Genomic DNA, 58,960 nt, shown 5'->3' on the forward strand with positions numbered 1-58,960 from the left:
GAATAGGAAAAATTGAGCCATGGCTCATTGTAAAGAACTCTCCATGGGGAATAAAATATGTTGATGATGTCATAGGTGCCTCCATTATGACATCATAATTCAACAAGTACAAAACTTCATCCAATCAAGATGAAATTTCTTGAGTGCCATGTCGGCATAAACTGGTGGAGAAAAAAAATTAACGACGTCATCGGTCACGTGGTTCGGCCGCCATCTTGGAAAAATGGAAAATCTTTGCACCTCTATTTCTCCGAAAGCGTTGCATAGAAAAAATTGAGACATGGCTCATTGCAAAGAACTCTCCATGGGGAATAAAATATGTTAATGATGATGTCACAGGTGCCTCCATTATGACGTCATAATTTGACGAGTACAAAACTTCATCCGATCAAGATGAAATTTCTTGAGCGTAATCTAGGAATAAATTAGTTTAGAAAAAAAATGATGATGACATCATTGGTCACGTGGTTCGGCCGCCATATTTGTTTTAACACAACAGCCTTGAAAACCCCTGAAAATACAGTCTGGTGAGGGTTTGCAATCTCTGATTGCTCTTTTTCTTGTTAAATTTCGTAATCTGAGCTGCTTATTGCAACATTTTCTTAACAGCTTTTCTCCAATCTTCTTTGGATCGTGGTCCTCTGCCCATGCGTCTTCAGTTTTATTTTCTCGATTTTCTTTCCTTTACTTGCTGTTGCTGCAACTATATGATTCTGATACACTCGTCGTGTTTTGCTTCCAATTGTCTTCATCTTCTCTTGCTACCATAATCCTTTTTTTGCCTCTCAAATAATTACCCCACAAAAAGCAGGGTTAAGCAATCGGTCACACACACACACACACACACACACACACACACACACACACACACACACACACACACACACACACCTCTATATATAAAGGAGGAGTGTGTGTGTGTGTGTGTGTGTGTGTGTGTGTGTGTGTGTGTGTGTGTGTGTGTGTGTGTGTGTGTGTGTGTCTGTCTGGATGTCCGCTTATAACTCAAGAACTACACATCGGAGAAAAGTTTTAGACACAGATTCGGAATCAGCATAAAATCCCGGTGGTTATAGGCTACGTTTTATTTTAATATCAATGGTTTAAAAAACCGCACCAGCTGCAATTCCATGGTGTAGTTTGTGGCGGCGCTATTGCCCCTTTCCGATCCCGCGGTTGCGCGTACGTACAGTATACTGTACGTACATATTTATATATTTTCAATGTGCTTTTTATTGTATTTTAAATTGTTTTTTAGCTTCTTTTATTGTTAATTTATGTACTATTGTATTTATTTTAAATATATTTTTAAGGAAAACAAATGTTTTCACGTCCGTAGGAGTGACGTAAAGTCGCACATAATGACAAAATGCGCGCCATTTTTTCGCGCCAAGAACGAATAAACGGTAGTTGAGATTTTATTCGAATTCGAATTCCATTAAATTTCAACTGTTGGAAACAATAATTATTTCAACTGTTGGAAATTGAAATAATTATTGTTTCCAACAGTTGAAATTTAATGGCATTCGAATTCGAATAAAATGTCAACTAAAAAAAAAAACGTCGCGTTTTAAAATTATGACGTCATCAGCGTATTTCGTAACGTTAATTTTTCAACTTTGCCGACAATGACTTCCGACTTCCGGGTTCGGAATGCGGGACCAATGCCATTTGACAGGGAATAAAAAATAAATGCGACATTCAATTGACGACAATGACTTCCGACTTGACTCCCCCCTCCCCCTCCCCCTCCCCTCCCTCCTCCACCCTAACCCCTCCCCTTCTCCCCTCCCCCTCCCCCTCCCCCCTTTCTCCCTCCCCTCCCCCTCCACTCCCCTCCCCCCTCCCCTGCTCCCACTCCCCCTCCCCTCCCCCCTTTCTCCCTCCCCACTCCCCCTCCCCTCCCCCCTCCCCCCTCCCCCCTCCCCTCCCCCTCCCTTCCCCCTCCCCCTCCCCCTCCCCTCCTCCCCCCTCCCCCTCTCCTCCTCCCCCCTCCCCCTCTCCCATTCCCCCTCCCCCTCCCCCTTTCTCCCTCCCCCCTCCCCCTCCCCACTCCCCCTCCCCTCCCCCTCCCTTCCCCCCATGGCCCTCCCTTTCCCCCCTGCCCCATCCCCTCCCTCCTCCCCCTCCCCTCCCCCTTCTCCCCTCCCCCTCCCCTCCCCTCCCCCCCTCCACCCTAACCCCTCCCCTTCCCCCTCCCCCTCCCCCTCCCCCTTCCCCCCTACCCCTTCCCCCTCCCTTCCCCATCCCCTGCCCCTCCCTTCCCCATCCCCTGCCCCTCCCTTCCCCATCCCCCTCCCCCCTCCCCCTCCCCCTCCAATCCCCCTCCCCTCCCCCCTCCCCCTCCACTCCCCCTCTCCTCCCCCTCCCTTCCCCCCATGGCCCTCCCTTTCCCCCCTGCCCCGTCCCCTCCCTCCTCCCCCTCCCCTCCCCCTACCCCCTCCCCCCTTGCTCCTCCCCCCTCCTCCTCCCCCTCCCCCTCTTCTCCCCTCCCCCTCCCCCCGGAAGAGGGTCAGAAAGTAGTATTCAGGATTGCAACGCACATAGCGAAAGAGAGGTGTGATGTGATGGGGGTGAGTTGCTTGAAGGATGAAGTGGGACAAATCGTTGTCGACCCAGATGGAATTAAAGGAAGATGGAAAAGATATATGGAAATGCTGTTGAATACAGAGAATGAATGGGATGGCAACATAGAGAGTAACCCAGTTTTAGGACCGGCAGAGAAGATAACTGAGAAGGAGGTTGAGGAAGCGATAAAATATATATCTATGAATAATGAATGAATGATCGTTTTCCGGCCTCCTGTTCCTCGGGCGAGTGAAGCGTACTTCGAGCTCTCCACGGCATCGAAGTTTAAGTGTTTTCCCATTCTTGTCTTTGTCAAATTTCCACTGGTTATTTTGCTGTGTACGTGTTATTGTGTGTTTATGGTTGGTATTGGTTTGTAATTCGTACAAACTTGTGTGTAGTTAATCGTTTTCTGGGTCGTATCTCGTGTGCGGCCTGGTAACTTGGGGCTTCCCTCCCCCCGTCTGGGTTTTGTCGATTTGGGTTCTTTCCTTCGCTGTATTGCTTGTTTCTTTTATTTTATTTTCTCCCCCTCACCTCACCTCCCAAGACAAAGAATTCTATATCGATTCTTTCTCTCCTCCCGGACACATTTGTTCGCTCTCCTCCTCGTCTCGACTTGTTATTGCATATTTGAGAGGCCCCCTGTATCTCGTTTTTCTTCCACCTCTGCTCCTGCTTTCTCAAATCCACGTTCTCGCTTGGAGACTTTTCCCAGATTGTTTTTCATGGTTTTCATGGCTGTTTGGATATTGTTGGAATATGTTTAAATCGCAGCCGTAATGCTGACGCCGCCCCCCCCCCCCCTCCCCCGAATTTCCATGTTTTAAACGTTTCCCAGTGTGTACCCTGGTCAGAATAGGTACACCGTATCCCTGCGTGTCGTAAGAGATAACTAAGAGGGTTGGCGTCAGGAAGGGCATCCGGCCATAAAAACATTGCCTCAAAAAGAGAACCATGACAATTACAACTACATATGGGCAGGGTGCAGCCCGAAGTGGAGATCGGCTTCTGAGGTTTGGGACATGGAATGTAGGGACAATGACAGGGAGATCAGGAGAAGTGGTGGAAGTATTGGTCAGAAGAAGAGTGGACATATGTTGTGTGCAAGAGACGAGATGGAAGGGAAGTGGTGTGAGAATGGTGAAGGGTAGGCAGGGACAGAAATACAAGTTTGTGTGGCAAGGGTGCCCGGAGGGCGTGAATGGTGTTGGTGTCCTGTTTTCTGAGGAGTTTGTAGACAGTGTGGTGAGTGTGACTAGAGTGAGTGATAGGTTGTTGATGGTGAAAATGATGATTGGAAAGCTCTTGGTGAACGTCATCTCGGGATATGCTCCGCAGGTTGGTCGGAGCAATGAAGAGAAGGACAAGTTCTGGTGTGCGATAGAGAAGCTGATGGAAAACGTGAAAGATGAGGAAGTTGTTGTGGTGGGAGGAGACCTGAATGGACATGTGGGAAGGAGTATGGATGGTTTTGAGGGAGTTCATGGGGGCTACGGATATGGTGTGAGAAATGGAGAAGGTGAAAGGATTTTGGAGTTTGCTGATGGAGCTGATTTGTTGATTTGTAATACTCAGTTCCAGAAAGAGGATAATGAGCTTGTTACATACACGTCAGGTGGCTCGACGACAACCGTTGACTACCTGCTGGTGTGTAGGGGCGAGATAGGGGGCACCTCCGGGACACAAAGGTGATCCCGGGGGAGGAGGCTGTTTCACAGCACTACTTGGTTGTCTGCGACATAAGGGTGAAAGGTGCGAGGAGAGCGCGGCGGGTGAAGTACCAACGAAGAATGAAGGTGTGGAGGTTGAAAGAGGTGACAGTAAGGGAGGCATTAAAAGAGAGGCTGAGTAGGGTAGAGGATGATGTGGTTGAGCTTGAAGGTGGTTGGATGTCAATGAAAAATAGTCTGTTGGGAGCCGTTGGTGAGGTATGTGGATGGACAAAAGGACCACCGAGGCATTTGGAAACATGGTGGTGGGATGATTAAGTTGGAAAGAGGATTGACGAGAAGAGGAAGAAGTTCAAGGAGAGGCAGAAGGCGGATGGTATGGGAGCAGGAACAGCAGAGCATGAAAGTTATAAGGCAGCCAGGAAGGCTGCAAATAAAGAGGTAGCAAAGGCGCAGGAGGCATGTAGGAAAATGTTCGGAGAACGCTTGGATTCGGAAGAAGGTCAGAAAGTAGTATTCAGGATTGCAAAGCACATAGCGAAAGAGAGGTGTGATGTGATGGGGGTGAATGCTTGAAGGATGAAGTGGGACAAATCGTTGTCAACCCAGATGGAATTAAAGGAAGATGGAAAAGATATATGGAAATGCTGTTGAATACAGAGAATGAATGGGATGGCAACATAGAGAGTAACCCAGTTTTAGGACTGGCAGAGAAGATAACTGAGAAGGAAGTTGAGGAAGCGATAAAAGCAATGAAGAGTGGAAAAGCGGGAGTGCCGACGGGAGTTGTGGGAGATATGTTGTTGGCAGCAGGAAGTTGGGGTGTGAAGAGAATGACAGAGATCTGCAATCTGGTGGTGAAAGAAGGCCGCATTCCAGTGGATTGGGAACTGAGTACCCTCGTCCCTCTATACAAGGGGAAAGGTGACCCTCTGGAGTGTGGCTCGTACCGAGCGATAAAGTTATTGGAGCATGGCATGAAGGTATTGGAAAGGGTGTTGGAGAGGAGGATAAGGAAGAAAGTGAAGAGCGACGAAATGCAGTTTGGATTTATGCCAGGAAGAGGAACGACAGATGCGCTTTTCATTGTGAGGCAGTTGCAGGAGAAGTACAAAGAGAAGAGGAAGAAGTTGTTTTTTGGGTTTGTTGATCTGGAGAAAGCATTCGATAGGGTTCCACGCAAAGTATTGACATTGGCATTGAGGAAGCTAGGAGTGGAGGAATGGTTGATCAGAGTAGTGATGGCAAAGTACAAAAGAGCGCGCACAGCTTTAAGGACGAAGGACGGGAACAGTGGTGAGTTTGAGGTGAAGGTGGGAGTGCATCAGGGGTCTGTACTAAGTCCACTACTATTTGTAGCTGTGATGGAGGTGCTGGCTCAGAACGTAAAGGAGGGTTTAGCGTGGGAGTTGTTGTATGCAGATGATCTGGTGTTGATTGCGGAAAGTATGGATGGACTGAAGGAAAAGATGAACAAGTGGAAGGAATGTATGGAGACAAAAGGTCTGAAGGTGAATATCGGAAAGACGAAGGTGATGGCAAGTGGTAAAGCATGTGGTGAGGTGGAAAGAACTGGGAAGTGGCCGTTTGCTGTGTGTAGGAAGGGTGTCGGAGTGAACTCCATTCAATGTACAATGTGCGCTCTGAGTGGGTTCATCAAAAATGTTGTGGTCTGAGAGGGTCATTTACCAGTGTGGCAGCTACATTCAAATGTAAGGTGTGCACAGAGGGAGCTGCAGATGGAGGAAATGTTGAGTTGGATCTTGGAGACGGCGTGAAGCTGGAAGGTGTGAAAACATTTTGCTACCTCGGAGACATGCTGAATGGAGAAGGTGGATCAGACTCGGAAACGGTTGCTCGAGTGAGATGTGCATGGAAGAAGTTTCGGGAACTGAGTGGCGTGCTGATGAGGAGGAGAGTGTCGCTGAAGCTGAAGGGAAAGGTGTATGCTGCATGTGTGAGAAGTGTCATGATTTATGGGAGCGAGACATGGGTAATGAACGTAGAGCAGCAACGAAGGCTGGAAAGGGTGGATATGCGAATGGTTCGATGGATATGTGGAGTATCGTTGAGAGAGAGGAAGACAAATGATGAATTGCGAAAGATGATGGGAATATTGCCTGTGATTGATGCTGTGAAGAGGAACAGGTTGAGACGGTTTGGTCATGTGTTGAGGAAGGGTGAAAGTGACTGGTTGAGAAGAGTGATGGAAATTAATGTAGAAGGAAGTAGAGGACGGGGAAGACCGAGAAAGACTTGGCTAAAGATGGTGGAAGAAGAAATGCGGGCAAGGGGGTTAACAAGGAGAGATGCAGAAAATAGGGCAAAATGGAGAAGATTGTCATGGGGACCGCAAGGCTAACCCCTGCTCTAGCAGGGAAAATGGCCTTAAAATGCATGTTGTTGTTGTTGTTGATCGTTTTAAGGCCATTTTCCCCTCTAGAGCAGGGGTTGGCCTTGCGGGCCCCATGACAATCATGGTTCCCTGTTTGAGGCAATGTCTTTTTTTTATGGCCGGATGCCTTTCCTGACGCCAACACTTAGTCACCTCTTACGATGCGCAGGGATACGGTGTACCTATTCTAAACCGGGGTACACACCGGAATCATTCATCCCAGCAAGCTGGTACTCAATTTGCCGACCTCGGAAAGATGATAGGCTGTCAACCCCCCTGGCGTTAATTTTGCGATCGCCCGGGATTTCGAACCCAGGATCCTAGGATTCCAAGCCTGCACTCTAACCGCTAAACCAACACCAGGATATATATATCTAAACCAAAGAAACGAAACCAAAGTTTCCTCGAAAGGCTGCATGAGCAAATGGAAGCAATGTTTCTTCCAGAATGACCCTGTACTTGAACTGGTTCAGGTTTCCATTCAGAACAACCAGGTCAGTTTTGCCCCCTGCATGAAAAGCAGCCCAAACGGTCACCCAACCTCCTCCAGCTTGGACTCTTGGCACTATGCAATCTTCGTTGTGGGCTTCACACACTTGTCTGCGCACTCGGACGTGGCCATCTTGACGACAGACCAGAAATCTAGACTCGTCACTGAAGGTCATGTGATTCCAGTGTCCTGGCTGCCATTGACGGTGCTCTCCGGCCCACTGCAATCGGCGCTGGCTGTGTTGTCTGGTCAGGTGTGGCTTTCTCAGGGGACGCCTGGCATGATAGCCTGCTTGAACCAGTCGTTGGTTGACTAGCCTTCTGGATACAGGCACATTTGTCAGTTGCTGCCACTCAACCCGAGGCCGATTAGCTGACTTGGTACGGCCATTGCAGACTAACCGGTGCAGCTGGCGATCATCTCTCCTTGTGGTTCTGCGTGGACGTCCTGGCCTCGGTATTGGAGTAGGGACACCCCTCTGAGCATTTCGTTTCAGGATCTTTGACACCTGACCTTGAGTGATGCCATACTGCCGAGCAATAGCACGCTGTTTCATGCCAGAATTTCGTAAAGCCACCACTCCATAACAAACAGCATTGTCAAGTTGACGGACCATCTCCAGAGGAAGCAGCAATAACTTTTGGAGACGTGCAGCAGTTGTTTTCCACTAATACAGAACGCAACAACCCTTATACACCCGATTGTGAAGCCAATCGTCAAATGTACCTGTCCTTACATTTTGTCATGCCACCTGTGATATAACCCTGTTATTGACTGCTTGCTGCGAAAGACAATCAGTGACATGGTTCTTTCAACAAAGACATCACCGAAGGGTAAAAGAAACTCACCAGATTGATATACTGAGTTCAGAAAGTAAACCCAAGTCAAGAAAAAAAAAATATTCCATATTAAATGCCAAGTCTGTGTGTATGTGTATACAGTGGTACCTCGGCTTACGAGTTTAATCCGTTCCGTGACGGAGCTCGTAAGCCAAATCGCTCGTAAGTCAAAGCAAATTTTCCCATTCAAATGCATTGAAATGCTATTAATCCGTTCCAGCCTCAAAAAAAAAACACCAATTTTTTTTGTTAGGTGCTTTTAAATAACAAAAATGTACTTTATAAATAACAAATAATGTATAAACAAGCACGACCTCGTATATACTGTACATAATACAAGAGAATGTAAAGAAATAAACTGGTTTTATTAAGCAGAGGAGAAGAGCATGCCAGGTGAGGTGTGCGTGTTGTCGACTTGGCGAGGCAGTACGATCGTACTCCTTCTACGATATGTACGATTTTGAAGCAGAAGGAGTCCATAAAGGCTATAACGCCAGCCAAGGGCGTTACGATTATTTCAAAGCTCCGGACCTCTATCCATGAAGATATGGAGAAGTTGTTGTTTGTGTGGTTGAAGGAGAAGCAGCTCGCAGGAGATACCGTGACCGAGAGCATCATGTGTTTGAAAAGATTGAAACTCGGATATCGAGCACGGACCACGAGGTGTTTTTTCTTTTTTCTTAATCTCGGTTTCAGTGAACTTTTGCTCTGTGCTCACGTGTACTGTACCTGTACCTGTAATGGTACGTCAGAGGATGGCACCTGTTGTCATCATATTAAGTGCAAGATGTTCTGCATCGTAAGTTGGTACACCGTGGTCTTTCGGCGGTGTTTAAGCCGGCCGTCTTGGCTTCTGTCACCATTGGCATTGAGTCTTTCGATGTAGGTAGGTCGTTGTGTGCCGGTGCCTTGGCCGAATTCCTTCATTGCTGCATTGTTAGCTCACCTGGTTTTTTATACCACATCTTTGGTTATCGGACCAGCGAATGACGTCATCTCCTCCAAAGTATGGCTTATTCTCACTTGTCTTGGACGATCTTCTACTTCTAGCCTTCCACCGTGCATTTGGTGTCCACTGTACTTACTGTACAGTGCCTGGTAAAATTGATGTAATGGGTTTTTGACCGTCAACGCCATGAACCGTCATGAACCGTCATGAACCGTCAACCGCCATGAACCGCCATGAACCGTCAACGCCATGAACCGCTAACACTCAAAAGCCCATTTATCGCGCCTTATAAAGCAAAACGCAAACCGAAAGCCATGCCTCTCAAGCGAGGCGTGCTTCCGTGGTCACGTGATCCACAGGTGTAGCTCATTATACCCGCACGCGCGACACGCTTTGGCGGTCACGTGACCAGCCACTCTGGAGGCGGGGATCCCCGCCGATGACGTCACCGGCTGGAGCAAGGAGATTCCTCGCTCATGTATTTCGACGATTGCGTGTTTTATATCCAAGCAGAGATGCTTTCACGGCAAGATAACCGCGTGACCGGAACCGGAAGCCACAACCGGAAAATTCAAAAAAATAAATTTTTTGAGCTCGTACATCGGATCTCGGCTCGTATCCCAAAGCAACAAACCGCCCGAGCGACGACTCGTATCCCGAAAAACTCGTACGTTGGGGCACTCGTAAGCCGAGGTACCACTGTATATATATATATATATATATATATATATATATATATATATATATATATATATATATATATATTTATATATATATATTTATATATATTTATATATATATATATATATATATTTATTTATTTATTTATATTTATTTATTTATATTTTTTTATTTATTTATATATTTATATTTATTTATTTATATATTTATATTTATTTATATATTTATATTTATTTATTTATATATTTATATTTATTTATATTTATATTTATTTATATATATATTTATTTATTTATATATTTATTTATTTATTTATATTTATATTTATTTATTTATATATATTTATATTTATTTATATATATATATATTTATTTATATATTTATTTATATATTTATATTTATTTATTTATATATTTATATTTATTTATTTATATATTTATATTTATTTATTTATATATTTATATTTATTTATTTATATATTTATATTTATATATTTATATTTATTTATATATATATATATTTATTTATATATATATATATATATATATATATATATATATATATATATATATATATATATATATTGTTACGGAACCCAACGTCGGCCTCTGTTCCCCTTATCGAGGGGGGATTAGTCCCCTCGTTTATGACTGACCGACGTGGTCCCTGACGCTGTACAGCGACCTCCGGAAAGGCCGGTGGCACAGCCCCATTTGTACCGTGGACAGATGTTAATTGCCGAGCGGTTTTAGCAACCGCGGCACGAACTATTAACAATGACTAGACCCGATTCCTGAACGTTGGCCAAATCGTGCCACAGGTATTCAATTTGGAAAAGACAAAGACGAAGGATGTGAAGAAGAAGAAGACAAAAGGTTGGAAATACGACTATTATTTATTATTACTATTTACACAATGAAAGAAACCAAGGAAGAAGGAAGGATAATAAAATAATGTAGAAAGAGGGATGGACCAGAAGGACACAGTGCAATTTCTAGCTTAACTATACAAGCTTAACTTATTCCCAGGGACAAGACACACAGAACAAACTCACGTACACAAGAGGATGGAATGGCAGGAATGGTTTGGGACGGCAGAGGAGGGTCCAGGCAGATGGTCGGCGTCGAGGTCCAGCTCCAAGCGTGCGCTCCAATCCACGCTTTGGGGTCGAGGCGAAAACCCGGCAAACACAGCGCCGCTTCGGCTGGCAGCGAGGAGCCGGCAGCTCCACGTAATCGGTATCACACCGGCAGCGGTCTCACGTGTCCTCCGCCTCCTGCGCTCAACCTCACTGCTCCTCCTCCACTGAACTGATCAACTCCACTCAACTCTCTCCCGGTGGACTGCCAACTCTCTGACGCATCTGGACTCATCTGCCGTATCTCTCTCAAAATGCTTGCGCGGGCGCTTTTATAACGCGCGTGAAGATCAACCCGCGCCACGCCCGTGATGGTATTTCCCCAGCCCTGGTTGGCTGGTCAGGGCTCGCTGGCTCCACCCTTTTGATGACGATGGGTGGGCAACACCCGTGATTTGGCTCCTCCCCCTTCTTCTCCGAGATTACCTCGTGGCTAATGGAGTCTTGCGGCGATGGAAAACCACTCGCACCGCTGGGATGAAAACGAAAGGGGACCTAGCTTATTTGACTTTGGTGCAATGGAGTATCAATTAATGGAAGACACAGCCTTAATCTAATACACATAATAAGGAGATAACTACCGAACAAGGAGGAAATCTATGATTGGCTACGTGATTGTTTATGGAATAACTAACGGGAACGACCTTTGGCCTTTATACACAACAAATGGAGGAAGGAGGGTGATATTTTACAACAACACAAAAAAAACACAATTCTCATATCCACAACACTGCACCCTCCTCCTCTTAGGCACGTCCCGGGCCTATTAACTTTTACCTTTAGTGTGGCACGTAGGTGTAGTTCCCTCTACATTTAACCTGACCCTGAGTGTGACGGTTTTAAAACACAAATAAATATGTCCCGCTGCTCCATTGCACCCTGCCTAACAGACTCACGCCCACAGCTAACCAAATTGCGCAATGGTTTTCAAACTACAACATGAGCGATGGGGGAGCATTATTTACAGTTACTCTACTTGTATTTACAAACCTCAACCCAGGACCTGCGATTGTTCTTTTTGGGGGGGGGGGGGGGGACAGCCTGTGCTGCATCGACGCACCAAAAACGCACCAAAACACCATCAAGCACCAATCGGTGCACAGTCACCACAGTTCATAATAAACAGTAAACCCAAACCCTGCTGCTGGTCTTGCTCTTCGGCTCCCTCTGCTGGCTAATGCTCTTCCTGATGTTGTCAACTTCTTTGCTGGCGGCCTATTTGCAATAATAAAATGAAATGCACCAAACGTGTCCGTTTTTATTTATGGCCCACAGGGCCGACTAGGGGTGGTTCACCTGTGTGGCATAGGTGCCCTGTGACCAAGGTCCGCCAGCAAGATCTCGGGCCATCATGGCCGGTTCCAGCAGAGGGGCCATGCCCCACCCCATGGGGGTCCATCAGTGGTGCTCAGCCACAGACATGTAGTCCATACGTGGTGCATCGATGCAGACAGCTGGTTGCAGGAGTTTCGGGCACACAATGGCGGACTCCCGCCCGCTCCCCTCGGCGCGCAGTGGCGCCCAGTCCTCGGGTGGGAGACAAGGGGGGGGGGGGAAGAAGACAGGTGAGCGAGGGGTAAGGTCACAAGGGTACACATCAACAAGGCAATGCAAGACGAGGTGCGTACGGAGAGCGAAGTGAGAAAGCTCGTCCCTACCGTACGTCACCCCCCCCCCCCCCCCCCCGTTACCTACTCTACCCTTGCCCTTACCCCATATGTACAAAAATCTACACATTTACAAATTCGTCGCTACCGTCACGTCTTCCCCATATTTCCCCTATACCAAATTCGTCCCCACAATCCCTCTAATTCAAAATTTGCCATCATTCAAATTCATCATCAATCCTCATAAGGAGGGTGAGATGGAACACAAAGCACAATGTCACACCCACGTCATGATGCATCTCACAATCCAAACATTTGCGACCGAAATAATAAAAACAGGGCATGGTGTGGAGTTTTGTCACCTCAGGTGAGTGGATGTAGATGGTGTGAGGAGATTCTTAATCCTAACTATCCTCTAAATGACTTTAATACTCTTTACACTACCCGGGGTCTTTCCCTGCCAAACCATTGGCCATTTTACACTCTATGCGGTTTTAAGAACCAAATTCCCATTGACCAAACTGTGGTGCTTCATCAATTTGGGGTCTCACTCCCCCGATTCAACTCCCTGTGCCCTTGCACAATTTTCGGGCTGGGTCGTGCAGCTCTCCCAGCAGGTCTACCCACCTGCACACCTCCACCACTGTAGTTGCCTCCGAGCTTACCTGCTCCTCACCCTAACCTATCTAACTGGGGAAGGCCCTCTGGCGCTCTCCCCACTCGGTGCCCTCTGGCACTGGGCTACCCAGGTCCGTCCTCCGGATCCTCGGGCCCCATCCACAACTCTAACGGCTCCTAGAGCCAACCTGCGGCCTCACCTGGCCGACATCCTAACAGTGGCGGAGTGCTCAACCAACTACACACACTAACAGGCCACACGCCCAGCCATTTCCACGACACTAATGCACCCATCCAAACACCATTCTTCCACCACGCACCACAGATGCCAATATCCAACCACAATTTATCTGTACCCTCTACCTAACACTTACACTACCCTCCCCGGGTATTCGTGATAGGGGTCCACTCTTCCCCCATTCATACCTTCGCACCATCCACTGCACTCCACAGTTTCCACCATACTCACTCCATACCATCCATTCCATACTCCATATATTCCATACTCCATGTATTCCATACAACCATTCTCCATACACCTGTAGTTGCACACCTGTGCAATCACTCCTACTGGTGCTTCCTGCACCCTCCTTCCTCCCTGGACCATTTGGTCAACCCAACACACATCACCATCACTCACTCCTTCACTGCTCCATACACCTGTTCAGTTGCACACCTGTGCAATCTCACCTGGTGCCACCTGCACCCTCCTTCCTCCAAAGCTCTTTCAATCATTCAATACAATGCACAACCACAATCGTTCCTCATGCACCGCTCCATACACTTCCACGCTCAAAACAATCCACATTCACTTCACACTTTCCACAATACACTTCTGAGTACACTTTCAATTCTCAAACAACCATTGCCTCAGGCACCCATATTTTCCCATGCTCACACACACACATCTCTCCCGAGCATTGCCCCGCAATTCCTCATTTGCTCGATATCAATTCTCACTCACTCGGCATCATCTAATCAACCTGGTGCCCTGCTAAAACTCGCGCTTTCCAGTCGCCCCTTACATTATTGCGCTCCCTCGTCATTATAATCCACTACCCTCTCTAAGTCCCCACTACTTGTCCAAAGTCGCTACCTAACCTTACCGTTACCTATGGTCATCTTTTCGAGATCCCTATCATTATCCTAACCCTCCCAGGCTAGTTTTCACTGCCAACCCCAGAACTAGTGCTCCTTTGCCCCCTCTGTGAGGGATGGCAGAGTTGCCATCCCACCACATCGGGCATCTCTCACTATCACTATCAATTTTGTTCATCCAATTCCTGCAAATCAAAAATTTCCCAATCACTGCCAATTCTATTCACTTTTCTAAATTTCGGATCAAAAACACTATCATCATCAGTCTACTCACTGGAGCCTCTCGGTGCGCCAATTCATCTCCAAAGCTCGGCTTAGCAAAGCCGAGCAATGAATGCGGGTTGTTCGGTGCTGGCGGTTGGATCCGTCCGGCATTCGGTGCAGGGAAGGAGGTTTACTCGGGCCGAGATCCCAAGGTCCACCTCGGCGCGGAGCCTTTCGGTCCCCCGCCTGATGACCCGATCTCGCCCTGCCGGAACGCCTCAACCAAAAGAGGTCGCCCTTCTTACCGGGCCGCCCGTTCCGCCTAGCGGAGCACGCACGCGGCCGTTCAGAGCGTGGCCCGGCGTGGATCCCGCACGGCGGTTCTTTCGAAACCGCCGCGGTTACGATCCCCGCTGGTTCCAGCGGCACACGAAGCCCGGCACGAACCGAGGGCCCGCTTCGGCTATAAGTCGATCTAACCGCTAACCCGGTTAGCGTTGATGCTCCACTTGCAAGCTCACACCCCACGTTCCGTTCCTTGCTCACACATCCAGCTGTCTCCATGCTCTTTGTCATTGCACCTTCTCTGACACACCCTCCAGGTTCACTCATAGACTTCGTCACACACCCGACCACCGCACACCTTAGCACACACTCGTCGTTCGCACACCTCACCAACACACCTCTTCGCGCCCCCTCCTTGGTCACATCCTCTGTGACAACCACGGGTCTGCGCTCACTTGCACACCCAATCACGTGCCTTACTACTACCTCGAATGTGCTTTCCCACACGCGCTCGACCATTCCATGTGTGCTTTCTTCCACACCTGCCACAAGCATCCTCTTTCACCTGCCACAACCAACTCATGCTCCGTGTCACTCTCACTACTTTCATCACCACACTCGGTCGCACATTCACCCTTACTCTTGACAGCGCACTCTGTTATCATGCACTCTGCTGTTACACACCTTTCTCACGCATCCTCTTGCGCACACTCTCCCGTCACACCCTCCGTAACACTCACCACAGGTGTGCACTCTTTTGTTACATCCCCTGTAACACTCCCCATCCCGCACTTCCATGTGCCCCCTCGCACACGCGCTACGACCAACTCACTCTCGACAGCACACTCACTCCTCGGCGCGCACTTTTTCCTCACACACCCCATAGTCGGACATTCTCGCACACCTCCTCCTTCACACTCTGCACCTGTCGCACACTTTACCAGCGGCCTCTCACGAACACCCGGGTCCAAACCAACCCCCAAGCCGACTGAATCTCCCCTCACACCGTATACATTCCCGAGTATACCGCCACTCACCTTGGCACCTTGTCTCCGCACCTCCTTCGCCACCTGCAAACTCTTTATTTGGTTAGCGAGCACACCATCACGATTTGAGCACCGACCTTGTACATATTCCATCACTTCCTCCTTTATCTCTTTCTTAGTTTCGCTCCGTCTCTTCTTAATTTCACTCACCCCCGCTTCCACTTCCTCTAACTTTTGCTTCACCTCTTTTATTTCCCGGTGCGTCTCCTCAATTTCGTCCTCGAAGGCCACTTTGACCGTTTCTATGTGCGTCCTCACCTCCCGGTCCTTCGTCTAAATTGCCTCCGTCACCTCGTCCAACCTCGTTGTCAGTCCCCCACGTACCATCTGACATTCCCTCTTTGTCGCTATGAGTTCATTTTTTGAGTTCTTTTTGTGTCGCTTTCAACCCTCCTAGTACCGCAGTGTTCTTTTCCACCTGCTGCACTAGTTCCTTTTGTCCCACCGTCAGCTGCTCTACTCCCCGTGTCAGGTCCTCTATGCCCCCCTGTAACCTAGCTGTATTATTCCTCACCCCTTTCTCCATACGCTCCTTGCCTCGCTTTACCTCCTCGCGTATCCCCGATACATCCTCGCTTACACCTCGTCTTATCTCCTCCCCCATTTCTCCCATCTCTTTAGTGGATGCCGCCCTCATCTGTTCCAATTCATCCCTCTGAGCATCCAGTTTACCTTCCAACCCGATTTTCACCTCCTCTATCTGGTTCCCCATCTGTTTGATTTCCCGGGCGGATTGCTCCCCTATTTCCCGCAATTTGTCTTCCATCTTGTCTTCTAGCCCCGTTAACCCATTCTTCACCCCTTTTATCCCGTTGTCTAACCCCTCAAATTTATTGTCTAAAACCTCAAATTTTTTGTCTAACTTCCCAATTTGGGCGCTGGTACCCCGCGCTTAGTCCCTCATTGCCCCCATTTGGCCCCCCAATCGCTCACTATCAGCCCTCAATCCCACAAGTTGGTTTCCCAATTTCTCCCTCTCTATTCTCAGCATCGCGGTGAATTGTGCCACGAAGTCCCCCACATCAAAGCCCGCTGCTGCGATCACGTGCGCCAGGGTGCCATTTTGTGCACCTGATACCTCCTCAACCACCTCACCATTTCTCTCCTCCTCCATTTCTTCCCTCTGGTCCTGGGTTACCCCTAACCCCTCTTCTATTTCCCCCACCGGCATCCCGTCCCCTTGACCATCCATGGCACGATTTTTAAATTTAGGATTTTATAAAACACAATTTTTGGGCCACTCGTAATTTGAGCGCGCTAAGCGCTTCAGGTCCGAATCTCGCTCCCGACACCAAATGTTACGGAACCCAACGTCGGCCTCTGTTCCCCTTATCGAGGGGGGATTAGTCCCCTCGTTTATGACTGACCGACGTGGTCCCTGACGCTGTACAGCGACCTCCGGAAAGGCCGGTGGCACAGCCCCGTTCGTACCGCGGACAGATGTTAATTGCCAAGCGGTTTTAGCAACTGCGGCACGAACTATTAACAATGACTAGACCCGATTCCTGAACGTTGGCCAAATCGTGCCACAGGTATTCAATTTGGAAAAGACAAAGACGAAGGATGTGAAGAAGAAGAAGACAAACTTCCACACCCCCCTGGTGTTAATTCAGCGATCGACCGGGATTCGACCCCAGGATTCTAGGATCCCAAGCCGGCACCCTGACCGCTAAGCCAACACCAGGATAATAATTATGTATTATATATATATACATAATTATATATATACATACACGTGTCTGCATTTTGTTAGGAGCGTATATAAAAAAAACAATGATTTTTGAGGTCAACATAGGCCAAAAGTTCAACATTGGCCGAATTTCTAAAATCCTCAATTTTCATCCGATTGACTTGGGATTTTCAGAGGATTTGCATATCAGGTCACTGAATTCAACCACCAACTACTTTTGTGGTAAACATAGGCCAAAAGTTCAACATAGGCCAAAATTTCTAAAATTGTCAATCTTCATCGGACTGACTTAAAATTTAAACAGGATTTTCATAGTGGCTCACTTAATTCAACCACCAATTATTTTAAAGGTCAACATAGGCCCACTTTCTAAAATTGTCAATTTTCATCTGATTGACTTGAAATTTGAAGAGGATTTGCAGCTATGGTCATTGAATTCACCTACCAATTATTTTTGAGGTCAACATAAGCCAAAAGGTCAACATAAGCCAAGATTCTATTATTTTCAATATCCCATCCGAGTCACCAGTCTGCGCAACAGACGTCTTACAACACTGGAAATTAGAGCCCAGCTAAACAGCTCCAGCATTGCAACTGTTTGAAGACCTTCTTTTCTCAAAGTTACAATTGCCTGTCTTTTTTCTGGGGACATGAAAATGAGCGAAGGCTGACTGACTGATCATCTGGCCATGTACTTTTGTGGACACAATATTTCAAAAACCGTTTAGCATATTGCTTTCATATTGTGGATATCTATTCCTTGTGACATGATCTCATCCTGATTAGATCACGGCGGTGATTGGCTGCATTATGTTGTCATGGCAACTATCTCAGTAGCTTGGCTTGTGTATGCGATATTTCAAATAAACGTTAAAGATTTAGCTTTCATTTTGCAGAGATCTATTCCTTATCCCACCCAAAAGGCAGAGGACTTAGGGTATCAGCTCCTTGTATTATTTGTGTTTAAAAAGAAATCCTTATGTTTTTCTTCAACATTTTCAATCCCAACCAATCTGGACTATAAGTTGCAAATTGGTAACATTTGGGCATTGATTTATTTCACAGCGTGTGCATTGTGCAACCACATTATTTCTTCAAACATTTTTCAACTTTTCATGCGCCAGGTATATGACCACGCAAGGAGTGAATCGGCCTCCTGCAACGCGGGGCCTGCTTTGACTGATTTGTGGTGCTGTCCATGTACCAAAGCTGTATGCCATCATTGATTGATTGATCATTGGCACTACCCACATCGCCCTTGGGATATTTCAGGCCAGTGGGTAGGCCATACATCCATCATACCAGCATGCCTCCAAGGCCTTGCCTGATACTACCCCCAGAACAACTTTCTAGCCTAGGAATACATGCAATCAGAGGGTAAGAGCCCTTCTGGGTTCAGGGATGAGCCCAACCTTCATTTGCCCCAAATATGTTCTTGTCAGTCTTTGCCTTGCTCCTCGACCATGTAATGCTACCTCCCTCACTATTCCTCCCTCAATGTACAAGTGCTCTTTTTGTCTATGGTAATGCATGGCCCACCAATGCTTGCATATTGTCCATCCATGTCTACAGCCATATCAATATCGTTGCTTGCTCCATCTGTGTCCATATATATATATATACAGAGGCTCAGTCTGTCGACATCCGTGTCATACCGGATCACCCTCAAAGCTATGAGTGAAAACTTTGAATATGAGTGCCTGGACGCTTCTCCATATTTTGCTTTCCATGTTGCAACAGTCCCTCCTGTTAAAGTGGGAAGGCCAGATCTCCCTCCATGAAAGATATGCCGATATCCTCTAATACTGATAAGAACAGTCCCTGCATGAACAGTCCTTGCATGAAATTATCTTTGGGCGAAGAATGACAAAAACAAATTTGTTCAAATGGCCCTCATTAGTTCCATACTGAGCTTTATTCAGGCTGCATACCGTAACCTTCCCACACTGCAACTCTTCAAGAAACTAATCTTTCTGAAAGAAGAGAATATCTTCTTCCCATCTTTATCATCTTACTAATAACCAGAGAATATCCCATCTTTCTAATAACCAGAGCAAGACTAAATCATTACCCAGGGGTCCTCCATTTTTTCTGATAGCCAACTATTGAAAGCTTCAGCAGCTTCTATTGAAGAGAGAAGGGCAGGGAATGATCTTGCCCTGCTTCATACCAAGGCTAGAGATGGTGAAGGCCTTGAATTTTGCTGGGGGCCATACTACTCATACCGCTCCCACATTGAGAAAGGTGCTCAGGAGAGCCAATTCCCACTCTTGACTGCAGAGCTGAAATGAAGAAAGAGAAAAAAGATCTAAAATACTCCTGCTCAGACCTGCTGCCAAAAGTAACAACCATCCATGGCATCCCTTCAGTCCTGGAATGCTATGGCGGGAATGAGACCAATGTGGGAAGGGTTTTCTTTCGAAGTTTCAGATGGATTGCTTCATTACAAGGCACTGCAGCTTTGCCTTGAAAATGCGGATGGGACTCTGATAGAGGGCATAGCTGAGCATGGCAGCACAGTTTGTCTTCCACTAAAATATCAGAGAAGGCCAAAGTGTTTGTTCCCCCTCCATCCCCTCCCTCACCTCAAATGGCCACACGGCTGATTCCGCACGTGAAAAAGCTGAATGCCTCAACTCTGTGTTTGCCTCTAAATCTTGTGTCCCAAACCCATCCCTTTCTGTACCCACCGTACCCAGTCGTACCCTGGACTCTGTGTCCTTTCCTCCTGACAAGGTGGAAAAGTTTCTGTCAACCCTCGACTCGGATTCTGCAACTGGACCTGACGGCATCAGCCCACGGGTCCTAAAATCCTGTTCTTCCGCTCTTTCACTCCCTCTCTCTGTTCTCTTCACCCTCTCTTTTGCTCAAGGTCATCTTCCATCTGCTTGGAAATCTGCCAACATCACCGCTTTGCACAAAAAAGGTGCAAAAACAGATCCCAGCAACTACAGACCAATCAGCCTTCTCCCAATTATCAGCAAAGTCATGGAATCCATCATTGCTTCAGATATGAAATCTTTCCCCTTCTCCAATGGCTTGATCTCTGATCATCAATTTGGTTTCAGACCTGGACACTCTACTCTGGACATGCTGCTTCTGCTTTCTCAACAATGGATGGAGGTCCTCAATGCCAAACAGGAAATTAGAGCAGTCTCCCTTGACATATCACGTGCCTTCGATACGGTCTGGCACCCCGCTCTGCTCACCAAACTCTCCTCTTTTGGTATCCATGGAAATCTCCACGCATGGCTGGCGGACTTCCTCTCTAGTCGTAGTCAACGTGTGGCCCTGAATGGGTTTCTCTCATCTCCTCTTCCTGTTCAGGCTGGAGTTCCACAAGGCAGTGTTCTGGGCCCTGTGCTTTTTCTGGTCTTCATCAATGATCTCTCTGACTCTCTTGAAAATCCTCTGTATCTCTTTGCTGATGTCTCTACTCTCTGTCGCTCCATTCTTCATCCCTCAGATCGGCAGTCTGCTGCCTCCTCACTCTCTGCAGACCTGGACAAAATCACAGACTGGGCAAACAAGTGGAACATGTCTTTCAATCCTGACAAATCTCACACTCTTACGTTGTCTCTCCGAAAAGACCGACTGGACAACCCTCCCATCCACTTTCTGAATAATCCTCTCCAAGAAGTTCTGTCACTCAAGCTTTTGGGTCTCACTATCTGCCATGATCTTTCCTGGGAAAACCACATTTCAAATCTGGCCTCCAAAGCCAGTCGCCGACTGGGCATCCTCCGTCATGCGAAGTCCTTCCTTGGCACACCTGAGCTCCTCACCACATACAAGGCTTTCATCCACAGCTCAATGGAATACTGCTCTCCCCTCTGGGCTGGTGCTCCTGCCTCACACCTAGCTCGTCTTCACGCTGTTGAAACCAAAGCATTCAGAATCATTGGAATCTCCCGCGATGAAGCTAACTCCAAGGGCCTCTCACTCACTCACCGCAGGCAGGTTGGTGGTCTTTCCATCTTCTACCGACTCCTCTCTGGCCTTGCCCCCCCAGCTCTCTCTGCTCTGTCCCGCAAATATTCCTACAGGTCGCACAAGATCTGCCTGCAACCCTCTTATGGTCAAACTGCCAAAATCAAGACTCTCTGCTCACCTTCACTCCTTCATTCCTCTTTTCTCCCGCCTCTGGAACAAACTCCCTCACTCTCTTCAATCCCACTCCACCCTCCAGGTCTTTAAAACAGCTGTTCACCACCATCTCTTATCTTCCCCCATCCAAAACCTTGATCTTTTCTACCCCTGCTAATTTCACCCCAATTCCACTTTTTTGAAATACCAACTTCTGTCCTGGAAGTCCTTGGTGTCCTTGTGTTTTATACTTCTCCCTCCACCCTCCCCCCCCCCCCCTTCCCACGCCTCCTCCCCCCAAGCCCTCTCCCTTCCACACATCTCCCTGCTCTCAAATGTTGTGTTTGTGTGCTTCCCCTTCTCTCCCCATCTTGTTTTCCACTCCCTCTTTTTATATATTTTGTTTGTCTGGTTGATTTGTTTGTGAAGTAAATGTTAGCTCTTTCACGAGCCTCGATTCAGTATACAAAAAAACAAACAAAAAAATAAAATAAAAATAAAAATAATAATAAATAAAAACAAAACAAAACAAAAGACCCCTCCTCCCCTCACCCCCAATAACCACAGCCAAAGCTTTCCTTTCCTCTTTTTTTTTTTTTTCTTATTCCATTTATTCTTCCTCTGATATTTTCCTTAAATGGTCTTTTGCTTCAGTTACTTTGTCTGTTTTTTTGTTTTTCAATTTTATTCTCTTTTCTTTGCAGCAATATTCTTATTTTGAGTATTTATGTTTTTTTTTTGTTGCAATGATTTGTGTATTCCTACACCAATTAACTTAAACAACAAAGTTTTGTTTCATTTGCCCCAAAGTTAGAGTTGAATTGTATTTTGAAGTTTGTGATTTCGGATTTTTTTTTTAATTTTCTTCCTTGTGTTTCAATCGTGATTACGCCATTATGGAGTCCCATCTGCTCGCATTAGCTGGTGGACATTGAAGTTCCCACGGTGTCCTTCGCAAAGAATAAAGAAACTATCGCCGGCACCCTGAACAAATTCCAAATTCCTGCCCTAACCTATAGAGGGCACTGCATCAGCATCACAGCTGTGTCCTCAGCCAATTTCACCCTGCACCCTTGTGCTGTATACGAACAAAGAAGCTGCTCCAAAATGATCTTGAAATGAGCAGAAGACACATCTGCAGTTAAAAAACAACTCATCTATCCTGTGGCATAAGAACAGAGATGAGAGCATTTTCTTTCCTTGCGCACCGAAAATGATTGAACGGTACAATCTAAAATGTAATCATGTACGCCTCGCCAACGGAGGAGTGTGCCATGTCATGAAGCACTCTGCTTGAGCAGGCCACTGGTCCTCAAGTGTTCTGGACTGAGATGTAACAATTTTCACACGAGAAACAGCAGCAATTTTCTCTTCAATTGACGAAGACCTTGAAGATATGCTTTCTCATATCTGCGCAAGTCATTGTCGGAACGTGAATTGAAAATGCCACTGAAAGTATCGATGCAGCAAGATATGACATGTTTGGAAGAAAGGCGAACTAACACAAGGTCTCGTGGCGACATGGCCTTTTCCTGTATGTAACTACGTACTGCATGTAGTACGTGTACAAGGCCTTCGAAAATCAACAAGTTATTTATTTCGCAACACGTTGGTTAAAGCCAGTAATCATTTAGGCGAATGGTCCAGGGAAAAAGGCCTTCACCTTCATGGGAGTTTGCTGTATATTTATTCCTCCGAATGTCTGGACACTTCTTATGTTGAATGGAAATTCTTGTAAGCTCATGTCTCCTGTACGAGTGTGAATGCAGTGCACCTTAGCAAGAACCCGCTTTTGGCTGAAGTATCAGTCATGGACCTGACCCGAGCTTATTGCGATTATCTGGAAAGATTTCACTCGGGTTGTTTGACCTTCATTCTTCCATTCTGTCCTGGACAGAAACTTTGTAATGCAGAAGTGAACGTGCCACAGATTTCCACAAGCCACCTGAATAGCCCTCAGAACATTATTTCCATCATTTTATTTTAATAGTGTAACCACCATAGTGGCTGCAAAGACATTCGCTGTCACTACAGAGCTTTGCACTGTATGCCGGAAGCAGTCAGCTTGGCTCGAGCATTTCTCCTGCACTACTTGCATCTTAATATCGACTATTATTTATAATGAGGTGTTCCTGAGCCCTCTGATGAGATGCTTCGTATCTTGCTTTCTCCATAGGTTCTGCGGTTCACCGATTCTGGGCTCAGGCTAATGAGTCTGCAGGAGGTTCTCTACAATGGGCTGTCTTTGCTGCAGCTGTGCTTCACGGTGTGCTCACCCGGCAGGCCGCGGCTCGTGGCACGCTGTCCCATCGACCATCCATTTTTTGTTCAAAATAAAGGTGTGCTCTGTCAGCCATGGTATTGATTTTTTAATTTTTTTTATTAATAATTGTTAGTCTATTTTGCTTACTGCCTGCTTCTTTTTATTTTGTGTATCAGCTTGAAGGTTATATCATAAAATAAATTTGTCCAAACAGTTATCTATTCTTTCGTAAAACCTTGAAAGTAATTAAAACCCAGCGGTAATTAAACAATGCACACGTTCAAATAAATCGAATAAAGGAACCAATTTCCTTTTGGGAAAATTGTACAACTATTTGTTCAAGATGGATTCAAGAGAACCTTGAACTGCACTTGAACTTCAGTGATAGGCCTGTCTTTGCATCTGATGTTAAGGTTTATTATAAAAAGAGAATTTTGATGCAGCAGGTTTTGTAAAATAAATAAATAAAACTACCTGAGAACCTAAAAATTTACTTTGCACAGCCTGAAATATTTCTTAAAAGATGTCCCACCGATTAATCCACGTTGCATAACTCTTCACTGTACATCTAAGTTGGGTAATAACATGTTTTGTAATGAATAGCAAACCTGGAATAAATACAAATTTAATTTTAATTTAGATATCAGGGCTTTTTTTTTTCCTTGACTACAAATTACACAGTCACCTCCGAGCTGTCTGGCCTGGGTTTGAATCCCGACCAAACTACAAACTGTCACCCCGGTGTTTCACAGGCAGGGTGATTCATCAATGTGTGCACCGTCCCTCCGATGGACGTTAAACTAGGTGTCCTGTCTGCCAGCATTCATTGGTTGGCGTTAAAATTCCGACAGTCCTTCACGAAGAGTAGACGCGTTATCACCGGCATCTTGAACAAATTACAAATTCCTATCCTGACTGCTGCTGGGAAGGCGATGGCAAATGAACCAGAATAACCCTTACTAAGAAACTGCTTCGGTAGCACCACCACACTGTTCCATCGGAAGCATCCGAAACAGATTACGAAGAGTCGAGGAAAGTTGTGGGAGCCTTTTTTGTGTTCCCATGGGAACAAATAGCTTGTGATTCAGAGATCCCATTTTGAAATCCTATGTAATGTGTTGATCAATCAATTTTGTAATTCCTTATCCCACATATAATTACCTAATTCCTTGTCGTACATGTAATTACCTAATTCCTTATCCCACATGTAATTACCTAATTCCTTATCCCACATGTAATTACCTAATTCCTTATCCCACATGTAATTACCTAATTCCTTATCCCACATGTAATTACCTAATTCCTTATCCCACATGTAATTACTTAATTCCTTGTCATACATGTAATTACCTAATTAATTATCCCACATATAATTATCTAATTCATTATCCCACATATAATTATCTAATTCCTTATCCCACATGTAATTACCCAATTCCTTATCCCACATGTAATTACTGATGTCTTCATCGCACATGTAATTACCTAATTCCTTATCCCACATGTAATTACCCAATTCCTTATCCCACATGTAATTACCTAATTGCTTATCCTACATGTAATTACCTAATTCCTTATCCCACATGTAATTACCTAATTCCTTATCCCACACGTAATTACTGATGTCTTCATCGCACATGTAATTACCTAATTCCTTATCCCACATGTAATTACCCAATTCCTTATCCCACATGTAATTACCCAATTCCTTATCCCACATGTAATTACTGATGTCTTCATCGCACATGTAATTACCTAATTCCTTATCGCACATGTAATTACCTAATTCCTTATCCCACATGTAATTACCTAATTCATTATCCATGCATACTCTGACATCTATGCACTCCTGAACCACTGGATTGAATGGTGTGATATCTGATACTTCTAAAAATAAAAAAAAATTCCCAGGGACTCCAGGTGTGAGGGCACTCAAAATTCTCTTTCTGAACATGTTTCATTTAGCACCACTGCTGGTGTGTGTCGGTATTACAAGTAAACCCATCCATAATTCTGGAGAAATGATGTCTGCAAGAGCGTTCTTCGCCAGCATATGTAACAAACTTCTCCGTGAGCCTAAGATCAACAAGAAAATTTAATAAAACACAGACACCATTCAAAATGTAGTCCAAAACATAGCAACAATCCCTCTCCCTCTTACATGCAAACAAGTACATGAAATTAGTAATAAAATATGTAAATGTATCTTCTTATCGATGCCTCATTCTACCTTTTTGGTGTCTTGGACTATTGTGAGTACATCTTTTGTAGGTGTGCGTGCGCGTGCACATGCAAATGGAAGGTATTTAACATTTTCCTCAGAAACTCATTGCATGTAAGATTGCCAAATTAACATGTCGTTCCTATCTGAAATGGAAACCACTTTCTATGAAAAGTAAGGAAAACTATGATTTTTCCATTGATGTCCTGATTACTTAAAAATAAGTCTTTGCTCCACTCTTTGCTCTCCTCCACTTGCCTGGATTTGTGTGTACAAACATTGGAAATATTTTTCTTTTTTAAAAGCCGTTCATTTTTATGGGATCAGGAAGGTGGAAGTAGTTTGGAGAAATGTATGTTTCTTTTCCTCACTACTTTGTGTGCTTGTCTTGTAGGATGGTCATCGTTCCAGCCTAGCCTGACAGTTATGAAGTATGGCTTGCCATGTCGGGAGATTGAAGATGGAGATGTATGCCTGCCACCAAGCCACCCAGAGGCACATAACGCAGACGACTCTGGAGTGTTTGATGCCTTCAAGAGGTAACTCAAATATGACATCTTCCCTTGCTTAAAAACATGCAGGGAGTTCCAAAAAGACCTGGACAACTTTGGTTGTTAATATATTTACAAACACAAAAATAATACAACAATACCCTTTAGTTTACCCTGGAAATGCCCTGGAAGTGTATTTCTTTGTATCAGGTTTTGCATATGCTCTTCATCTTTCCCGCATGTTCCTGTGTTTTGCTGGGTTTTCAATGTTGAACGGATTGCAGTATTAACTGTGCAGAAAGAATCATTTCTCCACTGAGATCCTAAATGTCGCTAACTTATCTATGTCGAGCTTGAGAAGATTGGATTGCTCGTTAGTTGCGACCTTGCTGCACACTATTTTGTATTCCCAGCTTTGACTTCACACCCGTGGACTCGGCAGCCGTTTTCGTGTTGAGCAGTATGGCACGGCAACGACAACGACGCGCATCCCAGTCTGGTGGAGCGCCAGATACGCTACCCAACCAATCGATGCAAACAACTACAATAACGCTTGGCACACCAACCACTCCCACAACTCCCACTACTCCCACGAGAAACAAGCGACCAATGAATGCCTTCATGCTGTTTGCGAAGCGCTACCGTGTTGAATACACACACATGTACCCTGGCAAGGATAACAGGTGTGTATTCCACTCTTCCTGTCGAGTTTTAAATTCCATCCAAATTTTTGTTTTGTTATAATAATAATAATAATGCATTTATTTTATATAGCGCTTTTCAGGAAGCCCAAAGACGCTTTGACAGAGTGCAAAACATAATGCATAGCAAAACATAAAAACAATTGCAAAAAAGAAGAATCAATAGGGAAATATTCAAAGCACAAAGGAGGGAGAAGGAGAGGAGATAGTCAGGGGTTAGATGCTGTGGGTTAAATGTTGAATGCAGTGTTGAACAGGTGGGTCTTGAGTGATGTTTTGAATGTGGTGAGTGAGGAGGAGTCTCTGATGGTGTGAGGTAGCGAGTTCCAGAGGGTGGGAGCAGCGATGGAGAAGGCCCTGTCCCCCCAGGATCTAAATTTGGTCCGGATGGGGGGGGGGGTCAGGAGGTTGGTACCAGCAGAGCGGAGGTTGCGGGTGGGAGTGTGTCTGGAGAGGAGGTCAGCCAGGTAGGATGGGGCCAGGTTATGGAGGGCTTTGTAGGTCAAGAGGAGGATTTTGTACTGGATTCTCTGGGAGATGGGGAGCCAGTGAAGCTTGTAAAGGACGGGGGTGATGTGGTCACGGGTCCGGGAATGGGTGAGTAGACGGGCAGCGGAGTTCTGAATGTATTGGAGTTTATTGGTGATTGTTGAGGGTGAACCATAAAGGAGGCTATTGCAGTAGTCCAGACGGGAAGTGATGAAGGCGTGGATGAGGGTTTCTGCAGCCACGGAGGAGAGGGATGGACGGAGACGGGCGATGTTTTTCAGGTGAAAGAAGGCTGTCTTTGTGATCTGTTTAGTGTATTTGTCAAAGGAATCTGTTTAGTGTGTATTTTTTGTTTGGTCAAAGATGATGCCAAGATTCCGGATGTGAGGGGAGGTGGATACTGGGAAACCGTCGATGTTGAGGGCAAAGTTATGGGTGGACTTGGTGAGCGATTTTGGGCCAATGATGATTATTTCAGATTTATCACAGTTAAGTTTGAGGAAGTTGATTTGAAGCCAGGATTTTATTTCAGTGATGCAGTTTGTCAGGATAGAGTGGGTGGCGGTGGAGATGGACTTGGTGGAGATGAAAAGCTGGATGTCATCGGCGAAGCAGTGGAATTGGAGACCATGACGGCGGATTAAGTGACCGAGGGGGGACAGGTAAAGGATGAAGAGGAGGGGGCCAAGAACTGAACCTTGGGGGACACCTTGGGGGAGGGGAGCAGTGGGGGATTTGCAGTTATTGATGGAGATGAACTGATGTCTGTCAGAGAGGTATGATTTAATCCAAGAGAGGGCAGTGCCGGTAATGTTAAAGGTGGTTTCAAGTCGGGTGAGGAGGATGGTGTGATCGATGGTGTCAAAGGCGGCGCTGAGGTCGAGGAGGATGAGAATGTTGAGGTTGCCAGCGTCAGAGGAGAGGAGAAGGTCGTTGGTGATTTTGAGGAGAGCAGTTTCAGTACTGTGGTTGGAGCGGAATCCGGATTGGAATGTTTCATACAGGTTATTGGCAGAGAGGTGATGTTTGAGTTGAGTGGCTACAGCGCGTTCCAAAACCTTTGACAGAAAGGGTAGGTTGGAGATGGGTCTGAAGTTATTTAGGGTGTCAGGGTTTAGTCCAGGATTTTTCAGAATGGGGGTAACAGCAGCAATTTTGAGGGATGGTGGGACGATGCCTGTAGACAGGGAGGAGTTTATTGTTGCAATGATAAGTGGAGAGAGAGCAGGAAGGGAGGCCTTGACAAAGCCGGAGGGGATGGTGTCAAGAGTGCAGGTGGCAGTTTTCATTCCGATGAGGAGTTCAGAGAGGTCAGTAGGGGAGACTGGGGAGAATTGAGACAGGGGATGGCAGGATAAGGGGGGGCAGGTGGTTTGAGGGGGAGCGGGTGCGGCGGTGGTCAAGCTGTTGTAGATGTTTTCAATTTTGCGTTGGAAGAATGAAAGGAAGGAGATGCAGTTGTCTATTGTGAATGACTGGGTGGTGGTGTTCAGGGGGCTGAGGAGTTTGTTTATTGTAGAGAAGAGTGCTTTTGGGTTTCCGGAGCCAGAATGGATAATTTGAGAGTAGTAGGCGGAGCGGGCGCGGGAGAGGGCATCTTTATAGTGTTGTATGTGGTCCTTGTAGGCCTGGGAGTGAACTGAGACCTGTTTTATTGCGGAGTCTTTCAAGTTGGCGAGCACGAGTTTTCATCAGGCGGAGTTCAGGGGTAAACCAGGGAGCAGAATGGGTGAAAGAAACAGTTTTGGTTTTTATACGCGAAAGTTGGTCAAGGCAGGAGGAGAGAGTGTGGTTGTAGTAGTCAGTGAGGTCAGAAGGGGTGTGGAGGTCAACGAAGGGAGAAGTGGACATTTTTTCAGAGAGGGTCGATGAGAATGAGGTAGGTGAAAGAGCGTTTAGCTTACGGAAGTTGATAGTGCGATAATGCCTTGGTGCTGGGGTGGGGATGTTGATGGTCAGAGTGATGGCTAGGTGGTCAGAGAGAGTGAGGTCGGAGCCAGAGAGATGGTGCAAAATTAGTCCAGTAGAGCAGACAAGGTCCAAAATGTGACCACGGTTATGGGTAGGAAAGTTGACATGTTGAGTGAGGTTAAAGCAGGTGAGTAAATCAGTGAAGTCAGTGGTTAGCGTGGAGTCAGTGGAGTCCATGTGGATATTGAAATCACCAAGGAGGAGGATTGAGGGGGAGAGGGAACATAGCTGGGTCAGAAAGTAGGAGAAGTCAGACAGGAATGATGGGTGTGGTTTGGGAGGGCGGTAGACAACAGCCATGACTGACTGTGTGTGACCAGAGAGTTTAAAAGCCAGGTGTTCAAATGATGGAGCAGATGAGATGGAGATGAGGTTGGTTATATATAGATGAGGTTGATGAGGTTATATACTGTATATTAGAAATTTTAGATACTAGGGCGTGCCCGTACGTGGGTGCAAAAAAACATGCGTGCAAACAACAACAACAAAAAAAAACTTTGAAACCACGTGGCAGTAACGACCACAGAACCCCCCCCCCCCTCTATTTACATGAAATGGTTTGGTCCATTCGCAAAGCCAAAGCGAACGGCTTGCGAGTACGGTAGAACCCCCCCCTCTATTTACATGAAATGGTTTGGTCCATTCGCAAAGCCAAAGCGAACGGCTTGCGAGTACGGTGACCATACCTTGGGAACCACTTGTCCGATTAATTTCAAACCTTGAAAAGGCACATCCTCAGGTCCCCAGCAATATACCTGGCAAGTTTCAAGTATATCGGACCCGTGGTTGTCGAGAAACAGCGGTCACAGACACACAGACACACACACAGAGATTACTGGAATTATAGATAGATTAGAAACACCCGCTCCGCTCCCCATGGTCAGGGGTGGTCATGTTATTAACCTTATTATTATTGCCAGTTGCTATTGCTAAATTTTTTTTTTTTTTTTTTTTTTTTTTTTTGTATACTAAATCGAGGCTCGTGAAAGAGCTAACATTTACTTCACAAACAAATCAACCAGACAAACAAAACACACAAAAAGAGGGAGCGGAAAACAAGATGGGGAGAGAAGGGGAAGCACACAAACACAACATTTGAGAGCAGGGAGATGTGTGGAAGGGAGAGGGCTTGGGGGGAGGGAGAAGTATAAAACACAAGGACACCAAGGACACCAAGGACTTCCAGGACAGAAGTTGGTATTTCAAAAAAGTGGAATTGGGGTGAAATTAGCGGGGGTAGAAAAGATCAAGGTTTTGGATGGGGGAAGATAAGAGATGGTGGTGAACAGCAGTTTTAAAGACCTGGAGGGTGGAGTGGGATTGAAGAGAGTGAGGGAGTTTGTTCCAGAGGCTGGAGAAGAGAGGAATGAAGGAGTGAAGGTGAGCAGAGAGTCTTGATTTTGGCAGTTTGACCATAAGAGGGTTGCAGGCAGATCTTGTGCGACCTGTAGGAATATTTGCGGGACAGAGCCCAGAGAGAGCTGGGGGGGCAAGGCCAGAGAGGAGTCGGTAGAAGATGGAAAGACCACCAACCTGCCTGCGGTGAGTGAGTGAGAGGCCCTTGGAGTTAGCTTCATCGCGGGAGATTCCAATGATTCTGAATGCTTTGGTTTCAACAGCGTGAAGACGAGCTAGGTGTGAGGCAGGAGCACCAGCCCAGAGGGGAGAGCAGTATTCCATTGAGCTGCGGATGAAAGCCTTGTATGTGGTGAGGAGCTCAGGTGTGCCAAGGAAGGACTTTGCACGACGGAGATGCCCAGACTGGCTTTGGAGGCCAGATTTGAAATGTGGTTTTCCCAGGAAAGATCATGGCAGATAGTGAGACCCAAAAGCTTGAGTGACAGAACTTCTTGGAGAGGATTATTCCGAAAGTGGATGGGAGGGTTGTCCAGTCGGTCTTTTCGGAGAGACATCGTAAGAGTGTGAGATTTGTCAGGATTGAAAGACATGTTCCACTTGTTTGCCCAGTCTGTGATTTTGTCCAGGTCTGCAGAGAGTGAGGAGGCAGCAGACTGCCGATCTGAGGGATGAAGAATGGAGCGACAGAGAGTAGAGTCATCAGCAAAGAGATACAGAGGATTTTCAAGAGAGTCAGAGAGATCATTGATGAAGACCAGAAAAAGCACAGGGCCCAGAATACTGCCTTGTGGAACTCCAGCCTCAACAGGAAGAGGAGATGAGAGAAACCCATTCAGGGCCACACGTTGACTACGACTAGAGAGGAAGTCCGCCAGCCAGCCATGCGTGGAGATTTCCATTGATACCAAAAGAGGAGAGTTTGGTGAGCAGAGCGGGGTGCCAGACCGTATCGAAGGCACGTGATATGTCAAGGGAGACTGCTCTAATTTCCTGTTTGGCATTGAGGACCTCCATCCATTGTTGAGAAAGCAGAAGCAGCATGTCCAGAGTAGAGTGTCCAGGTCTGAAACCAAATTGATGATCAGAGATCAAGCCATTGGAGAAGAGGAAAGATTTCATATCTGAAGCAATGATGGATTCCATGACTTTGCTGATAATTGGGAGAAGGCTGATTGGTCTGTAGTTGCTGGGATCTGTTTTTGCACCTTTTTTGTGCAAAGCGGTGATGTTGGCAGATTTCCAAGCAGATGGAAGATGACCTTGAGCAAAAGAGAGGGTGAAGAGAACAGAGAGAGGGAGTGAAAGAGCGGAAGAACAGGATTTTAGGACCCGTGGGCTGATGCCGTCAGGTCCAGTTGCAGAATCCGAGTCGAGGGTTGACAGAAACTTTTCCACCTTGTCAGGAGGAAAGGACACAGAGTCCAGGAGCAGCTGGGTACGACTGGGTACGGTGGGTACAGAGAGGGAAGGGTTTGGGACAGAAGATTTAGAGGCAAACACAGAGTTGAGGCATTCAGCTTTTTCACGCGCGGAGTCAGCCGTGTGGCCATTTGAGGTGAGGGAGGGGATGGAGGGGGAACAAACACCAGAAACAGATTTGACCAGACGCCACCAGGATTTGGAAGAGGGAGACAGATAAGAGAGTTCGGTCCTGAGAACGGAGAGATATTGTTTCCTGGCTCTCCTGAGGGTGGACACACACTTGTTTTGGGCTTTGTGAAAGGAAATGAGATTTCCTTCCATTGGATTTGCTTTCCAGGAGACGAAAGCAAGTTGTTTCTGGGCAATAGCCTCACCACAAGATTCCGTGTACCATGGACGGGAGGAAGGGTAAGACAACAGAAGACGAGATGGGATAAATCTGTGCATGAGAGAGAGCAGTTTGCTTTGGAAGAATTCCCAGGAAGAATTTATGTCAGAGGCAGTAGAGATGGGAGACCAGTCCAGATGATTGATGGCTGCTTGAAGACCACCGTGCCAGTTGGCCTGAGTGAAATGCCAGACTCGTCGACGCTGATGTAATTATCATCAGCTATTATCATTATTTTTTGTCAATTATTATTTTGTAATAATTTGTATTTGTATGTAATAATTTGTATGTAAAAATTTGTATGTAATAATTTGTCAATATGTATTTTGTAAATCAATTATTTTGTAATAATGTAAACATTATTATGCTATTATCATTATTGTTGTTGCTGCTGTTGTTTTTTTTGTTTTTGTTTTTCTCTGCCGACTAAGTTGCCGGGGCCATTGTTTTTGGGTTGTCCTTCCAGGCATCCGTTATAGGTTTTCTTTACTGCGATAACTGAAGAACACCTGAAGGGATCTAAGTCAAAGTTGGTACAAGTATGTATAATGATGCAAAGAGATAAGCTGATTAGATAATGTGGTCAAGAGGTCAAAGGTCAGAGGTCCCGTTAGGTTAAAAATTATATTACCAAGCTAACTTCTGAAACAGTAAAAAAATTTGACCAAACTTGGTTTAAGTATATATTATGATGCAAATATGAACTGATTAGATTTCAGGGTCAGAGGTCAAGTCAGGTAAAAATGTGATACTTAGTAGTTAAAAAAGAAAAGAAAAATAGTAACTAAGTTTAAAAAAAATTCAGCTGAAGGGGTTGAAATCAAACTTGGTAGGAGTATGTGATAATGTCGGCGGAGGCATATTGGTCGACGTCGCAGCATCGACGAATGCTGTTCTAGTTCATTGATACCTCACAGATTCCTTTTTGTTGTCCCCCGTCACACCGCGGAGCGAAAGGGGGACTATGGTTTTCCCGTCCGTGCGTGTGTGCAGGCGTGCGTGCGTGCGTACGTGTGTGCGTGCGTAAGCGAAGGGCCGAATTCTAATTTGTTGTGTGGGTGCAACCCACGTCAAAATCCAAGATGGCCGCCGCCATGTATGTCTGACGCCATGAATGTCTGTACCTTGTGAGCGGAATATCTTGAAAAATAAGCGAAGTACCAACTTCTAATCTGGTGTGTGGGTGTGTATCAGCATAAGGAAGACCGCTATTGAAAATTGGGTCGCCACGTCAAAATCCAAGATGGCCGCCACCATATATATGTCTGAACCTTGTGAGCGAAATATCTTGAAAAATAAACGAACTACTAACTTCTAATCTGGTGTGTGGGTGTATCTACGCATAAGGAAGAACACTATTGAAAATTGGGTCACTACGTCAAAATCCAAGATGGCCGCCGCCATGTATGTCTGAACCTTGTGAGCGAAATATCTTGAAAACTAAACGAACTACTAACTTCTAATCTGGTGTGTGGGTGTATCTACGCATAAGGGAGAACGCTATTGCAAATTGGGTGGCCACGTCAAAATCCAAGATGGCCGCCTTGCGTCTTCCACTTTGTGAACTCGCATCACTTCACCGACGGGGGACCGAGGCGTAACGCTTGTTAGTTATTGAAATGAAATATTTCTCAGCTTTCTCTTTGAGTCAACGCAGTTCTTGTTATGAGACAATTTTCTTTCTCGTTTGATTCTGAGAGCTTCCTAATTTGCTCTGGTCACAGCTGCTCTTGCATATATGAAGTGATGCATTTTCTACCTGTATAGTTTAATCTCCCTCGTATTAGGTTAGGTCATTGGTCTCATCCAGATCTTCTTTCTCTTATTTCCTCTTTCCTCCCACAATCCCCTTGCCTCCGTTCTCATCTTATCATCTTCCTTTTTTTTTTTTCCAGTCTTGAAACCCCGCCTTCCAGCCCTCATGCTTACATAAACGTACACAGACCCTTTGACCAGTTATTAGGAGTAAAGTTGTTTGTTTTAATCCAATTCTGAGTTATTGATGTCAGGTTCACCCCGAAGTGGTTGCGAGATTATTTTAATGACCCTGTGTGTCTGTGTCCACGTCTATATATTTTCACTTAAAATTGTATGCCTCTGCCCCCGAAGGTGGCCGGAGGCATTATGTTTTTGGGTTGTCCGTCCGTCTATACGGGCTAAACCTCGTTTTTCTCAGCAACCACATGTCTGAGACAAAACTTTCATGGTAGGAGCATATCCATTTAGAATGTTTTTTTAATGATAATTGTGACATTATATGTCACGCGGTATGGCAGCCATCTTGGATTAAACGTAGATAATTACAAAATTATTTCTCAGAAACTGCTGAATGGAAAAGCTTGAAACTTGCCACATTGTCAAGTACTCCAAATGGGGAACAAAAGCATGATAATGACATCATCGGTTAAGTGATATACCAGCCATAAATGTTTTCATCGAATGCCTTATCCTAAAAATCTGAAATTGCATGCACATGATCTATGACCAATTTTTATTGGAAATATTAAATTTATGACATCATAGGTCACATGGTTTGGCAGCCGGAATGGATTTAACCAAAAACCTCAAAAAAAACATCTTCTCCCAAACCACCAAAGCAATCGACTCAAAACTTTACATGCATCATCGACTAGACATGGAGATTAAAAATTGATCACAAAAACGTCATCAGTCACATGGTGTGGCAGCTATATTGGATTGAAGCAAAATATTAAATAATTATATCTCAGAAACCGCTTAACCTATCAATGCAAAACTTTACAAATGTCATCTAACACCATTTCTGCATACAGTTTGAAAATGATGGCATCATATATCACGTGGTTTGGCTCTCTCTCGCTCACTCTCTCGCTCTCTCGCTCTCTCTCTCTCTCTCTCTCTCTCCCTTTCTGTCTCTCCCGCTCTCTCTCCCTCTGTCTTGTTGCTCAACTATAGACGAATTTGAGGGGATTTAACCACCCTCTACAGAATCTTTCATGGTTACCTTCATGTTTCACTTAAAGAACCGCTTGGTCTGAGCTGGAATGTCCGCCTTTGGGGTTATTCAGAGAAACTGACAGCCTGCGGCTCGTAGCAGGAGGAGAGTAGTTTATTTCTCTCATTGAGTGGCCAGTGCTTGGAATGGACTAGATGAAGAGGCCGTCTAAGTGCTAAGTGCCATCTATCTGGTGGATGCTTTCCAGAGGAATGTGGAAAGATTGTGGTTCAACATTAACGGGACCACATAGGGCTTTTGCCCCCCTGCCCTATAATCTGACATGACCTGACCTAAAGGGAAAAAAATTGGACAGCTTCTCCAAAACCACTCGACGAAAAAAAATTGAAACTTGGCAAATGTCAACTCCCCATGTTGTTTATAGGGTGATATAACAATGACATCATTGGTTAAGTGATATTCCAGCCATAATTGGTTGAAGTAAAATCTTTATCCAAAAAAACTAACTTCATATAGCTGATCTACGACCCAATGTTTGAGAAATTAAATTTATGATGTCATCGGTCACGTGGACTGTTTCCCATATTGGATTGAAAATAAAAACAAAAAATCTTCTTTGGATCAGCTTAACAAATTGTTGTGAAACTTCATTCCACTAGCCACGGGGAATATAATTTGAAATTTTTATTTTTGGGTTGTTTGGATATTCATCTTCATTGACGAAATTTAGCCTTAATATGCACAAAGTGGTTGTTAAATATCCAAATAATCAATACAGCTATGGATAATGGCAATGTATGTGACATAATAGGGTGCATGGATGATACAGGTATTTTAGCCATAATAGGAATGTGCTATAATAGTGGTGTGTTCATTTAATGATGGTGTTTTATGGCCTCGAGGACGCACTAAGTGAGTCTATGCTCTCTTCCGAGTGCTGTTCTAGTTTATTGCAAGTGTCTTCCTTCGATGTTGAAATCTTGCAATAATATGTTGTATTATGTGTTGCTCAGAAGGTGAACCCCTGGCGTTTCCAAAAATGTTTGCATGATACTCAGTCGGGTTGCTGATTGTGTCCATGTTTTAGCAGCTAGAAATAAATATAGTGGTTGTTTCATGGTCAGATGGTGGGTATTCAATATTTGGCAACCGGTTGTCTTGAACTGCTGCTTGAATTGCTTTGCTTTAGGATGAATTAATGAATGAATGATCGTTTTAAGGCCATTTTCCCCGCAAGAGCGGGGGTTAGCCTTGCGGGCCCCATGACAATCATGGTTCCCTGTTTGAGGCAATGTTTTTATGGCCGGATGCCCTTCCTGACGCCAACCCTTGGTCGCCTCTTACGATGCGCAGGGATACGGTGTACCTATTCTAAATCGGGGTACACACCGTGATCATTCATCCCAGCAAGCTGGTACTCGATTTGCTGACCTTGGAAGGATGACAAGCTGAGTCAACCCCCCTGGCGTTAATTCAGCGATCGACCGGGATTCAAACCCAGGATCCTAGGATCCCAAGTCGGCACCCTAACCGCTAAGCCAACACCAGGCTAGCTTTGCTTTAGCATCCTTCACAATATAATAATTCTAATTCTGATTCTGATGTACCATACTCTGTTTCAGTATGTCGGTGATACCGAAGCATGTTCTTGGCATGGGTATATTGGACGTTTTTCCATTGTCTTCCCAGCAGTAGATATGGTAGGAATTAGTAATTTGGCCAGGGTGCCTGCGATAGCTCGCCTACTCCTCATGAAGTACACTGTGGGATCTTTTACGTCCACCAAGTAATGCTGGCAGACAGGACACCCGGGTTAACGCCCATTTAAGGGCAGGCACACACATTTATGAATAGCTCTACCAGTCTACCTGTGAAACACTGGGATGACAGTTTATAGCTGGGACGGGGTACAAACCAGGCTAGACAGCATAGAGTTGAGTGTGTGTACCTCAAGGCCATCTTGCCAGCTCAATATAATAATAATGACAAGAAGAGTTCCCTTAAACGGAACTTCCAAATGTCACAGAAAGAAGGAGGCCATTTGCTAATTTGGCCCAGCAAGCCTTTGCTAATCGTTTTGGCCGTGCTCTATCAAGTCAAGGGTTCAAATTGACGACCTCCCAAACTCAGAGCAGACACTCAAACCATTATGCCACTGAGTCTGGTACCAATATAACTTAACATATTCAAGTGCTCATGAAGTGTGGTAGCTGTGGCTTCTCATATAATATATATATATGAGAAGCCACAGCTACCACACTTCATGAGCACTGTTGGCCAATTATAATTGTGAGAGTTCTCGTAAGGATTGTGTCTAGCAGGGTGAAGGGCATTGCATCTTAAACGCTTCGCCATTATCCATCTCAGCTGGATGTTCAGAATTCTCTCTCCTAGACTCTTTTTGTGATGCGCAAAATATGACTCACTGTTACTTTTCCATCGATACTGGCATTGTCGAATATGTGCATGTTGTAATGTGAGCTATTAATAGCATTACAAATAGTCACCGACCTTACCGACATCTGTCAAGGTTTTCTCATGCAAAGTTACCCTCCGCTGATTAGAAGTGAATGCTAATGCGACTAAGTATTTTATGTTTTGCACAGATGCTTGAGACGATTTCTTTTAAGGGGCACTGAGTTGTATGCTCAATTAATTTCATTACCTTCCATCGGCAACATAGCTGAATGTGAAAATGCCACATATGTCTGATATGGTTGAGAAAAAGATCACTTTTCTACACCATGACCCACCCACCCTGCAGGACCAATGGTGTGAACTAATCCAATGTCGATAATAATGTAATACATGCGAATATATATATATAATTTTGAGAAATAACTATTTGGTGCAGATAAGCAGAGACCAATACTATTATCGACTTTGGATTAATTGCAGTTGGTGAAGGTTTTATGAAACTGAGGGAGGCAAGCAGGTTTATGTTAGAGCCAGGTGGTATGGTGTTTCACCATCTCACTGGTGGTATGGTGTTTCACCATCTCACTGGTGGTATGGTGTTTCACCATCTCACTGAGCCAGTAGAAGTTGTGGCATTTACGAAAAGTTTCACGTAATGTTGGAGTTTGGTGGCAATTTCTTACTATAAAAAAAAAAACCACCTTTAGAGGCCATTTTTCCCCGCAAGCGGGGGTTGGCCTTTTTCGGGGACCGTGGTTGTTGTTTTTTGGGTCCCATTTTTGAAGCAATGTTTTACGGCCGGATGCCCTTCCTGCCGCCAACCATTTTTGTCGCCTTTTTTTTTACGACAAACAGGGATTTGCCAGTGAACTGGTACTCAATTTGCCGACCTCGGAAGGATGACAGGCTGAGTCAACCCCCCTGGCGTTAATTCAGCGATCGACCGGGATTCGAACCCAGGATCCTCGGATCCCAAGCCGGCACCCTAACCGCTAAGCCAACACCAGGCTCTCGGAATAACAATGTTGATTAATCATTTTGCAATAACATGAAAAGAATAATGTTGTGCTGCTGGACTTGTCACACATGCAGCAGGCCCCCCAGGTGACGTATCTCTCTGCTTACTCACTCATTTGTATCTGAAGGGCTATCAGCGTGATGCTCGGGGATCGCTGGAAGCGCATGCGTTACGAGGAGAAGTCTGCCTATGAGCAGGAAGCCAAGGCGTTGGCCATGGAGCAGAAACGACTCAACCCTGATTGCTGGAAACGGAAACGAACCAACTCGGTGTGTTTCTGCCCATGCGCATGTTCATCGAAAACTTCCTATACACTTTTCAACAAACAGGCTATCCTTGATATATTATACACAGAGACCAAAACAATTGTGTAGTTCGTACTTTATGTTGAGATTTTAGATTTTTATATCTACATTTTTGGTGTGCACGTTCCAATGCTGATGTAATTGATCTTTTTATTTTAATCTGCCATCATTTTCCAAATGTGCAAGTTGTATGTCGTGAATTTATTTTAAGCTTTGTCTTGCTTCCTCTTTTCGAAAGTCTCATTTTCTATTTGTTTAACATGATACAGAGGTCGAGGAAACATTTTAAAACTATGCCTATTCCCGACACATTGTGCTGAACTACACTCGGAGCTGAGGTTTCTGACCAATAGGGGATGCTGGCCACACATCCACCCTATTTGGAAATCCATTGCACAGCTTATGAGGATTTTGGCAGTTGGGAAATTGGATTTTTATAGTTAAAAAGGTACTTCTGCATTAAGATTCATTCTGCAGTAGGTGGAGTCTGTGAAAGGCACCGGAGACTGCCCCACTGCACCCACACTGCCGTCTGCAAGTCAACCAGCCAATTTTCTCGTTCACAATGCCAGCTCATCACTGATTCCAAGTGGTGGGCAGGCATTGCAAATAAAAGTTGTGGGCAGTGGGCATTGCTGTGTCTTTCACAGGCTCCACTTACTACAAACTGCATCTTAAGCTGGAAGTACCTTTTTAACTATAAACCTAAACATTAATCATCCACATTTTTCACTATTTCAACACTTGCTTTTTGTGGCTTTGATGCAGCCTATTTTGAATATTCAATGGATGAAATCAACAGGACATTGATCGAGATATGCTAACTGCTGTGGGAAGGAAGAAGAAGCAGCTGACATTTCGTGCATTTAACCCTTCGCTGGAGCAAAAGAGAGAGCAGGGATAGGGACTAGGGTTGATATTGGATGGGAGTGAGTCTGAGGTGAGTGGGGTAGAGCACTGATAAGTGGGGTGACTGGGTCCACCAGAGTGGAGTCAGGGAGGATGACAAATCATGTATTTCAACTGAGGGGTCAGGATTCGGGGGTTAAAAATCTAAGGGTACTGCGGTGTGGGGAAAAAAGTGAATATAATAGGGGGGAAAAACCAAGAAAAAGAGCAGAGATTGCAAACCTTCGCCAGGATGTATTTTCAGTGGGTTTTAAGGCTTTTGTGTTAAAACAAATATGGCGGCCGAACCACGTGACCGATGACGTCATCATTATTTTTTTTCTCCACTAATTTATTCCTCGATTATGCTCAAGAAATTTCATCTTGATCGGATGACGTTTTGTACTTGTCAAATTATGTCATAATGGAAACACCTATGACATCATTCACAGATGTTATTCCACATGGAGAGTTCTTTACAATGAGTCATGTCTCAATTTTTTTCTATTCAACGCTTTCGGAGATATAGAGGTTGCCAAGTTTTTCGGTTTTTCCAAGATGGCGGCCGAACCACGTGACCGATGACATCATAATTATCATTAAAACATTCTACAGGTGGAGTTGCACCTGTCGTGAAATTTTCCTGTCAATTGGACCAACGGTTGCAGAGAAAATCATATTTATTCTGTGCCGACAAACAGACAAAGACAAACAAACGGACTCAAATGCAATTCTGCCCCTTTGGGTTAGGATGCATGTGTTTGATTGACAATATACTTTATCAGTCTGAAGCACATGTGTGTGCTAGTTCCCTCCATTCATCCCTGTCTTTGTTTGTATGTCTCTCTGTAAGCAGGATATTTCAAAAAGTTGTGGATGAATTCGGACAAAACCGACTGGACATTTTGGGTGTGTAACAATGCCAACTTTATTTGATTTTGGTGAAGATGCAGATCCAGATGAAAATTTTTTTGTTTGTTTGTTAAGTGATTCTTCACCATTGAGTGATTGGGCCAAAAATTATACAGTCGTGGCCAAAATATTGGCACTCCAGCACTTTTTTCAAATAACTCACAATTTTCTCTAAAAAGAAGTTGAAATTGACAAAAGTATTTGGTCTCCACAACTCTTTATTACACTGTTAATATTACAGAACCTTTGTTTTTGATTCAGAACTTAATACATCCTTTTAAATCAGAAGATAAAAAGAAATGGCATTGACAAAATTATTGACACCCTCGACTTAATATTTGGTAGCACAGCCTTTGCACAAAATAACTGCAGTCAAGCACTTCCTATAGCCATGAATGAACTTCCTACACTTCTCGACTGGCAGTTCGGCCCACTCTTCTCATGCAAACTGCTCCAGTTCTCCCAGATTTGAAGGGTGCCTTCTCCCAACTGCTGTTTTCAGATCTCCCCACAGGTGTTCAATGGGATTTAGATCTGGACTCCTTGCTGGCCACTACAGAACAGTCCAGCGTTTTGTCTTGAACCATTCCTGGGTGCTTTTTGAAGTGTATTTAGGGTCATTGTCTTGCTGAAAGACCCATGACCTTGGACAGAGACCTGGCTTTCTGACACTGGGTTGAACATTGCGCTCCAAAATGCCTTGGTAATCTCCTGATTTCATGATGCCATGCACACAGTCAAGGCACCCAGTGCCAGAGGCAGCACAGCAACCCCAACGCATCACTGAACCTCCTCCATGGTTGACTGTAGGGAAGGTGTTATTTTCTTAGAAGGCTTCAGTTTGTTTTCGGTAAACATAGAGATGATGTGCTTTACCAAAAAGCTCTAATTTGGTCTCATCTGTCCACAGGACATTCTCCCAGAAGGATTTTGGCTTGTTCATTTGTGATTTGGAAAACTCCAGTCAGGCTTTCTTATATCTCTCTCTCAGCAGTGGGGTCCTCCTGGGTCCTTCTGGGTCTCCTACCATAGATCCCCCTTTCATTGAGTTGGCGACGGATCGTGTGAGTTGAAACTGTCGTACTTTGTGTCTGAAGGTCAGCATGAATCTGTTTGGCAGCCTTCTCCACCATTCGTACAATCCTTTGCTGCAATCTTTGATCAAGTTTTCTCTTGCGGGCATGTCCATGGAGTTTGGCTACAGTGTCATTGGCCTTAAACTTTTCTCCATGCTCATATATATTTATTATTTTTCTCCATGCTCATTGTGGTGCACACAGTGGCACAAAACAGCAGAATGACTCCTTTTCTCCATTCAAACTGGTTGAATGGGTGATATTTATGTTGCAGGCATCTGCAACTCACCACAGGTGAGTTCAATTCCAAAGTAAAGGAGAATCACCTGCTTGAAATCTAATTATTTCTGAACTTCTAAAAGGTGCCAATAATATTGTCTGGGCCATTTTAGGATTTCCGTGTGGAATAAGCTAAGATTTAGTAATTTTTTCAGATTTTTTGTTTTGTTCCCCTGCAAACCAAATAAATACACATGTGGATAACAAAATATTTTTTAATTTCATCAATTTTCTGGAAGAAATGGTGCATAATTTTAAAAAAGTGCAAGGGTGCCAATTTTCTTGGCCACGACTGTACAATAGCACAATATCTCAAAAAGTTATGGTCAGACTCGGACTGAACTTGGTGGATTGGGTAGGTGACAACAAGCTGATTAGATTTTGGTTCAGGTCTGGATCCAGGTCCGGCCTATCAGTGGATACAGAATGTAAACTCTTCAGCCTGGCAGAGGTATATGCTCTACCGAGTGCCGTTTTAGTTTGACGAGCTTTGTTTGACTGTGTACTTAGGCCGTGGCGCTGAGTTGCATGTCCTCTACTTTATTACAGTTTCATGTTTTTTTTTTTACCCTTTTTATTTGAAAAAGGTGCTGTCTTAATAATAATATTAATAATAAATAGAGCTGAGTGAGCTGATGGTCATCTGTTGAGGTTGTAGTTCAGAATTCTGCTGATTTTGGGGAACCCTATTGGGAGCCTCCTTGATCCAAAATCAAAAAATCTAAGATGATAGAGTGATCCTGTGGACCTTCGAGTAGAAGGGCTCTTTTGGGTTTCAGGCCAATCGGTTGCTAAATAAGTGAGGAGTAGGGATCTGAAGTTTCATGGCGTACGCCTAATGCTCCTGGGAGCCCCCACGATGCGAAATCGAAAAATCGAAGACCGAGCGATTGTGCAGGATAATGTCTTGTATTCATGTGTCAATTTTTAGAGCAATCGGCCAGGTGTTGAGGGAGGAGTAGGAGTATCAAAGAAAATGACAAAGGCCTTGGGTAATGGGTATGCCCTATCCTGTGAGAAAAAGTGAAAAAGCAGTTCGATAATCCCCTTGTGCAGATGGCAGAGGGTCGAGTATATCTGTTGTCGAGAGAGATTGTGTAGACTTGATTCCCTAACTATGTACACAAGAGACTTTGCTTTTGTTTTGTTTCAGCTCACTATGTTCTGGAACATGCGGAAGGTCAAATTGATAAGCAACGCCCAGTTAAGTTGGGGCATAGCTTTATTGCTAAGTATAGTGAAACTACGTGGTGGGTTTTTTTTTGAGCCACTTGAAAAGCTATTGAAATTGAAAAGCTATGAAAATAGTTATAGACTTGAAAAGAGCTATTGCTGGAATAATTATCGAGATTCATTTGCTGAACTTGTACTCGATTACAACTCAAGTGTTTGAAAGTCTCATCATGTGACCGCATTGCAAATTCCTATGTTTGTATTACAATTGGAGGTTGCACTCGTTTTTAACACCAATATTGTTGTTCAATTTGATTGAAAGGAATCCACATCCAGATCATTGTGAGTTTGTGTGTCCTTTTGTTTGGTTGTCTTGCAGGCGAGCCATCAGGAAAGGTGAACATCTTGAAGAGAACATGCCCAAGGCTCCTACTCTCGTTTCCTTTTGTAAAACATCATCTCGTATCGGACGGGTTTCATATTGATGAAAACATTTTTCTATTGTTTGCGTTGTTGCTTGCTAATTAGCAAATAGTGGACCTTTTCATGTAAAATTGTCTACATGGGTCCTGGAGCATTTGGTTAGTGAATGAGATTGCATTCTATGTCGATGATGCCTATACTCCCCATCAAGTGCCTGATGAAGCCTGGTTGGTGCCTTGTGTGTAATCTTCGTACTTTCAGATCTGGTGCTAACGTCCAAGAGAATGCGGTATTGCCTTACCTTTGCCTAATTCTGAAGTTGTCGGAGATTCTTTGGTATATACATAGTGCCTTGATTTTTTTTTTTGATTTACTCACACGATTAAGCATTTATAATTTTGAAAAGTATTTTAGATAATATTAAGATTTAAATTTATGATAACAAAGAAGTGGATTTTCAAAGCATTACTGATCTATTAGCTTGGAAACTTTGTTACGTTTAGCAGGACTTAAATAATAAAATTATGTATATGTATATATTTTTTTTTCCATGTTGATACAGGTGATAAATATATCTTACAAGATCCTTCGGGTTTATATCTATAATACTTATTGTGCTTGGAACTTTGCTTTCCAGTTTCAAATCGATTGCGTTCAAGCTACTTAAATGTTTAGAATATATATACAGTCGTGGCCAAAAACATTGGCACTCTTGCACTTTTTTCAAATAACTCACAATTTTCTCTAAAAATAAGTTGAAATTGACAAAAGTTTTTGGTCTCCACAATTCTTTATTTCACTGTTAATATTACAGAACCTTTATTTTTGATTCAGAACTTAATATATCCTTCTAAATCAGAAGATAAAAAGAAATGGCATCGACAAAATTATTGACACCCTAAACTTAATATTTGGCAGCACAGCCTTTGGACAAAATAACTGCAGTCAAGCGCTTCCTATAGCCATGAATGAGCTTCCTACACCTCTCTACTGACAGTTTGGCCCACTCTTCTTGTGCAAACTGCTCCAGTTCTCCCAGATGTGAAGGGTGCCTTCTCCCAACAGCAGTTTACAGATCTCCCCACAGGTGTTCAAAAGGATTTAGATCTGGACTCATTGCTGGCCACTTCAGAGCAGTCCAGCGTTTTGTCTTGAACCATTCCTGGGTGCTTTTGAAGTGTGTTTTAATGGTGCCAATACTATTGTCCGGGGCAATTTAGGATTTCTGTGTGGAATAAGCTAAGATTTAGTAATTTTTTCAGCCTTTTTTTTTTTCCACTGCAAACCAAAGAAATACATATGTGGATACCAAAAGATTTTTTTCATTTCGACAATTTTCTGGAAGAAATGGTGCATTCTTTGAAAAAAGTGCAAGGGTGCCAATATTTTTGGCCACGACGATGTATGTATATATATATATAGTATATATATATATATATATATATATATATATATATATATATATATATATATATATATATATATATATATATATATATATATATATATATATATATATATATATATATATATATATATATATATATATATATATATATATATATATGTATATATATATATATATATATATATATATATATATATATATATATATATATATATACATATATATATATATATATACATATATATATATATATATATACATATATATATATATATATATATATACATATATATATATATATACACACACACACACACACACACACACACACACACACACACACACACACACACACACACACACACACACACAAACGGGGTGTTTCAAGAAGAGTGATACAACTTTGATTTCCTGCCATTTCTTTGTTTTTTGGCCTATACCGTTTTCCTTTTCAGGGTTCAGTCATGTTATCTTGATATTTGTTCCCTGGGATTTATTGCTCCGTAGCTCAACTATGCCATTGACAGTGGAGCAGAAGACAAAAGTGGTGGCTCTGTGGTATGAGACTAAACCATATGTGGACACCCGCCAGAGGTTCTGCCGGGAATACGACCTCAGAACACGTGATGGGCCCACAAATTGTGCCATTCAACGTATTGTAAAACATTTTGAGCACAAGCGTACAGTGCACAACCAGAGCAAGGCCAACAGTGGCAGGCCAACATCAGTAACCAAGAGCCAAGCCAACATCGACTCCGTGCAGGATTCTGTAGTGGACAGTCCCAAGACGTCCCATCGCCGGCGCTCCCAGGAGCTGGGCATCAAACCAACATTAGTCTGGCGTATCCTCATGAAGGAACTGAAGCTTTTCCCACACATCATCTCTATTTAGCATAAACTGAGTCAAGATGACATGATACGGAGACTTGATATGTGTAATTGACTCAGTGACAGGATGGAGCGGCACCCAAACTGGATCAACCTGATGTGGTTCAGTGATGAAGCCCATTTCCACTTGAATGGTGCCATCATCAACCACAACAACATTTTCTGGGGTTCTGGGGAGGGGGGTGGGGGGGGGGGCAGAACCACCTGCGACCTGCAGGAAAGTTGGACAGAACTTTGGAGTCGGGATCAATGCCTGTCTGAACATCGAGAACGGACACATCGAGAATGTCAATTACAAGGATTTTGCATAACTGCCAATTTCAGACCTTGGGTTCTCACTAACTCTAGCAGTGACTTACTGCAATAGCAATCAGTGATAGAAAATACCATGTCATAAGCTTTCAGGAAATGTTTGGTTCACGTTCCTGAGGTTTCTGTTTCTTTTTAAATAAACGTTTAAGGTTGTATCACTCTTTTTAAAACACCCTGTATGGATGTATGTATAATATATCTATATATATACAGGCTTGGCATTTAATATGGAATATTTTTTTTGTGAGGGTGAACTTACTTTTCAAGATGTCTTAGAACCAAAAGTTCATTGGAATTATGTTGAAATTATTCGGGATTTTGTTAATGTGACCTTTAAAAGAAACAAAAACCACATGACATTTCGAAACAAATAAATTGATCCTTGAAAGTGATGTAAACTGATATCTAACTCAATTCGTGGACAGTACTGTGTTCAACTTCTGTACGTTTTCCAGAAGTATCTCTTTATTTTGCACATTAGCCAAAAATTTTTTTTAACAAAAACAAAAGTTAAATTACGTCTGGGATTAAGGACAGTAAAATTACAGTTCAGTACTTCGTGTAACCCCCACGAGCATTCAGGAGAGCACGTACACGTTGAGGCATGCTGTTCACGAGATTTGCCAAGGTTTGGACAGGAATCGCTTGCCATGCAGTGACAATAGCCTGCTGCAATTCACGCACAGAGGTCGGCTGCTGGTCCAAGTGGTCGATTTGACGCGTTAATTCTGCCCACAAGTTCTCTATCGGATTCATATCCGGGGACATGGCAGGCCACTCCATATGCTCTACACCACGGTCAGCAAGAAAGTGTGAGATCATGCGAGCACGATGAGGCCGTGCATTGTCATCTTGGAAGACAACGTTTCCTCGAAAGGCTGCACGAGCAAATAGAAGCAATGTTTCTTCCAGAATGGCCCTGTACTTGAACTGGTTCAGGTTTCCATTCAGAACAACCAGGTCAGTTTTGCCCCCTGCATGAAAAGCAGCCCAAACGGTCACCCCACCACCTCCAGCTTGGACTCTTGGCACTATACAATCTTTGTTGTAGGCTTCATGCACTTGTCTGCGCACTCGGACGTGGCCATCTTGACGATAGACCAGAAATCTAGACTCGTCACTTAAGATCACGTGATTCCAGTGTCCTGGCTGCCATTGACGGTGCTCTCTGGCCCACTGCAATCGGCGCTGGCAGTGTTGTCTGGTCAGGCGTGGCTTTCTCAGGGGATGCCTGGCACGATAGCCTGCTTGAACCAGTCGTTGGTTGACTAGCCTTCTGGATACAGGCACATTTATCAGTTGCTGCCACTCAGCCCGAAGCAGATTAGCTGACTTGGTACGGCCATTGCGGACTAACCGGTGCAGCTGGCGATAATCCCTCCTTCTGGTTCTGCGGGGACGTCCTGGCCTCAATATTGGAGTCGGGACACCCCTCTGAGCATTTCGTTTCAGGATATTTGACACCTGACCTTGAGTGATGCCATACTGCCGAGCAATAGCACGCTGTTTCATGCCGTAATTTTGTAAAGCCACCACTCCATGACAAACAGCATTGTCGAGTTGACGGACCATCTCCAGAGGAAGCGGCAATAACTTTTGGAGACTTGCAGCAGTTGTTTTCCACTAATACAGAACGCAACAACCCTTGTATACCCGACTGTGAAGCCAATCATCAAATGCACCTGTCCGTACATTTTGCCACGCCACCTGTGATATAATCCTGTTGTTGAATTCTTGCTGCAACAGACAATCAGTGACATGGTTCTTTTAACAAATAAATCACCAAAGTGTAAAAGAAACTCACCAGATTGATATACTGAGTTAAGAAAGTAAACCCAAGTCAAGAAAAAAAAAAATATTCCATATTAAATGCCAAGTCTGTATATATATATATATATATATATATATATATATATATATATATATATATATTCCTAGTCCATACTGAAAAGTTGATATTTGTTTTTGCTTTTTTTGTAAAGTATTGTTGCTGAATCTGCTTTATCCTATCACGGCAGTCAAAAACAAATCATTGGATATAATTTGCAAATACCACCGATATTACTCAGTATTATGTTTTGTGTGATTTAGTGGATCGTCTTATTTCTCCATAATTCTCCAACGATGCTTATTGTCCTCCCTCACAAATGGTAGTAACGCCGGTCACCTTAGTCTTCAGTCTCTTTTGGAGTTAGCCATTCCAATCGAGCAAAGCACTGCGAAAGGCGTATTGTAAATATACATCGTATCCATAATCGCCTGCTCCCTTAACAAACCCAATTGTGGAATCCTGAAATTATATTTGCTTAAATTAAACCTATCTGCAATTGCAGGAAACCCCGATCTGGTATAACAGGTCCATTGGATTTTTTTTTTTTTTAATGCAGGCTGCATTCGTCATCCCATAGCCTCGGCATGTTCTACATTGATCTTGGTGGCACAATGAACGCTCCCAACCTTGTGGTTGATCATTTTTGGAGTTCCTTTTATTTGAAACAAGGGCGATTTCTGCCACAGCTCTCAGTATATCATTCATGCTGCGTGTTTTTGTGTGAGCAGTGTCATGTAGAAAAGACAAGGGACTCGGAATATAAAGCCAATCCCATTGCTGCGTTTTTCTTCGGCTTTTTATGCCAAAGGTCTTTGCACTTTATAGAGACTCATTATTGTGAACTTGGATCAGCCTATATGCAAGATATAGCACCTTTAACTGCGTGATTATTTTAACCTTTGTAGTATTGCATGGTGCTTTCACCATATAATGGAAAATGAGAAGTGTGTGTGTGTGTGTGTGTCTGTGTCGTGTGTGTGTGTGTGTGTGTGTGTGTGTGTGTGTGTGTGTGTGTGTGTGTGTGTGTGTGTGTGTGTGTGTGTGTGTGTGTGTGTGTGTGTGTGTCGTGTGTGTGTGTGTGTGTGTGCGCGCGTGCCTGTTGTGTGTGTGTGTGTGTGTCTCTGTGTCTGGTGTGTGTGTGTGTGTGTGTGTGTGTGTGTGTGTGTGTGTGTGTGTGTGTGTGCGCGTGCCTGTTGTGTGTGTGTGTGCGCGTGCCTGTTGTGTGTGTGTGTGTGTGTGTGTGTGTGTGTGTGTGTGTGTGTGTGTGTGTGTGTGTGTGTGTGTGTGTGTGTGTGTGTGCGTGCCTGTTGTGTGTGTGTGTGTATGTGTGTGTGCTTGTGTGTGCGTGCCTGTTGTGTGTGCGTCCATGCATGTGTCTGACTCTCTATGTGTGTGCGTGCATCTGTTTGTATATCTGTATGCGTCCACATGCGTGCTTGTGCATTATCTGTCTTTCAAGTTGCTTTCAATTATTTCCTCCTTTCTTGCTCTTCTGATGCACCAGACTTCTATAAATTTTACGTATTCCAGGAATTATAACAGCACTTTGAATAAAGATTTATTAGTTCCATTGTTTGAGTCTTTTGTGGTCGAAATGAAAAGTTACTGTTTGTCACGACTTATCTCCTACAATTAATTTGCAATTGGTCTCTGTTTTTGACACCAACACAAATTTTTATTGTGGACTCCAGGCCTCAAAAGCTGCAATATAATCGAACACAGTTTAAAATGGCGCACCTCACCGCCATTAAAGCATTTAAATTGCATCACGTGCGACAATACATGTGAATTGGTGCTCCCAGCTTGCCGGCTGGATGACAGATGACACCATTTTCATTTTTTCCACCTCCATCCCTACCCCGTTTGGAATCCCACGTGGGCACGGGCAACTTGCATTGATGAATTAGTTTGTGCTGTGCAGCATTTGGAGGCCAGTTTGCATAATTTCTGGGACCAGGGCTATGCCACGGATGCAGTGTCCGGGCTGCATACCAGGGCGGTTTTTTAGAATTTGGCCATAGTACAAATGCACAATGGCCTCCTTCTTTCAAAGATGTCATGGGATCTTTAATATCTACCACAGATGCCAGCAGAGGGGGCAGCTGGCTTTATTCGCTTTCCAAAGAATAGCATACAGAAATAGGTGATGATCTTTCCAAAGAAATAGGTGATGCAACGTTAGGCCTGTGTATTAGCTCTAGACTGACGATACCTTTTATATTTGGGCGAGAAATCAAAGCCAGATTTGACAGTTCAGGTGTATGCCAATTATTCTCTGAACTATGTTTGCAGCCCAACAACAATGATGCCAACTATCTTGACTTTTTTTAAATTAATGTATATCTTTTAGTATTTTAATTAAATATTTTTCTTCAAATTTTCAATTGATTAATTTATGTTTTTTGATCTTTGTGTGGGAGTAACATTCAGAATAAAAAGCAAACGAATGAAGGGTTTTGTGCATGAGCAGTTGTTGCCACAAGGATAGTCAAACAGGATGTGCTTCTCAATCGATTAATTGATTGGTTGGACCAATCATGGTGTGAATAATGGATATGGATGTCCATCCTTGTGGTTAACTAACTGCTAATGTGTGTTCAAAATGAGTTTATTGCATTGCTTACCAACAGTTTTAGTAGATTGGGATTGTTGAAAGTTCACTTTGGGATTTAATTGTGCACTAATTTAGCTTGATGACGTTGAGTGTGTTTGAGGCAGGCCTCATGTGATGAGCTGTTTGTTTAATAATACTAGTGGGTCCGTTGTACCAAATTTCCATTGGTCTTCACCGCCTTGTAGCATACCTGCCTGCCGGACTCTGGGAGGGAGAGGGGTAGGGGGGGAAGGTGATCGGGAGTGGTGTATTTTGGGTGCTCAAAGACTTTTAGGTCCTCGAGGCCTTTTGCGTCCTCGGGGAGGTCCTTGGTGAGTTTTGGGAACTTGGGAAGTTTTGGGTACTTGGGGAGTTTTTTGGGTTTTTTGGGTCTTCGGGGTTTTTTGGGGTCTTTGGGGATTTTTGGGTATTCGGGGTTTTTGGGGTCTTCGGGGTTTTGGGGGTCTTCGGGTTTTTTATGTCTTCGGGTTTTTTGGGGTCTTCGGGGTTTTTTGGGGTTTTTTGGGTCTTCCTGGGTTTTTTGGGTCTTCGGGGTTTTTTTGGGGTCTTCTGGGACTTTTGCCTCTTCTGGGTCATAGTACGTAATTAATTAACAGCGTTAAAAGTACATTTCAATAGTACATAATTAACAGACATATGTAATTAACACACACACACACACACACACACACACACACACACACGCGCACGCACACACACACACACACACACACACACACACACACACACACACACACACACACACACACACACACACACACACACACACACACCTCATCCGTTTATTGTAAAGATGATAGAGAAGGGTTAAGGTTTTCCCTCTATCCGGTGGATGTTATAGATTCCATGATGTCGAATTATCACTGGGATCCTGGACAAATTGCAAATCCTTCTCTTCATGCTGGGAAGGCAATGGGAGTCGTAGTAGTAATAGTTTCGTTTGCAGGCTGTGGCTACTGTTTGCATCATTGTTGGAAGCGAGGCTGTGCGGTTGATGCAGTGCCCCTGTTTCCTTTAAGCTGGTACTCATTTTGCCGACCTCGGAAGGATGACAGGCTGAGTCAACCCACCCAGTGTTAATTCAATGACCTATGATCTTATGACTTATGACCCTATGATCTTATGACCCTATGATCTTATGACTTATGACCCTATGATCTTATGACCTTATGACTTATGACCCTATGATCTTATGCCAGCCACCTTAACCGCTAAGCCAGCAACAGGCTTCAAGGCAATGGCAAACCACCCTGCACAATCCTTGCCATGAGACTGCTTTGGCTCTGTCATGGTACTTAGAGAATTAATTATCAATAGCATTCTTTAGCTTTAATTTCCTTACCCCACAGTGTGACCAGAATGCTGAACCTCTTACCAATAATACACATGATAAAATCAAGGCTCCAAAACTATATAATTGGCACCAAATATGCAAATTAAATGGTTTATATCGGAGGGGACACCTTAACCCTTAAACCACGAGTCTGCTTAAAGATCACAACCGCTAGTAATATATTGCCAATAAGTTTTATAAATCAAACTAGTATAAAGCCCGTCAAAAAGGACGGGTTGGAACAGTTTTTGACGGAACAGCCACGTGAGCATGCCAAAGTCTGATGTCTGGGCCTAGTGTCAGGTGTGCTGATATCTTTATTTATGAGACATCCTACAGATGCAAATGAGCCTGGTGTTGGCTTAGCGGTTAGGGTGCCGGCTTGGGATCCTAGGATCCCGAGTTCGAATCCCGGTCGATCGTTCAATTAACACCAGGGGGGTTGACTCAGCCTGTCATCCTTCCGAGGTCGGCAAATTGAGTACCAGCTTGCTGGGTTGAATGATCACGGTGTGTACCCCGATTTAGAATAGGTACGGTTGATTTAATAATTTGTACGGTTGATAATCGGTACGGTTGATAATCACGATTTAGAATAGGAATTATCCCTGCGCATCGTAAGAGGCGACCAAGAGTTGGCGTCAGGAAGGGCATCCGGCCATAAAAACATTGCCTCAAACAGGGAACCATGAGCTCATGGGGCCCACAAGGCTAACCCCCACTCCAGCGGGGAAAATGGCCTTAAAACGATCATTCATTCATTCATTCTACAGATGTAAATGAACACTCGGTTTACTCTGCGCGCATTGCACATCATGCGCAGCAAATTTCACCTCCCTGCGTCTTGTATTTATTGTGATTTTAAAAAATAACGCTTCTGTACACTGACGATGAGGCTCATAGTGAGGTTCACTATGTAATTTCGTTGGCATTTTTGGGGGATTTGGAAAACTATATATTTTTGGAAACTATATTGTATAGTCAGTCAGAAAACCAATGTTGCTATTTGCACAGACTCCTGTATGGCGGCCATCTTGGATTTTCAAAATTGCCGCCGTAGAACTAATTTTTCTCAATATCTCAGCTTCTAAATAACATAGAGCTTTGATTCTAACGGCTAAACATACATTTTCAAGGGCCCCGAATCCAATGGGAACACGTTCGATAAGCTAGACATGACCATAGAGCTCCTATGTGGCGGCCATCTTGGATTTTTCAAACTGGCCGCCGTAAACTTGATGTTTCTCAATATCTCAGCTTCTAAACAACATAAAGCTGATTCTAACGGCTAAACATACATTTTCAAGGGCCCCGAATCCAATGGTAACAAGTTCGATAAGCGAGACATGACCATAGAGCTCCTATGTGGCGGCCATCTTGGATTTTTCAAACTGGCCGCCGTAAAACTGATGTAACTCACCTTATAAAGAGCACAGAGCTTTGATTCATCATTGAGTAAAGTCATCATCATCCTCATCATCGCTTTCGTTCATCACATCTTGAGAGTCCTCATCATTTTGGCACTGGATGTCACACTGACAAAGGTCTGTACAAGCCAAGTTGTTTGTTCTGCAGGAACATCTAGATGAAGAACAGTCTGTTTTGCACTGACATCTAACCATTTGAATGATGGCCTTGGGGGCTGGAGGCTCCTCAGTTGTGGTTGGTTTCACTTGTCCATCCGTGTCTTTGTAAAAGCCGTTTTGCAGGGGATTCAGCTGAGGATCCTGTTGAGCAATGCTTGCCTGACCCCACACTCTGGCTTGGATATGGACTCTAAGGATGTGCTGCTTGAGAGCTCCAAGAGTAGGAGGAAGCCTGTCACTTTCTGCCATGTGTTTGCAAAAGAGATACCATCGGCTTGTCACAGTGCAGCACATCTACATGGTATGGAGTGACCGATAGACTCTGTGCATCACCGATGATCAGAGGTTGCACAACTGGTTCTCCAGGGACATCTGACTTCTGGTACACTGCAGTAATCGTTGCGTGAGTGGTTCCTTTCCCGTCAGGAGTATCCTCGGCAAAGTCCGTGTTGTCTGCAGCAAAGAACACAAAGGCTCCCCTTTTCAGGAATGGTGGCATGTACAGACCTTCAAACTGCCTGGTGTTTTCTACGACAGCATTGGCAAGAGCAGTTTCCATGAGGAGGGCGCGGACAATCGAAACACAGTAGCCATGTGCATTGAGGAGTCCCATCAGCTTTTTGTTGCGTGTGTCATGATGGACAGTCAGAGCCAATCCCAGGACTTGGGGGTTTTCTCTTGAATGGGGTGGCCTGAATGTTGCGGATTCGCTGCTTGGTTTGTACTTCACCTGTCTGTTGGATTTGAATCCATACATGATGTTCTGACTCACAGTGAGTGTTGATCTGTCAACAACACTGGTCCTCTTCTCAGTTTCCAGCTTGTCGACAGGCCCTGTCGACAGGCCTTGTCGACAGGCCCATTACCCAGCGGATCATGGTGTATAGTTCAGCCGGAACATCGTTGATATCGCTGGACACCTGTATGGTATTTGCTTCCTGGTCCTTCTTAATGAATTCTGCGATGCCCTTCCGTATCACTTGTGCTGCTTTGTAGATTGTCTTAATGTTGTTCTCGTCATCGCTATCACTTGTGATTGCAGAATGAACCATGCTTTCCTCACATGCATCTGGACAGTAGAGGATGGCCGATTTTCTTCGGTCTTTTTGGAGAACAGATGTCACGCTTGGCAACTCAGTGACGATTCTTTCTTTCAGCCACTTTCTATTGAATGTAGGTACATGCTTTTCCAAGTGTTCTGCACCAATCATATTGACATAAGTGGTTTCAATGTCATCCATGGAGAGATAAGCTTGGTTTTGTGTTTTGACATCTATCAGGTTGATCATCTCAATCAGACTTGCCCGTTGCAGCAATAGTTCTTTGTCTGTGCTGCTTCTGTTTGCGCTAGGTCTGTCTCGTACTACATGGAACACATGTCTTCTCCAACAAGATTTGTGGTACCGAAGGTCAATTGCGTGTGCATCACCTGGTGAGATACATGTGTTGAATCGTGTTTTCAATAATGCATCTTCGGACTTCTCTACAGCCTCTCTAAGCTCTTGACCAGCATTTTCAGTCCTAACCTGGTAGAGTAGTTGGCCATCATCTTTCTGGCAGAAGAAACACTGCTCTTTATCCAGTGGCACTGTACACGAGCGTGTGAACGGGGATGTTGCATCAGATGTTGATGAGCCTGGCTCGTCCATTTCTGTGCTTCCTCTCTTCTGTCCGCGTTTTTTTTGCAGTATAGTGTCCAGTTGTTACTGCATGCGCATGGTGGTCTCTGGCACGTTGTATCTCGCTCTTGTTAGTTGCACTGGAGTAACAAGTGCGATGCCAAACTGCCTTTTCTGTAGAGAGTGTTTCTTTTGTGCTGTTTTGGAGTCGTTTATGGACTTGAACGTAGATGCCATCATGCAAACTGGCCCTTTCTTCTATTGTCTTCAATAAATGTTGGTAGGAATCTATTATGGGGTTTAACACCAAGGATCCTTTCTTGACATCATCAGCCTTGCATAAAATGCACTGCTTACAGTTCGTGGACTCCTGGGCTTGCCCCGCCCCTTCACCATCTTGTTGCATCTCACTCATAATGTGACATGTAGAACCTGCAAAGACAGCAAAGCAAAGGGAACCGTCACCGATATATACAACCACCACCACAGACATATTGATGTATAATAGGCTACAAATACACCACCACCATCACCACAATATCAGGTATATTGCTCAGTATATAAATAATACAAAAACACACGCTGTAAACTAATTATTTTCCTCAGCTGTACCCTGGGGATCAAACTTATTACTTTAGTAGCTTGTCCACCCGTAAACAGATTTTAAGTTCTCCTGAACATTAGGAGTATCTGTGTGTTATTTGGCAGTATGCCACAAAGGCCCACAAAGGGCAAAACACTCGCAGTACAATAGTATTTCTCATTACAGTCAACACAGTCAGGTTCAGCATGTCCAGATTTTAGATTTCGTTGGATTGTTTTTGGGATTTAGAAAAATCAAAGCTCCGTCTTATTTAGAAGATAAGATCCTGAGAAACATCAATTTTACGGCGGCCAGTTTGAAAAATCCAAGATGGCCGCCACATAGCTCTATGGTCATGTCTAGCTTATCGAACTTGTTACCATTGGATTCGGGGCCCTTGAAAATGTATGTTTAGCCGTTAGAATCAAAGCTTTATGTTGTTTAGAAGCTGTGATATTGAGAAACATCAAGTTTACGGCGGCCAGTTTGAAAAATCCAAGATGGCCGCCACATAGGAGCTCTATGGTCATGTCTAGCTTATCGAACTTGTTACCATTGGATTCGGGGCCCTTGAAAATGTATGTTTAGCCGTTAGAATCAAAGCTCTATGTTATTTAGAAGCTGAGATATTGAGAAAAATTAGTTCTACGGCGGCAATTTTGAAAATCCAAGATGGCCGCCATACAGGAGTCTGTGCAAATAGCAACATTGGTTTTCTGACTGACTATACAATATGGTTTCCAAAAATATATAGTTTTCCAAATCCCCCAAAAAATCCAACGAAACTTTAAATCTGGACATACTGAACCTGACTATCAGTTTGAAAGCCATCGTCTACAATTCCAATGGAAGAGGCATAATTACTCTTCTTTTCGGTCTTCCATGCAAATGGGATTTTTATGCCTCCGCCTCCGAAGGTGACCGGCGGCATTATGTTTTCGGGTTGTCCATCCATACGGGCTAAACCTCGTTTTTCTCAGCACCAACAAATTTTCTCAGCTCGGTCTGATTGAGACGAAAACTTTCAGGGTAGGAGTGACACCCATGCAGAATGTTTTATGGTAATTTTGACGTCATAGGTCATGTGGTATGGCAGCCATCTTGGATTAAATGCAAATAATTAAAAAGGTATTTCTTGGAAACTGCTCAATGGAAAATTTTTAAACTTGACACATTGTCAAGCATGATAATGGTGACATCATTGGTGAAGTGGTATACCAGCTATAAATGTTTTAATCGAATACCTTATCCTAAAAATCTGAAATTGCATGCACGTGATCTATGATCCATTTGCATTAAATTTATGACATCATATAGGTCACATGGTTTGGCAGCCATATTGGATTTAACCTAAAACCTCTAAAAAAACATCTTCTCCCAAACCACCGAATCCATCGACTCGAAGCTTTACATGTGTCATCGACTAGGCATGGCGATTAAAAGTTGATCACGAAAATGTCATCGGTCACATGGTGTGGAAGCCATATTGGATTAAAGGAAAATATTAAATGATTATATTTCTGAAACCGCTTACCCGATCGATGCGAACTTTATACAAGTGTTATCTAACACCATTGCTGCATATAGTTTGGAAATTATGACGTCATAGGTCACGTGGTTTGGAAGCCATCTTGTATAGAAAAACGAACTTTATCCTGTCAGCACCAAACTTCACAAACATGATCCCCTACCCATATGTATGCAGAGTTTACATTATTTTATGTCATATGTCATTTGATTTGGCAGCCGTATTTGCTTTAGAGCCGACGATTTTTTTAAAAATCCCTTCTCCAAAACCGCTTCACCGATCGATGTGAAACCTGTCCTGACTGGTAAAAATGTGATACTTGAAAACAGCTGAAGGGATTTAAATCAAACGTGTTTATTTTTAGGACAGTGAACGCGGGCATGTACCTGTTGTCATGGGCAGGGATTACAACAACAACAACAACAACAACAACATGCGTTTTAAGGCCATTTTCCCTGCTAGAGCGGGGGTTAACCTTGTGGTCCCCATGACAATCTTCTCCATCTTGCCCTATTTTCTGCATCTCTCCTTGTTAACCCTCTTGCCCGCATTTCTTCTTCCACCATCTTTAGCCAAGTCTTTCTCGGTCTTCCCCATCCTCTACTTCCTTCTACATTCATTTCCATCACTCTTCTCCACCAGTCACTTTCATCCTTCCTCAACACATGACCAAACCATCTCAACCTGTTCCTCTTCACAACATCAATCACAAGCTCTATTCCCATCATCTTTCGCAATTCATCATTTGTCTTCCTCTCTCTCAACGATACGATACTCCGCACATCCACCGAACCATTCACATTTCCACCCTTTCCAGCCTTCGTTGCTGCTATTCATGACCCATGTCTCGCTCCCATAAATCATAACACTTCTCACACATGCAGCATACACCTTTCCCTTCAGCTTCAACGACACTCCCCTCCTCTTCAGCATGCCACTCAGTTCCCGAAACTTCTTCCATGCACATCTCACTCTCACAACCGTTGCCGAGTCTGATCCACCTTCTCCATTCAGCATGTCTCCGAGGTAGCAAAATGTTTTCACACCTTCCAGCTTCACGCCGTCTCCAAGATCCAACTCAACGTTTCCCCCATCTGCAGCTCCCTCTGTGCACACCTTACATTTGAATGTAGCTGCCGCACTGGTTAATGATCCTCTC

General features: G+C 44.2%; 1 protein-coding gene across 1 annotated transcript; it reads left to right on the forward strand.

Annotated features, from left to right (window-relative positions):
* The first annotated feature begins 18,540 nt into the window (after positions 1-18,540).
* On the forward strand, positions 18,541-44,636 carry LOC137436531 (HMG box-containing protein 1). The gene is made up of 6 exons (XM_078769491.1): positions 18,541-18,561; positions 23,544-23,706; positions 26,246-26,390; positions 26,756-27,025; positions 39,171-39,312; positions 44,056-44,636. Exons 2-6 carry the CDS (start codon positions 23,577-23,579, stop codon positions 44,074-44,076), a joined length of 708 nt encoding a protein of 235 aa, XP_078625617.1. The 5' UTR covers positions 18,541-18,561; positions 23,544-23,576; the 3' UTR covers positions 44,077-44,636.
* Positions 44,637-58,960: the final 14,324 nt, after the last annotated feature.

The sequence above is a fragment of the Myxine glutinosa genome, unplaced genomic scaffold, assembly GCF_964187855.1.
Source record: "Myxine glutinosa unplaced genomic scaffold, kmMyxGlut1.1 SCAFFOLD_2779, whole genome shotgun sequence".
Taxonomy (NCBI): domain Eukaryota; kingdom Metazoa; phylum Chordata; class Myxini; order Myxiniformes; family Myxinidae; genus Myxine; species Myxine glutinosa.

Excerpts from the sequence above, each read along its gene's own strand:
- LOC137436531 (XM_078769491.1), top strand. The coding sequence starts at position 23,577 with ATGAGTCTGCAGGAGGTTCTCTACAATGGGCTGTCTTTGCTGCAGCTG. Across the intron at positions 26,391-26,755 it reads GTGTTTGATGCCTTCAAGAG|CTTTGACTTCACACCCGTGG; the intron begins GTAACTCAAATA and ends TTGTATTCCCAG. Across the intron at positions 39,313-44,055 it reads AACGGAAACGAACCAACTCG|GCGAGCCATCAGGAAAGGTG; the intron begins GTGTGTTTCTGC and ends GTTGTCTTGCAG.